At 32.1% G+C, this 63,622-nt stretch overlaps 2 protein-coding genes across 4 annotated transcripts; one reads left to right on the top strand and one right to left on the bottom strand.

Moving 5' to 3' along the window:
• Positions 1–3,995: 3,995 nt before the first annotated feature.
• LOC137919325 (serine/threonine-protein kinase OSR1-like) lies at positions 3,996–25,870 on the bottom strand. Of its 3 annotated transcripts, XR_011106730.1 has the most exons (12): positions 25,782–25,870; positions 25,059–25,183; positions 23,945–24,038; positions 22,249–22,393; positions 19,336–19,501; positions 17,488–17,635; positions 16,313–16,512; positions 15,316–15,501; positions 14,174–14,253; positions 12,189–12,378; positions 9,301–10,022; positions 3,996–4,062 (listed from the first exon to the last, which is right to left on the bottom strand). XR_011106730.1 is itself a non-coding variant. In XM_068762409.1 (11 exons), the coding sequence occupies exons 1-11, from the start codon at positions 25,852–25,854 to the stop codon at positions 9,948–9,950; spliced, it is 1,482 nt and encodes a 493-aa protein (XP_068618510.1). In that variant the 5' UTR covers positions 25,855–25,870; the 3' UTR covers positions 7,401–9,947. The 3 variants fall into 3 exon arrangements, 2 of the variants coding, with proteins under 2 accessions (XP_068618510.1, XP_068618628.1); XM_068762409.1 differs by lacking the exon at positions 3,996–4,062 and having other exon boundaries at positions 7,401–10,022; XM_068762527.1 differs by lacking the exons at positions 3,996–4,062; positions 25,782–25,870 and adding an exon at positions 25,282–25,357 and having other exon boundaries at positions 7,401–10,022.
• An 8,595-nt stretch (positions 25,871–34,465) lies between these two features.
• LOC137925283 (uncharacterized) lies at positions 34,466–58,430 on the top strand. The gene is made up of 6 exons (XM_068768748.1): positions 34,466–34,511; positions 49,175–49,381; positions 54,261–54,329; positions 55,791–55,925; positions 56,099–56,172; positions 58,337–58,430. The coding sequence occupies exons 1-6, from the start codon at positions 34,485–34,487 to the stop codon at positions 58,428–58,430; spliced, it is 606 nt and encodes a 201-aa protein (XP_068624849.1). The 5' UTR covers positions 34,466–34,484.
• The last annotated feature ends 5,192 nt before the right edge of the window (positions 58,431–63,622 follow it).

Raw genomic sequence — 63,622 nt, forward strand, 5'->3', positions numbered from 1 at the left:
CTGGCTAAAAGCGGCATCCTGAGTAAACCGACGACTTTAACTAGGTTACCTTTCAACTGTGTCTGTAGACCGTTCACCAAAGAACCCTAAGGCCATCCTGCAGCTCTCCACGCTAAGTCGCTTGCCGACCCCTATTATTGTTAAATAAAAAAACAGGTACAAATATTTTAGAAGTTTTATTATCACGAGTGATATTTTTAATCGTTTGATATCACTGTACATAGGTCTCTTCTATAGATATCAAAAACGGTCAGAAGCGGTCGGTATTCAGCGACTTGCGACGAATTTATCAAGGTCATCAGTTCACCTTCTGGAACGACCTTCGCTGCTCTTTTCGGTCTGTGGTGACTACTCCAGAAACTCTAAATTTTCTTAAGTTTCGCCATGTACCTATTCCCTTGCGGCTATCTGTTTTTGCGCTATATGGCCCATTCTCACTTACTACCTGCTGGGATATATGAGACAATTTCATTTGTCTACGTATCTTCTCGTTCCTAGGATACAAACAGCATAAATGCACCCGTTACCGCGGTGTACAAAATAGGCAATAGCGGGCAATTTAGATGACAATTTTAATTTGTTGTGCCGGCAGTGATAGAACAGGCGCCATATAAGCAAAAAAATAATAATAGTGATTTTTTTTTAATGTTAGAGCGGTCTTAATAGAGTGCAAAATGCAATCCATTTATATAATAGACGGCACGCACGTGGATTAAGATATAGTATTAAAGTATGAGACGAAGACATTTAATACTATAGAGAGGAACAGTGTGCCTCATTGCTATTTGAATAAAAGATTACATGCACATAAATTGTAAATAACATTATAAATATAATTAGCAAATACGTTTAGATTTAAAAAAATAAAATAGAAAATAGCAAAAATAAACGAAAACAGTAATTGACAAGTAATCTAGGAAAAAATAAAGCACGAATAATTATACAAGCTCCCGTTGGTCGTTCGCAAATACGTGCATGAATTGTAAAATAGAAACTAAATGCATAAATAATATACCTTGTATAAAAGGTCTATACTATTTGGTGGCAGAGGATTTCAGGCGACTTAATAATAAAATTAACACAGAAATAATGCACGTCACTTTATTTTTGTTTTACGTTAGCGAAAGTATCCACTAAAATATTTTAATGAAATTTTATTTAGTTTCATTAAAGTATGATAGGATTGTATTTAAACTCAATCATATAATAGCTTATCAATTTTCTCGAAGGCTTATATAATTAATATGATAATTACTATCACCGATATTACATAAGATTTATCTATATTAATTAATATTATCTTGTAATTAATAATTTAATATCGTAATACAATAATACGAAGTAACATCTTTGGTCATTCTTATGAATGGCAGTATGTTTTTTAAACCGTGGCAAAAGTTATCGTTCCTGGAAGTGTTTTCGCATCCGACACACGGTCGGCCACTGTTTTATTATCCCATTATTTAAACGTACGCGTTAACCATCTACGCATATATCGTTTAAAGAAAATGTTGTGTAATATTTTACATTATTTTTGTGAGTTCCGATATTTGTTTATCTAGTTTTTAAATATAACCAATACTGTACAGAAATTTTATTTCACAGATTTAGTCGTCGCTTTACGTGACGTGCACAAGTTTTAAATGATCCTTTTATGATAAAAATATAAGAGATATCATTTCAACCGTAAGACGTTCACTGCGAATGCGACCAGTTGGAACAGTTATCATCTAGCATCTTCTGATGACTTAGACAAGGTCGTCTGTGCGTCCGGATGTTCTACGCCGTTCCTCCCGGTCGCTTAGAATCTTAACACCTAAGTGGCCTGCCACTCTGCCACTTAAACTCACCGATATGCAGGGCTACATCGGTTAATTTTATTCGTCTACGAACCTCCTCATTCATGATTATATCTCGTAAAGAAATCTCGAGGGTAGTCTTCCAATGCTGGTTGAACTCCTGTGTTTCAGCATCATAAGTATCATTGATAACAAAAATAAACTATAACAATTAAACCTTTAATTATAAATTAAAAAGATTGTTTTAATATGACAAAAGGATAATCATTTATAAATGTTATATGTATCGAAATACATAAGACATAATCATCATATTAACTGATCACCACCCATTGCAAAGCACAGGCCTCCGCCAAATACGATGATAGGTCTTGCGTTTCCCGCATCCGGCGACTTCCCGCTATTTTGACTATTTCTTAGGTCTACAGAGTGAGATCCTGCTCATTTCTGGTCTACCAGCCACAGACGTAAACTTTTTTCGCCGCCTCACATATTAAACTGTACTAAGTATACATACATATCGTATATAGTATACTACACTAAGTCTACAGTCATAAATAGATCATAATCTATATGATATTCGCATATCAGGTTTAGGTTCAAATAGAAAATCGATTTAGCGACAAACGCAGACGACGTTGATGTATACCGAGAAATCGAGACAACACATGGTAAACACATGTAACCGAACCCGCACTGACACACGGTCGCACCTGGAAGTCACTAAACGATGCACGGCCCTCACAGAACGGGCACTCCAGCTACTGAATGATTAATTTACATCACTACAGAGTAACACCTAGATCAGGAGTCCCAGAAACCAGAATACGACTCCCATATAAAATAGGTAAACGCGTCGTCCTAGGCTATTAGCAAACAAGACCGGATCACTGACCCGGAATGGGTCACAACCATTATCTCAACATGGTCTTTCAGCTATATCTCGCTATACATCATCATATGATAACAATCAATCTACTAGTAATTTGTGCAACTTACCCCTGCTAAGGGTAAGTATTAACCAACCGTCATCGTGCAAGAATCTCCACGTGAGGCCTGTGACCGACTTACCAATCGGTCACATGGCTCCACTTTTGCAATTCGCACGCGCGCTCTTTGCGCTAACACGTGCCTCCCTAAACGCATATCGTTTTTCTCCCGAATAATGCTCGATCTTCATCTTTTTTCCAACTTGACTTAATCTGTCATAAAAAATAGCATAGCGACAACACATTGTTAGGGTGACAAAAGAGGTCTAATACATTTAATTGCACTAACCACGCGTCCGAAAAACGTGTATTTCGACACAAGTCGCATTTGTTGTTTTAGCTTATAGACGCCCACTACAATACAAATTATATAAGATTAGATCCCGGGAATCGAACACGTGACCTACGAATGCAAGTCTCAGTCCTCTACCGCAGGGCTACCGCTGCTCACATACGTGACTAGCAATTTTTAAATATTGTCAATGATTAATAAAAAACAGAACATCTTGGAATTTTTTAAAATTAGTAGTTTCAATTCGTTCAGCAATCGATTGAATAAAGTTTAGACGACTTTTAGATAGATTGTGAACGGAGAGTTAAACGCGTATCGTGACAGTAAATAAATCCAGATTTCATCTCCAGTTCCTTGCCACTGGTTGTTTTGTTTCTGCCGACCTAAGCCCTAGTCCAAACTAGGGAAATATTTATCATAACGATTTGGGTTGAGCCTCTGACGAGTCTGAGTTAGCGAAACAAAATTCCAAATAAAAAATGTTGCGAAATTGGATAGGTGATGAAATATCGCAAAATGAGATTAATTAATTTTCTCAGTTTATTGTAGTGTCACCGAATTCGCTTTACCACGTCTTAGAAAAGCGCAGCGTGGTGAGGGCCAAGGAAGAGCATGATCTCGACGACAGGCTGAAGGAATGGAGTACCCATCTCCCTCCTTCATGTCACGCATGCCTCAGACGTGGTACAGCGGTTTGTATTGCTCCATACAAAATTGATACTAAGCGAATTGAAAGTTATTAGGATAAATATAAAATAATTTGATCAAGTAAAGGATTGTGTAAATTAAAAATAATTAACAAACAAATGTAGACATATAAATTTATTAGATAAAATTACATTGCATTTTTAACTAAGTTCCTTAATATCTACTTTCAAAAGCGCGTAGAATGAAGTTAATTAAAATAATTTTAATGCGGTATGACAATAGTTTTGCGATCATTAACTTGATTTACAATTTTACTAAAACTTTCACAATATTCCTGAAAAAAAAATATTTTCGTTATAAATTGACATATTTTTTAAACGAGTTAGTAATTTATCGTGAAATATAACTGATATATACATATTACTTTTAAGACATATGTTTTTAAATAACGATTAATAAATTATCCAGTGTGTTATACAAACAAAGTGCGTAAATTATATGATCATGAATAATATTATTTAAGCATGTAATGAGGTAAGGAGCCATTACGTAGGAACACATTGATCACAAAATGGCCGACGACTAAAATCCAAGTCGCAAAACTTGAGAGCAATGAGAATGATCAAGTAAGCTGGACTAGTTTTACTGTTATGGCGGAACACAATACATAATTACGTAGATATGTTATTATATAATTATGAAAACATCGTTCATATACATTTATAAATATTTCTAATAAATAGGTAAATGCCACTCTATGTTAATTAGCAACTGCTTACGACAGTATTTCTGACAACATTAATGACCCATGAAGTTTCTACTAAAGCTAGTACATTATTAACCTACGTATATAAAAATATATATTATTTAAGTATATAAATGAAGGGAGAGATTAAAGTTTCACTGATCTGGTTAACACGAAAATAAACCCTGATTTTCTATAATTTTACATCAATTAGGCCAGATTTAATGTATGATAATTTTAAACAATTACGTGAAAATGTCAGATGTACATATATACGCCATATAGGTTTAACGCTATGATTGTATATATATATATATATGTTCCTTAAAAGAGACGAAATCATCACGCATAAATCAGTCAAGATAAACTATCTACTTTCGGGAATTCCCAGTGATTCATATCTAACATTAATCGATATACGACTATTTTACGCGTTCAAGTCATACATACACGTTTTGACTTGAAAAACTTCGTGTAGCATTTTTGAAGTAATTTGAAAGGTCCCATTTGTCAAACGATTTGCGGTCGCCACTTAGGAACCTGTCGAATCCAATTGCCTTCGGTTGAATGAGCAATATGGCAAAGTCACTGACAGTTTAGACGAGCAATTCTTCGAGCTCATGATTCGATTTCTCAGAGAAACTCCGAGCTCTCTTCATTACTCTCCAGGTGACCTTGAGGTTTCTTTTGTGAGTCATCGTAAGCGACCATGGCTCGAATATATATAATAAGGTCTATAAATGATACCTTCTAATATTCGCATCATCAATACATTTTAGAAACTGAGATTCTAGTCAAAAATAGTTTGGGAATCCCCCTTTTACACAATATTCATAAGAGACGTTACGAATCAAATATCTAAATGTATTCGTAAAATATTTACGAGATATAATTTTTTAATAATAAGATACAACAAATTGTATCTATTTTTATTTGAATTGTTAAAAAAGTAGGTATAGTTCCAAACTATTATTAGATAACACTGACCAGTATGAATATTTTTCACAAACACAATACTCATCATCCATAATCAATTTCTATAATATCAAATGACACAAATATTAATGGTAATTTACTTTTTAATCTACACAAAAAATAAACTTGCAACACAGATAATATATTGATAGAATTACTAAACTAATATTATATTATTTAAATGTCATCTTATATATTAACAGTTCATCTCATCAGATTTTGCTTGAAATAAATTGTAAATTTTTGTAATTATATATGGGAATAGAATTTTTTAAATTAAAATTAGCCCTTCATTAAAAAACGCTCTTTTACATTTCAAATTCGCTGTCCAATAACCAAAAATTACTTTCGATTCTAAAACAATAATATTAACGTAATACGTTTTTAAGATCATTAAAAAACTGTGCTATGAAATCAAATGACAAACACTTTTTAAGAAGATTATTCGACTTTTTTTATATGGGTTTTTCATAAATATATAAACTTGACACTTAAATACAAATGTCAAATTATCTGTTAAATTTATTAATGACAGTATTAGTGAAAAAATGAAATTCAATTAAAAACCATTTGGTTTAAAATTTTACCAATTAAAAATTAATCTAACGTAAGCGATCTTTGTGTTTATAAAATCAAAAACATATTATTAACCAAGAGCTAATTTAAAGTTAGAAACCTATATGACATACAGTGAAACTTTCAAAGATTTTTCGCATTTTATTTAACGTTTTCTTACCAAATTCATCTAATTTCAATTAATGACTTTTAAAGCAACGAAATATAAAAAAAATTGTGTATAAAGGCAATGCCTTATTAAAGACATTTATTTCCCATTTTATTATTAGTATAAATATATATTTATTCCTATAACACAATATTCTATAATCTAATTAAGTAAATACAAAAATTGTCGTTCAAAATTTATATATATATTCGAGAAGTGATGTATTTAATGAGATATATAATTGAAAAATTCATTTCAATCAATGGGCTTCAGTCAGATGTATTCTAAAATTCAACAATTAATAGATTTAAAAACAAATATTAAAATCATTAATACATTTATTAAATTCTAACCTAACGTCAAGTTACAACTAAAGATCTTTGGCTCTGTGCTTGGAGTTTTTGGCGTAAGCGGAAAACGTATGACACAAATTGACAATACTACACATGTAATATATTTCTAAGCTTCATACAAGATAACAGCACCTATTACCGCGGTGTTAAATATTTTAATTGACATATAAATATCTCTGTTATGTATCGATAGTTAAAATTCGATTTGTATACTCAGTAACAGGTGCTATAGTGCTACCGAAACCGCTGTACCTCTTATTCATTTACAATAAGCGGATTCAGATTTTTAAAAACATTATTAAATTCAAATTAAATAGACAAAAAGGGCATATTATACAATATACGAATGTTTAAATCAGATCTTTGTTTTCATTTAGGCAGAAATGACATAGACATTTCTGACAGAAAGTGTTTATACATAAATTTGTATTGTTAACTTCTTTATTAGATGTTTAGTTGTGAAGTTTCTTTCCGCTTCTCTTCCACAACTATAACAACTTGCGATGTAGAGTCAAAAATAAAATGCACTTTTAAAAGAAAAGATGACAATAGGAAACCCGTTTAATGTTGAATAAATTAATTATATATAATTAAATCGATTTCGGTAGCACATTATCTTACATAAAAGTTTTATTTATAAACAGAACCCATGAGCGTGAGACAGTTATTTTATAAAAGCTAAAAGTTTCTCAACACAGGTGATGGTCAACTATATATGTCAATTTTCTTTGACAAGTTGTTGGATCTGGCTATTGGTTGAAACCTATAATTATCTGTCGATTTATATTATAATACAATTATAAATTACAATTCATTAAGGTCCAGGCTTTCTGTCAGTGTATGACAAGATTTCTGGTATTATTCCGAAGTACATATCAAAAAAATTATGAAAAATAATTTCTCGAAAATAACTTACATTATATTTATTTATTCGTATTATTATTTTAAAACAATCATTTACAGTATCTATTTGTGTCAAAAAATACCATAATTTGCCTAATTTGATTGAAACTTGAATCAAATTGAGCTCCCATGTAATGACATCTTTGAACTTAAATTCAGACAGGTTTTTTTATACTACTACTTCAACAATATCTTTAATACAGTAATCAAAGGAATTCTCAAGCTTTGTTATCGCTTAAAAATCATGTATTTTTTTGTGTGAACCTTTTAAATTGATGACACCTTTGATATTTGTTGCTTCGGAATAGTCACCAAATTAAAATTGTTAATTGAGAAACTTTAAAATTTTATAAAATAGCGATGACTTCAGCCACGGCTGGGTTAGATTATATTTCAGAGATATGTTCAAGTTATACTAAACATTTACACGACAAAAAAAAATTTCTCTATGTAAAATTTTCTAATTCACAAATTCGAAATATAGATTTTGTGTTATTATATTAATCAATTTTGATTAATATAGAACAATAATCTGAACCTGTCTCTATTCAGACCCTGTAATAGAACATCAGCTAAGTTACATCTATATATTCCTACACAAGTATTCGCTACTAGGACATATACTTACTATGCGAACTTTGACATTTACGGGTAATGCAAGAAATTATATTTTAAGGCTTACACATCTTTTTTTGGCTTTTTACTCTCTTTTTTACACTGCTTAACGTGTAACATACAACATATAACTAACATCAATAATCAGATCAAAATTTATCAACACACAGCTGTTTAATAATGCTTTCAACTAAAATAAAATCAGCGAAATCTAATGAAGCTTATTGATTAGCTATTTACAACCAATGAGATTACAATGGCAGAGAAATTAAGCCACGATATACAAAAATTAAATTAAATAATGAAAATTAGAAATAAATAGAGAAGTATAGGCCGTTATATATTAGAGAATAAATAAGTACACTATAGTCAATTCACTTTAAAATAGTGTCATATAGCCACCATTGACCAATTAGAACATAGCAAATTAGATAGTCGAGTTAGTATAGTAATCAGTTAAAATAATCTCCACGGGTTATAAATATAGACGTCGTTACAAAATTCCGCTATTTTATTAAATATTCTTGATTGAACACGGTATGAAAAGAAATAAATTATTTATAATTACATAAACAAGAGAATTTCTTACAGACAACTATAATAAGTAAATAAAAAAACAAATAAAAAAATTAAATATCGTTCTAGAAAGTTTCTCATTTTTTTTTCTTCAATTTGTGTTGTCGTTGTCTTTATTAAATGCATTACTACAGAGATATTATATTATTATTTAATACATTGTAATAATAGTTCAAAGGTTTGGGAGCATGATCTAATTGGTCGTAAAACAAGAACCAACTATAGTGCTTTTTATATCTATAACAGAGTCCCAAACAGCTCGCATTGTAAGTAATTCCGCTCTATTATAAAACCACTTCACCAAAAACCATACCGAACCAGTCCGCCTTCACAATCTTTCTAGCACCATAATTTCAATACCAAGTACAAAGTCATTTAGCCTATGGTCTAGGCTGGACCTGTTTTATCTAGTCTAGACAAACGAGGTTCATTCCGAATTCATTTTCAACCCGTATGGTGTATGAGACAGAAAACCTTCAAAAAAGATTACAATATAAAAAAAATAATTTAAACTATATACTTAATAAATTATAAATTCAGATAAACACTCAAACTTTTACATCTAAATATACATATAGTTAATACATTTGGAGGTAATGATAACATCACTATATCAAGAATGCTAAGTATAATAAAAAGCAATATGGCAATTAAATACACTTATATGTGATGTATACTAACATGTTTACCTAAAGTTGTTATCCGTTCATATTATGGAGAGGGCTTTAGTGAGTTTTTCTATTCAACCGATAGACACCCACTGCAAGACATAGAAAGATCCTCCTTCAAAGATATCCACGATCACAGCCATCTTGATGTATGATCGTCCATCCACTTAGTGATGGGTCTATACACTCCGCGACCACCAACTAAATTCTTTAATCCACCTTGTGATCTTGATTTTTTTTGTAGATCTCATTACAATTCCTTTACTCTCTGGGTGACCTATATGAGACCCATCGTAAGCGACGACGTCTCGGATCCGTATAAAGACGCGGTTTAGGTAAGTCTTCAAATAGTTGTTTCGACAACCTAGTTAGGGTAGGTAACTCGACGAACGCGGGAAGCGCCACGATGACCACGGGGCCTTCTTTACGGGAGGCCTGTCTTTTAAGTGGGCCTGTGGGTGATTAAGAGTCAAGAGACATTTAAATATATGTGATGAAACAGATAAACCTGAACGGAGTAGTCCTGGACGGACAACATATAATGCAAATTCTACATGACTAAGCGCAAATATACATATATATCCATTTTCGAATACTTTTTTAACCTTAGTCAAGGAAATATTTCTTCAATCGGTTTTTTACGCAGTAGTTACAAATCCATTAGTTCATTATAGAGATTTGCGCGAAACCGACAAGTGTTTTGTCATCATACTGCTCGTTCGGTCCGGCTGAGTTCTGTAATAAAAAAATATATTTATGATGATATGACATAAAAAATGTAATAAATAACAAAAAAATTACCAATTATTACTTTTTAGATTTAAACAAACATAAATCTATGTATGCATAGATGCATAAGAGATTTATTTCTCTATTCAGCCTTCATCTTAGTGTCCAATATCTTAATTATTACTGAACTAAATACACTTGTCAATGCCATAAAGGATTAAAATAAAAAAAGGCTAAGAGAAAACCACAGTAATTGATTAGCTTTATAAATTGTTAATATTACGTAATAACGAAAGAAGTTTAGTTTATCAGTGTGCCACAATACCATCTATTTTGTATAAGATGGCGTAAAAGCAGATTATGATATAAATATTTAGTTAATCAAAAATAAGTATAAGAAAAGTAAAATAAATAAAATATGGTAGTAAATAATAAACAGATATGAATACACCTATCCCCCGATTTACACGGTACTCGTTTTACACGTTTTCGCTTTTACACGGTTTTACAAATTTTTGTTTTAATAGCCGATTTTATTACTATCTCTCATAATGTAAATATTTCTGCTTCTAACATCGAATCGGCACAAATAACTTCGAGTGATGAAAGAATCCGAAAAAAAAGAATGAGGGTAATTTCTTTTTTGTTCTTCTGTTTAATGTATTGCAATTAAATAAAAAAAACAGTGTCTCCGTAATATATTTAATATTTTAACTTGTCAATGCATTTTTTTATTTCTGTGTACTGTGTAAAATAATTGAAAAAAGTCACAACTGTTAAATAGCAAAATCATTTATTTTCTGCAAGTTTTTCGATTTGCACGGTTTTGACTTGAAAATTTTTAATTTTCGATTTACACGTTTTTCTCAGGAACGTATCTACCGTGTATATCGGGGGATAGGTGTATTGTGCCACAATGCCATCTATTTGTTTGTAAATAGAAAGTATTTTATACATAGTATTTAATTTAAGACAAACATATAACAGGAAATCAATATTATAAATAAGGCAGCAAGTATATATAATAATAACGGATCAAAATTTAACAGTAAGCAATTTAGGAAAATAAAAAGTTAGTTATAATTAGGTATCGGTTATAAAGACAAAGTAAAGAATATGCATTAAAGAAAAATATAAACATTAGAAATAATAATAAATATTAGACAATAAGATGGCTAAAAAATATAAAAGATGGAATAAATGGCTTTATTTTCAAAAATATATATATATTAAAATTGATTACAGCATTCATAAGAATGCGATAATCAAAATAACTTAAAATTCTAAGTTTAGAGACAAGACGGTGACGGTCACTGCGTATAAACTTCAAATTGCATAGAATTAAGAAAAAATAATTCGCTTGTACAAGCATTTTTTGCTAAAGCAACATGGCTGAGCGTTTTAAGAAAATGTTTCACAAATTATACATTGTATAAATCTATTCATAATTATCTACATACATTGTTAAGTTATGTCTTAACAATCGATTTTAATCAATTCGCCCAATATCGATAATGCTTTATAAAATAAAACTAAATATGTATTTTGGTTCAAAAAAATATAAATCGCATTGCTTTGAAAATAAACCACATCGAAAAAGTCGCAATTAGCGTGTATTCTAACACATTTTTTATAAAGACTGATTTGAAAAGCTTTATAAAGTTAATGCGATAGCTTATTTACTGTCAGTTAATGTATGGTACATCCTGTCCAAAAATCAATGGTTTCAGAAGTATGTAAAGTCAGAATTTTTTTATTTGTTGGACAAGATGACTGACTAGTAAAATTTTTAATTCTTCTTTTCAGCAGATAGAAGCCTACAAGAAGTCATTAACATCCACCAACGACATCTACAATGACCGCTTTTGCGCTGTTCACATCAAGCGACTTCCCGCAACTTTAAACAAGTCGTCGGTCCATCTAGTTGGGGTCCTACCCACGCCGCTTCTACCGGCTCGTATCCACTCAAGTTCTTTACGGCCCCAACTGCCCCGTCCACTGCCACTTTAGACGTGCTATTCTTATACCTACGTAACCTTGGTTCTTATGCATATATCCTCACTCCGAATTACATCTCACAGGAAAACTCCGGGAATTGATAATTAATTATTCACCAGTGTTTGTATGTCAATAGGTTCATTGACCACAATTAACTTCGTGAAATTAACTTACAAGATGGAATGTAATAGCTTTAGGTGGAGTCTGCTGGGCTTCGAGCAGCTTCGCGAGATTCACGGATATGGGCACGGAATCCTGAGGATCCACGAGCCCGGCTCCAACCAGCTCTGAAGCGATTCCTTCAGCGGTGTCCTTCCCCATGATGAATTCAAAACGAATGTCGTTCAATTCGTGGTCAGCATTACTGTAAATAGAATTAAAGACATTGTTAAACATGAATTACATAAATAGGGAATATCTTCTATTGACTATACTATTAATTGTAACATGCAATCCCATAACCTCTCTTTTTTTCATCCCTTCATACCTCCGACTACCTATCGTCAAGTGGCAGTGACTTTTTACATATAAAATATATAGATATATATTTTATATGTAAAAAGTCAGTCCATGAAAGTAAGAAGTAGATACTTCTTACTTTCATAGACTGACTTAAGCATTACTTTATAATTTTATATTATATCATCTGTCGGTGTAATTTTAATTTCTTATTAGTAAGGATTACCTATATTAACCTATGTTATACATAATTTATCTTGTTCTCTTTGCCTGCTTTCCACTCTTTTGTAGAAAGCCCTACAGTTTTTATATCTGCATTACCTTATATACCTAAAATATTAAACCTTATACAAGGTTATAAGATCAAAATTATTTAAAATATTTAAGCAAAAATACAAGATATGTGTAGTGAAGTTAGATACAAAAGCACCCATATATGTCAGCACTCCTAATAATAGAGATGCCGGTGGTTAATTAATTATGATCTGTGTTTTTATTTCAATAACTTTGTGGTGGAATAATAATAATAATTATTCCAACCAGTAATTTGTTTCGATTTTCCAGAAGCTGACATAGGTAACATAAATTTAAATATTAAAATAATTTGACAATCAATCAGAGCCAAAAATAATTGTGGTTTGACTGCTAACTTAAACTATCTTTCTACAGTAGATTTCACTTATTCTATTACTATTTTTATTTCTACCTAGTGTGTGTACCATCTATTCGTAAAATATATGGCATTTGGCACACTATTATATCTATTAGTAGACTGTATCTTCTTTATTCTTATTTTTATCCTATTTAGTTCAACTTATTGAGCCCGGTTGCTGCTGAGTTGGTGTTAACTCTATCTCTGGCACGCTTTTGTGTTTGTGAAAAAATCTTTATTTTAATTTATAATTGCGTAATTAAGGAGGAACAATATTATATAGGAGATTATCATCATTATTTCAGCAGTAAGACATCCAGCTACTGGCCTTTCCCGTAGATTTCATAATTTATATCTTCGGTTGCATCCAGTTCCTATAACAACTTTAAGATCTGTCGTACATTGCTCTTGCCAGTCCTGTCTCAACACTAGATCCTTAAGGCTATATAAAACTAAAATATAATAAAAATAGTTAAAAAGGTTTCTCTTTTCATACTAAAAAAGAGAAAATTAAAACAACTGTCACTGTTAATTTTGACCTTTTTGAAAATTGTCTTAGGTGAGCAGCCTTCAAAATTAGACTTTTGACTGCAGGATGTTCAACAAAGCAGCTTAATTGCACAATGTCACCTATGATATTTTAAATAAATCCTTATTTCAAATAGTCAAGCCGTATTATCCAGTGAATGACTACATTGACTGCATTTATTTGATGTCTCCTATGACATTATAAATTATTAAAAAAATTACAATTATTGATGCGACTGTCACTTGCAATGTACTTAGATATTTACGATTTTACCGTGACATTTTTAGGCCGTCGCTGATTATTTATGGCCAAAAAATCATTGATTTTCGCACCATAATAAAAAAACAAACTCTTTTGAAATATCTCCTTCCATTTTTAACTTTCGAATTGATTATCTATACTTCAGACAGAACTTCTATTCATCTAAATGATGACCAAACGACACTTTAATCTGATTGTCATTGTCTAATATATATGAAATATTATTCACTGAATAATAGCAAGAAATGTTTTCCTAACCGTAGCCTGAGCACCAAATTGATAACGGCTGGTTCTGGTGGGTGAACAGTTGATTCCATCTTTACAGGTGCTGCAGGTGCCTGAAAAATTAAAAAAAAATATTAACCTCGCTATTTAGTGAAAAAGTCATGTATCTACAGGTGTTAGTTTAAAGATGTAAAAGCTTTAAAGAAAACCCCCATAATATTCCTTCATCATTGCTGTATCCTCTGAAACATTCCTACACATCCATAGCCCAGTCAGCGACGACCACTCACATCTCAGGGGATAAAAAAATCTCTCATTTATTTCTCAAGTAAAGATGAGCCAGAACCCAATGCATCTTACTACTTGGACTTTCAACTTAAAGCTGAGAGATGGGAACCTCGTAATATATTTCATAATTAAAATTATCTTAGAAGAGTTTTTATTTTTAACTTAGTTAATATTATGCATTGCATTGTTGCTATTGCTATGGACATTCACCCACATGGTGGACAGATAACCTTGTAAGGTTGTTGCAAGACGTAGGATGTGATCCGATTCCAAGCAAACCATGTTACAACTTTAATATATTTCAGAATTAAAATCATCTTAGAAGAGTTTTAATTTTTAATTCAGTTAACATCATGCATTGCATTGTTCTACAATTGCTTTACGGATGTTCACTCACATGGTGGACAGATAAACTTGTTAGGTTGTTGCAAGACATAGGATGTGATCTGATTTCAAGCAAACCTCGCTTATGTCCAGCACTGGACATATACTATAGATGAAATGAGGATGAGGTTAATTTGTTTATGTCTCTATTCTGTATATATGGAACAAGCCTGTGAGAGGTTATTGATTGCCACTTCAGATGCCAGTCTTAGACCTTATCGGTGACGTTGGTGCGCACCTCCTCGTTTATTACTCATTCTCGCAAAGAAACTCCGAGCATGGCTCTTATCATTGCTCTCTGGGTGACCTTGAGCCTTCTTATAAGACAAATTGTATAATAACATTACCTCAAATTAGGAAGCAACTTATTACTTCTATACATAATGTTTGATTGTCAATCACAGTGTAAATTAGTCTTAATTTTATAAATGTATTGTTCACTCCTACAAAGTTATATACCGGGTTGGTTTTTTAAAGTATAATTTGTTTTCGGTTACACATACATTGGGCTCGTCGTTCTCGCTACCGCTGGAGTCTCTGCGAAGTTCATTCATGGGGCGCTTGTCGTCGGCTTGCTCTTCGTCGGAGCCCCTGCCGTCGGTGCCCTCATCCTCCTCCTCACTCCACTCCCACTCGCCAGTCACGGTGCGGTGCAGGCGGCCTGACGCACCCGGCTGCCTTTTGCTGGCCTATTGTTTACAAACATGTTAGGATACCCCTACAGGACAATCATTATCATCCACTGCAAGGCATAGGCCTCCCCGAAAGGTAACAACTACCAGTCTTGCGCTGTCCGGATTCAGCGGCTTCCCACTTAACTATGCCTTCGGTTTACCTAATGGGGGGCTTACCCACGCAGCGACTACCAATACATGGTCACTCGTCCGATGTGCCCTGTCCACTATAACTTCAAATGAGCAATTCATCGATCTATGCTTTGTAGACATTCCCGCCTAATAGTAAATTCTTAATAGAGTAGCAGTTTTATTACTATGCTGTATTCATTATCATCATTTCAGCCATAGGATATCCACCATTGGACACAGGCCTCCCTCACATATTTCCAGTAACACCAGTTATAATAAAATGAATCATAATTTAAAACATATTTAGTCGTGTGTTTATTTATTTACACGCTCCCTTTAATCGTCAATTATTTTTACATCAATAGTAAGCTACCAAAAGCTGGTCTGTTGAGATGGGTCCGCCAGAACCTCAACAGCTGCTCTTTTAAATGAAATTTCACAATGTTTGATGTACACATAATTCATACAATCTGTTTTATGTACTATATGCTCCACTTTCTGCCATTTCAGACAAGCAATTCATAGACCTACTTTAGTGACTGTTTTTCTGCTAACCTCATGATTCTTGATTCGATCTAATAGAGAAATCCCAAGCATAGCCATGGTTTGTTGAACAATTATGAACTCGCCATGCCGAGGTGGACGCCCTCCCCCCCCCCCCCCACGACTTTCCTGTAGGTATAATGTAGCCTACCTTATGGACTCTGGTTTCCATGCTGGGCCCAATAGCGACTAGAGTTTGGGTGAGGTATTTCCTATCTTTGGCCTTCTTGAAGAATGGATGTTTCAGCAGCTCTGTAGCGGTGGGTCTCTTCGACGGATCCTTTTGCAGGCAATCGAATATAAGCTTACGGAACGTTTTTCCGTATATTTTGTATTGATCTTTTTCGGCACCTGTACATAAACGAAACAATAATAATATAAAAAAAAATTTATCTTAATTTATTTTCTCATGCTATAATTTGAGAACTAATGAACTTTCATGGGTCTTCAAATATTTTGTAGATGGTTCTTATAGCAAAAATAAGATCAGTAGTTAAGTGAAAGATAAGCCTAGAACAATCCATATGATTGGCAGTGAAGAATTTTCCACACAGAAACAGTTTGTGCTGCTATTGATAACTGTCCTCAATGTCTAAATAACTATTTTGCACCTAATGCATATGCCTTCATAGAAGCTTTATATATTGGGGAGACCGGAAAGTAATGTTTCTGTCGACATACTTTACAGAAAAACTGATTGTTTTTTACCATTCCGGCATTGAAATTTGTATAGTAGATGGCAAAAGGTTGTTGATGACGAAGGAGAATATGTTGTTGGTTAGAAATAAAAATATAAAAGTTTGTTAATAAAAGTGTGAATTTAACCTAAGAAAGCGACGTTACTTTCCGGTCCCTCTAATATTTTTAATAATTTTATATTACTTTATTAAACTAATTGTTACAAAATGGTGTCTTTGTAACAATATTTATTGCAGTAATGAGTACATTAACGATAGATTATTTATTATACTGAATAACATGCATTCACTGACTGTTTGTACACCAATTTAAACCAGTAACAGTAAACCTTCTTGTTCTTCGTGTTCTTTTCAGCCACACCCACTGCAAAGGATAGGCCTCCCCCAAAGATCGCCACGATGACTCGTCCTGAGCTACCTGCATCCAGCGATTTTCCGCGATCTCAACTATTTCGTCGGTTCACGTAGGGGGGGGGGGGGGCTTACCCATGCCACGTCTACCGGCTCGTGGTCGCCACTCGACATCCTTGTCTCAACGGCCATCGCTTGCACGAGCAAAACGCCCACTGCCAATTCAGACAAGCTATTCTTCGATTTACGTGCGTAATGATAAACTGGTAACCCTCACCAGTATCCAAATTCGGAGGGTCGTTTTGTAGGGTGAGCATGAGGACCTTCATCGGCGGATATTTGTGGTATGGTGCCGTGCCCGTCGCCATCTCTATAGCTGTTATACCGAACGACCATATATCAGCTTTAAAGTCGTACCCGTGGTCCTAAACAAACATAATTATAGTTATAATAATTTATATGAATTGTTGTTACATTATTATATGTTACATTATTTTTTTTATTGGAATGCTGCACACCAATGACTTCTGACGGTACAAAGTCTCCAAGGACATACATATATTATTTTTAATATGTAGTAATTCAAATTTTTAAAACGCTTTTTCCTGCTATATTATAATTTCTAAAGATGTTTATAGGACGTAATTGAAACAGATGAGACCCCTTTAAAGTTTTTACACTTATAACCAATCAACCTTTATGTAAACAAAAATTTGTTGACAAGTACAATAGCTTTACCAGTTTGGCTAATCTATATATATAAATAAATAAAATTTGGGTGTTTGTTTGTAATATTAAAATAACTGCTTTTGACTGCATGTGAATATATGTACTTTACTATACCAAAGTTATATATTTTTAAATTTTTTGAAGGTGTGTATTTCTTTCAGCTAGTCTTTGAAATTGCTGGACTGATTTTGGCGGGACTAATGGCAGGTAGCTAACGTAATAAGAAGTAACTTAGGCTACTTTTTTTATTTTAGAAAACTCTTTATTTAAAAAAAAATTGTGAACCTGACGAAGTCACGCATTCATGAAGTTCTTGTTTTCGTAAAGACTCAACGTAGTTTCTTATGGAGAAAATAAGACTAAAGAGAATATAGTAGAAACAACACTACCTTTTCAATATAGAGAAAATATTATCAATAATATTTACTAGCATTTAATTCTAACGATTGTAAATAATTTATCCATACAATTAGCAGCATTATTGTCAATGTGTTATAGAAACTCTAGTTCATTCCAAATTTCTCTATTCTTCGCCTTACTTTTCCATTTCATTGTTTCTATTTCATCACTACATAATTTCTTGTTATGAATAAAAATCTTCATCATCATCATATCAGGCTATAGACGCCCACCACAAGGCATGGGCTTCTTCAAAGATCGCCACGATGTCTTGCGCTCCCTAACCACGCCGCGTCTACCGGCTTTTGATCACCATTTCAGAACCTTTTGGCATTTGGTTGCACGAGCGATTTGCCCCGCCCACTGCCATTTCAGACGAGCAATACGAGATCAAACATTTCACGTATATCAAAATAAAAAAATAGGAATATTCGGACGTAAACGTGATAAATGAGTTATTCTAGAAACGTTAATATAAATGTAAAATCACATTGTTAAAGTGTTGCAGTGTATCAAATATTGATCTAATATTTGTAATTGATCTTTGTTATATTAATTCTATAAATAAAGTGATCTTTCTAATTTTTTTTTCATTCCACTGCGACAATCCAATAATTTTTGATATAACAAAATCCGGAAGATATTGGTAAATACTACATCCTTGATTTTCATAATGCTACACATAGCAACATTTACTGACATTACAAGTTCTTTACTTACATCATAGCCTTAAATTTTACGTTAGTATTTTAGCTATAGAACGTTCACTACTAGACATAAGCCTCCACAGATTTAGAACAACACCATTAGAAAGCGTCTTGCATCTAGCCTCTTTCGATGACTTTAACAAAGTAGTCTCTCGATCTTGTTGGAACGTGCAGTTTACGTGGTCTCCACTACAAAACCTTTAGACCAGGAGCCACTTCAACTTGCCAATCCGCTCTGTGTTACTTTCCATTTGTCTATTGACTTTCTATATAAAAATAGGTCTATTTACTTGTTCCATAACTTCGGGTGCCATCCAACAAGGCGTTCCAACGAAGGTGTGCCTGACTTTTTGACGCGAAAGATCTCTCCCGGTCGCAAGCCAAGCGGAGACACCGAAGTCAGCTATCTGCACCGTTCCATCTTCGCCCAGCAATATGTTACCGGCCTTTATATCCCTGTAACAGTAAACATACGGTATATACCCAAAAACTAGTTTTGTTTGTCATATATATCACCGCAGGAAATATATATATGTATATATATACAATCAATAATGATAACAGATTAAAGTCAATACAGTAGCGTAGGTCATATTTAAATATATCTAAAAATTGTCACAGGTACTGATGAGTCCACCACCTGTTGGAACGACGACATAGTCAAGGTCGCGAGAAGTAGATACGAGTGGCGCAAGACCGATCATCGTGGTGATCTTTGGGGGAAGACTTATGCCTTGCATTGAGCATATATAGCATGGCATGATGATGAAGATAAATACAGCTCAGGAATGAATTGTTCTAATTGTGTTTTATTGAACAGGTTGTAACTCGTGATACCACGCATATAATGTTCGTCACGTATTCTTCTGGCCATACGATTTACATATGTGATCCCCGTCAAAGTTAAAAAGTGAACACATGTAAACATAGCCATTAGTATTTTTAAATATTCAACGAGATTAATTTCTTATATATTTTTATTGGTATTTTCGCGGGTGTGATGTATTTCTATGATAATATTGAATTGATATCTGTATGTTTAATTACAGCCAACCATGATTTGTAATATTAACGGGAGTTATAGATAAAGCATTTTTATCGGTAGAGGAAACAGATTGACACTCGTAGAGAATTCATATGTTACGTCAGTACAATATAGATCGAATAAACTAGATACTATTCTATTATAATTAAGATTAATTTATTTATGTTAAGGTCGCAAGAAAGCTACAGGATGCTGTCAAACGAGTTTTATTGGAAATATATCGATGCCTGCAGCTCATTTGATTATTTCTTTTTATAAATAAAAAAAACATATTACACGTTAAAATATACAATACAAAAAAAAATTCGCAATTTTTGTACATTATTAGAATAAAAAAACATTTGCAGCGCAATCGACAATGCAATATAATATTATTGATTCGTAACAATAGAGAAATAAAATCGATTTCTGATTAAAACAATTTTTAATAATTTCTTTCGCATTTAAAAATGAGACGTGAAAATTTTGGACCAACCACATAGCGCGCAGAACAGAAGGCCAGGGCCTTGAGGTTTTAGAGTGGAGACCACGGACTGTCAAGCGTAGCCTGGACGTTCACTCACAAGATAGACAAACGACCTAAGGCAGGACCTGGCTGGATGCAGGCTGCTTTCGACAGGTCCTATTGGAAATCTATGGCATAGGCATAGTCCTAACATTGTCTCCAATGGTGATGAAACATTTTACTCCACCAGCTTTTCGTCAAATCGAAATAAAATTAATGACATTATATTTAACACCAGTTATAAAAACATAAAATCTTAAAGCTATTTTAATTAATCAACAAGTTATAGCATAAATGTAAATGAGCAACAACCCAAACGCGCCTCATGTAATAAACACAGTCGAGTAGTCACTGTACTCATTCGAAAGGGCACATTATACAAACATTTCCACACGTCAATGGCGCCTATTAAAGATTCCGGCGACGTTAAACAGTACTTGAAAAGAAGGCCACGTGACTAATTTGTGACTTTCGTTCACTTATATTGGGTGGAGTATATTTAAAATCGTGTAGCCAACGTCAAACAACGAATAATGCTGTACATTCAAAGTTAGACGTAATTATGCAAACAACACGCAAATCACAGAGTTCGATAAAATGTTTTATGCACACAGTAGATATTCAAAACAGATTTTATAAATCGCAAACGTCACTGTTGTCTTATAGGCATACAGATTACAAGATTTTGAGAAGACAAAGCGCAGCTGCTTAGACTAGACTTACAGGTAGCGAGACTCGAGAAGCGCGACATATTATTATAATTATGGTTTTAGAAAGGCAGCAGAGACCTTAGTTCGCTTGGGTCCACGCTCCAGGATGCTGTCACTTCCAACGTGTTTAGCACCTTGGTCGATTGCTATTGCTTGGCTAAAATAACTATCACTTTGGAAAATGTAATCAAAGGGAAAAGTAGCGGAATTTCCTTTGACCTGGCCCTAAAATTTAGAGCACTGGATACCAAATCATAATAAAGATAAAATAACATGTTTATAGAAAAATTAAATAAAGTACTTTACTCGAATCCAATTATCTGTTTTTTACATCAATCATCATAATTTCAGATTTAGGATTTTCACTGCTGTACATAAGGCCAGTCAGAGGCAGCAGAATATATATATATATATATATATGTGTGTGTGTGTGTGTGTAGACGGATGCAAAACTTTTACTTTTTTGATAATCGTTATGTATAACGATACTATTTGCCTATTTATTTCATGTAAGACAGTTCCCATATCGAACATAACGGCAAGCAAATTGTATGTAACTGACCGAAAACGGCAAATTGATTATTTTACGCGTTAAATCACTTGTTATTTTGCATGTAGTATAAACATTTGCAGCTTGAATAACATCGTGACTTGACAGCAAAACGGAAATTGACATACGAGAATGTCGTTATTGCGTGATCGAAATACTTGTTAATACAAGGTCCTATGTTTCCTTCAATTGCCTCACAATGTTGTGTTTAAGTTTGTTTTCGCAAAGCTTTTATTCCGCATTTACTATATTAATTATTTTTACAAACACTTATGAAAATCAGATATAAGAATCTTCATAATTTTAAGTTAAATAAAAAGGAAAAAAAAAAAAAACAAAAATAACGTAATGCTACGACCTCGATTCAAAATACTAATTTCTTTATTTAATTACCTGTGGATCTGTCCGTTGCTATGAAAGTATTCAAGCCCTTTCAAAACTTCCTTAAGTACCGTTGCAATGGTCGCCTCGTCAAATACACCGTGGTTGCAATTCGTAACTCTCATCTTGTGTTTAATCACATCCAAAAGGCTTCCACCTAAAAAAAACATAAAAATAAATCATTGTAGCTGAGAAAATAGCTAATGCAGACAAATACAACATAAATTAATTATAAACTCAAAGCTAAAAAATGTATGCTTTAATAAACAGAGTTAATTAAAGGCATATTTTTTTTAAGTTCAGAGAGATATTTTAATTAATATATTTAATTAACTGTTAACAACATACAAAATAAATAGTGTACATACTTTTGGGTAGAAATTCATATAATCTTTGTTGTAATTCCTTTATTACTGCGGAGAACTAACTAACTTAACTACAAAGAAGGAAGGAATATTCCTACTTAATTTCAAGTTTTTAAGCTTAATGGTTCCAAAGATATAAAAGGGATAGCACACCACATAAACATTGTATTACCAAAGATATCTATGCCTTCTGTAGAAATCACCATGTTATTATATTTAAAATAATACCAGATACAACATCTATACAAAAACATCTTTAGCAAATACAAGAGAAACGCTTGGAAACATACATAATAATAAACATACATCATATGCTATTCTATAGAGAAATGCATATAACAACAGACAAAACTTGGCTCCGGTCCAACCTTTTTAAAATGTTGCTTACATTTTTATGACGGCTCCAACCTTTACCTACATATTAAATTTAATATACATACTTTTATATTTACATATATTCAAACAGGAATCAAAACAGATGTGAAATAGTTACGAGATTAGTCATATAGAAGCCATATGGTTCGTTCTAAAACTAGAAAGGAAAGACTAAGTTGTTTATTAATATTTTTTAAAATGTATATATAATTTTTAGTACAAAAATATACAAAAATCAAGTATGACTGATAGCTGTGAACTGGAGTATTTATTTTAAGTATACCGTGGAAACTATAACATACTTAAATACTGTATAAATGCCATAAGAAAACTAGCTGTATATTTTAAACTATTCTCAACCTTCATAACTACTATATTTGCCAATATATGGCTATAGGTTAGACTAAGACAGGTAGATATTTTTTTATGACAAATAGAAGTATTTCTTTGAAATGCTTCTATTTAACTTTTTTATTTTATTACTATCACCCCTCGTTTGAATTTGGAACTGTTAACACCCCAATCAAAAGGCCAAGCATCCCCTAGAGATTGATATATCTCCCATCAGGCAGCATTTCTAGTGTTAATTATTAATATATAATGAGAAATGTTAATCCAAAGTACTATTAATGAAGTGTAGTATTATTGTATAGTATAGTAGTAGTAGTTAAACTCAAGAGATATATTACACAGTGTAAGCATAGACTAAATTTCTCCTAATAACAAAATTCATTTAGAATAACCAAGGCAATAGATATCTGTAAAAAAGTTATGCATTATGAATTAATTTCAACTGGATTAGATGACAGATATATTTTTAATATTTGACATCTATTGATGGGGCCTAAGTCAAGTAAGACATTCTATGGCAGAACATGATGATGTATAAGGATCATAAGGATGATTGAGGAGCCAATTAAAATAATTAAAAACTACAGATTAAAAATATATATAATTATAAAAATTACCTTCAAGGAGCTTTAACACAAGCCAAAGTTCATCGTTTACCACAAAACTTGTATAGTAGGTGACAACATTTTCGTGGTTGCAACTTGACATGGCCTGTAACATTTGTTTTTTATTATATTTTATCTCGATAGTCACTCTAAAGTGGCACAGATATTTCTGCATTAATACAGTATAATAAATAGTGTAAAGAACTAAGATTTCTTAGGGAGCCCTCAAAACTAATTATGTAGGTTAAACATTGCCAAGGCAATAACCCTTCAATCCTTGTGAATCTTTTAACATCAAAAATCAAACAATACCATAACAATAATAACAAAAAACGAATATTACTCGAAAATAAACAAAATGATTTAGTATATTTCATTATAAGACAGGGAAAGAATTACAATTGAGTTTATGATTATAGAAATCAACCTGATTGTTAGAAGTATATTAATTAGACATATATAATGTTTACACTATTCATAGAACTTTACATTTTGTCTACTATTGGAAGAACATAAACAAACTATATGTGTCTGATCATATAGCACTATTTACATAAAAAGATATTTACGAATATATGCCATAAATGTGACCCCAACTAATTATTTTGTGAATTTAGATACATTTGCTTATAGCTTTCATATGGTTATATATAAGGGTGATCTTTTATTACTCTAGCATTGAACAGTTATTAGAATTTTAGCATTAATTTTCTTTGTATGTTAATGGTGTCAAAATAAAGCATCTATCCATTTAATAGCTTCTCTACTAGAACAATTTGAAATATGATCATCGGTATCAAATATTTTAGTGTTATATATTTCAAATCAAAACAAATTTTACATGCAATTGGACAAATAATGTTTGTATTAGCATTTTAATAAAGCCATCTCTACATGTTTTTAGTCGCTAATAACTTTAGGCATATATACATCCAATAATTTGTGGTAAATATGCATAAACTACTTCAGATGCTTATAATTGTAAACTACATAAATTATTATACATAGCTACATATTTTAATGTTGTATATTGATTAATACCAGAAAGAATATTACTTTGTTAAATAAATATTTACATATCAGTTTATGGTTTATTAAATTCTTATTTATAGTAAATCAGTCAAACCTGAATCTCCTTCAGCAATTCATCCATGGAAGTATTCCACTTTTCCAAATTGATCCTTTTAATGGCACATTTTTCATTTCTTGGTTTACATAGTGCTCCATAAACAACAGCAGTTGCACCAACACCTAAAAAGTAATTTGTTTTACTTTTGAATTTAAAATAATAGTAAACAATAACTATTTTTATACAATGAAGATTAATAACGAAGATTTATCAGATAAACCTTGATGAATATTTCATGAAGTTGTATTATGACGACATCACATTTAAATATCCATCAATTGTTACTAAAATAATCATTGTCTATTATTTAAAAAATACAGAAATTTTCCTTTACGTCACTGTTCGACTTTGCAAGCTGGTTTTATTAATGCTTAGTAGTTTGATTTATTCTAGCAATGTGCTGTTTATTTTGTTTATTTACTGTCAATAGTAAACAATGTGACGTATAGCTCAATTATTCACTATATAAGTCGAAATAACAAACCACATATGTTAATTAAAATATTAGTTAATGTAGTTTTTGCTGTTCGACGTACATGTTAATATATTGGTTTTGAATTTTTGAATAAATTGTTATTAAACTGACATTTTGCGTTTTGACAGAGTCAAAATATTGATCTAGTGTTCTAACATAATTAGTTGTAAATAATATCTTCAATCACTTTATTTTTTAATTTATCCCGAATTCTAATGTCGGAAAAGGAACAATAAATTACTTACCGATAACGTCACGTAATTCATAATCCTCTTCGCCGTTAGGCCACGGACAGGATGCGGTTGCTGTGACCGCCATTTTGCGATTGAATAAATTCTTTCCTATGGCAGAGACTGAGGATCTTATTGAGCATGCGGCTCTCATGTATGATGAAAACGCCGATAGTTGATATTCGCATGCCCCAAATGATTTCTAAGTATATTAATAAAATATTAATTATCATTCTCTTTATTACAAACAGCGAAAAATTTAGGCAGTTCGTGAAAAAAGATTAAACAATTGTATAATGGCAATAAACTACAAGTATTATGAACTTTTTGTAAAACTGAGGGAACTAATTATATTGTTTAAATTAAGTAAAATTTTATAAGCAATGTTTAAAAGATTATATGGCATAAAATGATGGTATAACTAGTTGTGTTAGCGTAACATGGAAAAACTGGTGTACGTAGTAAGATGTATAGCCAAAACTTGGAATGATCAAATAAAGCACAATAATAAATTAGACCAAAGTAATCCTCGCCGGCGACCGTTGTTTCATATAAAAATATGCTTAAAAAGTATAACGAGTTATATTAGAAAATTATGGAAAGATTTAATAATCTATAGACGAAATATTAGGTTTAAATGAAACGTTTTGCATGTTTCACTTGGTTGTATTATAACGTAACAACAAATAGAGGGAAAAAATTACGTCAACTTTGTTTTAATTCTTTAATATTTTCAATCTTTTAGTCGAAATTAGATATTTTTTTTACAAATTTGTAAACACTGTGGTCATTTACGCTATCTCAAAGATTACTTAATTTTACAAGCTAGTAAAATTCAAGACAAACATCATGTGTCTTTCTGACATTTTATACTACAAGTTACTTTTTAAATATTGATAGTCTTTGGACCGAAATTTGGACTAAATCATTTTAGATTTACATATGTCTTGCGCTCGTATAAGAGTAGGTTTATATTAACGTTCAAACATATATGTTAACAAGCAGTACGGTTTTTCGGCAGTAATAATACAATTAAGGAAGTAATACGATAATAATATTATTATTTATAATTTTCAATCTTAATTAAAGCGCTTAAATTATTTGTTAAATTTTTAAGAAAAAAAAGTTTTTATAAGTAAATATGGTATTTTGGTATCTGTATTAATATTACCGAAACGAAATGAGAAAAATACAATAATAACACAGGCAACAGTTAATGAGTATTTTACTGGTTATTAATTAAAATTATTTGTTTTAGTGTAATATTAAATTATTAATTGAACAATTTGAGATTGACCGTTGAGAAGTATAGTCGTCATTTTGCGAAAGTGATTATAAAAAAAACCCGATTGAGTTCATTGTGGGCTCTTCTCAGACAAGAGTACGTCTGAAATTTTTATAAAGTTGAAAGATACCATTACTAAAGAGATTAATTTTAAGCGTAATTGTACTTGTAATATTAATAAATATAAAAGTTAAGAACCATGTTTGATCTTATTTTGACCACTGATGCCATAATAACAAATTCAAAATTTATGGTTTTCACAACCTCTTTCACCTTTCTAAAGAACGTAAAAATTTGCAGAAGCTTGTTTTACTGCAGTCATAGGCCACATGTAAAGGCAAGGAACCTCCATAGGATACCGAACCTGAGCTCCAGTTTGAACTTTCGTTTATCGATCCGATCTCGTAGGATACTAAATATGCCAAGGGAATAAAATTTGAGGACGTTCCACGCTCTGCAGTTCTTTGTTTGCTAGAGTTCATACCATTTTGTATTTTATTATGGGGCGGTGCAGCGGAGTTTAATTATGTTTATTTTATAAAAAATTGTTGTACAGCCTATTTATAACTTAAAACCCAGAGATTCCCTGAGAGATGTTTATTAAACAAACTGATATTCTGGCGGCTGTTACTGAATAAACATTATTTGTGCGCCATATTTTATATAATTATATGAAAATAATGACAGACACACAATAAATACATGAAATAATAATAAACACTTAACGTCTGAATTACGTCTTAAAAAAAGTTAACAAATCTTTCAGGGGTCTGTGTGTACGCAAATATAATTAATTCTCTTTTTACTAGGTTTAAATTTAAAATTAAAAGTATATTATTAAATAAATCTTATTATAGCATTCGATGCTTTTTGATTGATCATAGTTTGTGGTATCTAGTTTGCTCACTCATTTTCATGGTTCAGATTAATGTATTTATAAAATATTGTTAAATTTGATTTTTTAATAAATAACTGTTTCTGGTCGGCTTTTTTCAACAGATTAACATTTATAGTTGGTGTTAACTTGTAATGTTAAAACAATAGACGGTTTAATAGAAGGCGTCAATGCTTACTTAAATTTAAAAATTGATATTGCTGAAAAGAAAGGTTAGACAATGAAAGGACGGGTAAATGCATTGAGAAGGATATTTGTTCGGTCTTATATAAGACGAACAGACGATACGGTACATTGAATTTTAAGCTGGCGCATTTATTTGTGGAGCATGGATGCTTCGATAAATAACTGTGTCGTACAAGGAGTCGACAATTATGTGACACCAAAGTGACGGCTTCGAGACCACGACGCCACACTTGTTCATGAGTTTGTAATATGATTACATAGCTAGAGAAGTCATGAAACACTTCTCTATTATAGAAGGATGTTGCTAAATAAGTTTGGGTTAGCGAATATCTGAACTTTTCATCTGCAACCAGATATTTGGAATTCGTATTATTTCTGTCTTTATTTTCACCCTACGGACGCCCATTGCAAGGAATAGGCCTTCGCACGACCTTAACTATGTCGTTGGTTCACGTAATCGGGTGCCGGCTAGTGGTCACCACTTTAGAACCTTGTCGTAGTATTATATCCGTAGATTTCTAAACAGACCTGCTTCCAAAAGCAAGCTGCTTTCAAAGGATCTTTTATCTTCCGATGACTTTAAAAAGGTCGTATGTTCACCTTGTAAGTAAACATCCTACGTTGTGTTGTTGTGCCGATTCGTGGCCTCTTATCCAGATGTTTAACGTCATAGCAGTCATGATCTGTCTTGTCAATCTTCTGGGCTATGTCGTTTACAGATATTTACATCTGGGATTACATCTTGTAGAAATATCCCGAGCATAGCTTTCATCATTGCCCATAAAAAATTGTAACCATTGTATACCATAAAAAATATTTTAGACAAAAATCAAGTGTAAATGTAACTGTTGAAATAAAATAAATTTATGTAAGTAATTAATTATTTATAGAAAGTGTATAAGCGTATATAATATAATTTTATTTTAATTACTCTCCTCTTTTTCTTTAGTAAATGCTTACAGATTAAATATGATAAATGCTTTTCAAAAGCTACTTATATTCTAGAACTGCCGGAACCGAGCGTCCCTTTCGCGAAGACGCTTTTTTTTAACCTAGCTTACATTGCTGTCCAAGTTGCATTTGATAACTCCGCGGTTTCAAAAGGACACGATGTAGATGGCGCTAGTCTAAAACCTCTGTTAGGAGAGCAAACATCGTGGGATCTTTGAGGTGCCTGGGCTCGAGTCGCTATTTATTACAGCTTCACGTTATTGGGACGAGGACGTTTGCATCTAAGCACTCCTTTGGGCGTCAGCCTAATCGACCTATAAATTTAGTGGTCTCAAAGAATCATCTAGAGTAAAAGCAAGTGCACGTCATGAAAATAGAATCAGATTCAACTCCCTTACGATGGCATTCTTCAATTTTATACTACGGCAATTTACAAAAAATAAATAAGCAATTACGAAAACGGTAAAACAGTAAAAGATAGAAAGAAAGTAGAATTGGAAACAAGATATTAGAAAAAATAAAATTAAATGTGACACCAACTGTGATAATATCCATAAATTTTATTAGTAAAAATAATTACTCAATACCATATTTGAAAAGTTAGGTGAAGGATGAAAAGGAGGTAACTGAAAATTGATGAGTATAAAGATCATGCGAAGTATGTTAGAAGACCGAATGAATGATCTTAAGAAGACTGAAAGACGATTAAAGAAAGAAAAAGAAGGACATGAAATAATTAACAACAAATTGCAAGTTCCCTGCTCCTGAACGATCTATGAACGAGGTCCATAAAAAAAAACTACAAGGATTCTTAACTTAACCCATATTGCAGATTTTTTTTACAAAGTTTTTGTTTTATGAACTTCTTCTGTTTATTACGTTGTTAGTTAGAGATATTAATTGGTATATTGGTATATCGTAATGTACAAAATTACCCACAATAGAGTTACTAATCTTAAAAAGCCTTGAGAAAGATCATATGCTTATTTTAATTTCTAGTGTTATGTATATCGCTATTCTTATTATTTTTTTATTTTCTTAGGTACCTAGACGCGACTGATATATATAGGGTGACTGGTTATAAATTTGAAAGCTTTAAATGTTTATTATTTAAGTATTTTACATATATTTTAAATCGTTTATCCGTGTGAAACACTTTTTGAATGCGATAGGTCAATAACTTCGTGGAAGTACTAAGTACGCAGGGAAGGTAGTATACAACAATTAATTTTAATATATAGTATTCCGAATTTCGAAAGCGCTTTTTCTTACTATATCATTACATTTTTATAATTTTTAAAACTATTGATTTTATATAGGGTACACTGTACGTTAATTGTCCGCAAATGATCTATACATTAGCCCCAATAAAGCTTTTACTTGAATATATACCGTTATAATATTTTCTTCACTTAACTTTGGTCTATGGAAATGTCTGACTAGTATTATAGATAACAAAATAAAGCTTAGGTCCTAATATACACAGTGTTTCGCCTATTGGTTGAGTCTTGTTACTAAATGATGACCTTATGCGACATACCTCAACTATACTTATTTACTAGTGCTTTGTTCAAACTCTGAGATGTTATAAATGTCATTAGAAATATAGCATTAGATCTCACAAATACAAAATTTAAATTCGTCTTTAGAAAGCACCAAATCTTCTTCTTCTGTTTATCTGCCGTCTTTTTATGACTGAAAGCCGCGTCCTTCTTCATATGCCTTGAAAGAATCGACGACAAACTCTTTCAACACTATCCTATACTTTACTTTTGTAAGGGCGGCAGCCCTGTTGAATGTAGTTATTGATTTTATTTGATCAGACCAACTGATAGCGGACAGGTGAACGCCCACGAGGACATGAAAAATATTGAGGTTAAATAATAAAGTTCTAAAATTTCATATACCATGTCAGTTTAAACATATAATGTTTTATAATGAACATGCAATATTAGTAAATATGTATCGGAGCGGGAAAATGTTATTCGATAGCACAGGTTTTTTTTTCGTAGAGTGACAAACATGATATAGTTAATACAGTCCAGATTTTAATACCCACCATACATACCTGCTTGAAAACACCGCTTACACGTGGTGTTGCAATCTCGTTCTGATCACTGAAAAATAATAAATTTTGTAAATTTTTAAATCAACACAAGAATTTTTTTTGGACGTATGAAAGAAACTTCAAGCCTTATTGACTAGATCACGATTGCTCAACTATGCTCGGAATTTCTTTGCGAGATTCTAAGTAGGAATGAGATCTGTCGACAAACAATAGTTATCGCAATATACCAGCAGATTGGCAGGTAGAAGTGGAAGTAGACAGGACACATGAACTCCGGGTCCTTAAGGTTATGGAGTGGACACTAAGGGCCAGCACGCGTGGCGTTAAACACACCCCCACAAAATGGACAGACGTGCTTGTCACGATCATCAGAAAACGTTGGTTGCAGGCCACTTCTAAGTTCTATAGTCAAAATCTATGGGTGAAAATAGAACGTGAATAAATTATTAAACAAAATTTTGGTCTTTGTGTACTTAAGACAGGATATTTTCCTGTCAAGAAAGGGCTTTAAAAACTGTGGTCATGGAATAATTTAAAAAAATCCATAGGCACGGTGAATACAGAGTAGTGGATGTTCTATGACTGCATCGATGAGTAGTTACACTTGAACACGTGGTTCCACAATAAAAATTATGTACATGATTCTTTAGAAAACGTTATTAGTACGTATTCGTTTTATGGTGTTCGGATCACGGAGGAATAATCGTTAAAAGGGAGAGGGTTGTATTAAGAACATAATCCTCAACGCGTGCCTGGTTCAGTTTGCTAGGTATTAATCGTATCTTTGGTAATGTATGTTGGTTATCCTCAATTGTTTTGTTTAGCCCTTTGTACTCATAATTATCATTACACCATAATATCAGTAGTAATTTTTACAATAAAATCACATACGCCTAAAGTTTGATCTGTAATTTGTTGTCACCAAAACATTAACGCAATACAATTCATTATTACTCAATTCTAATTCGTTTAAAATATAATATAAGATATAGCCGAGGCTTTCCGCGGGAACCCACTAGTTTAGTAAAAAAAAATTATAGGCTAGGCGTCATGAGCGATCTTTCATTTAAAATCTGCGAAATCTGGAATAGGCAATACGACAATCAGTGACATTAAAAACAGTATATGCTTTAGGTAAAAAAGTATGTCGTATAAATTATTTTGTAAGCATAATTATCGTCATTTAAGCTGTAAGTTTGAATATACGGCTTCCCATAATTCAATAGGTCCGGTTCGACACCCTTACAAAGTCGCCTGTCCTCTTTGAATGAACAGTCTATGCTACGCTTGCTGATCAATTATCTACATTTATCAATCTAAAGGCGTCGACGGTCATTAGTTCTGTGCGCTATATGAAGGTGCTAATCTGCTGGAATATGGCCACTACTTCATTGTCAGATCTCCTCATACCCGAACGATTTCGCAGAGATATTCCGAGTATAGTAATGGATATCTATGGTTCATAGAGCGACGGTGATCTTACCAATGAGACCCGTAGTTCCGTTCCGTATATGTTATATAAAGACAAAAAATTGTGTTTAAAAAAATTTATATATTAATTAAAAATTTACTAAACAGAGTTGTGAATTAGAAATTAAAGCAGAGGAAAAGAAACAACCTAGCAACTTATAATATCAATGAATTAATAAAAAAAAAACCTTGAAATATACTAATGAATTACTTTGCGTAGGAGAAGAGGAGTTAACATTGAAATCCCCTCTGACGTCAACAGCACAGACAGTTTTTTTTTTATTTTCATTAAGGTAATCGCGACGTGGATTTGTTTAATTTCGAAAGTTCATCCAGATATTAACCTGGACAATCAGAGGGCATGCCGCTAATATCGTGCGATAATCTGGTTGTTGTTAAAAATATCTGCTAATTTGGACAATTGAGTTTATCATCAAGTTAGCTTAGTGTGGATGTTCCTTCAAATACGTTGTTGTTTTTTTTTCTACAAAACCAACTCTTTTATGATACCCTTTAACATTTAAAATACAGGATGTCCACTGTTTAACATGTATGCCTGCATCCAATGTTTTCCAACGACCTTAACAAAGATTTTTGTTCCTCTTATGGGTGGAACTACGCTACGCTTCCCGTTACAAGGTCTTCGCTACCGAACCTTAGGACCTCGGCGACTATCTATTATGAGTGCTATATAATCTGCCCACTGATACTTCAACTTGCCGAGCCGCTCGGCTATGTCGTTTACTTCAATTCGTCTACGTATCTTAAATTTTCTCTTTCGATCTAGAAAAGAAAACATGAGCATAGTTTTCTCCAAGCCACGTTGAGCATCTTTGAGTTTGCTAATGCAACAGGGAGAAGCATACAATACACATATACTTAATTTACACCGAGTATAGCATTTTTATCTGACTTTCCCATTCGCAGTTACCAAAGTGCATTTCATCATAAGATTATTTGTCTTATACGTCAATATAATAATGTCACAAGAGCCTAATTTGACTTTAGGGGCTCCATGTAATAACATTTCTCAACCTATAGGTAAAAAATTTATATAGTTACGTAAGTTCAAAACGTTCTTTAAGAAGACCCTATACTGAACTCAGCTAGAGTTTTGTTCGTCACCACTTTAATTAATATTTTTTTAAAGTATTGAAGAGAAAAACAAACTATATATATGGAGGTGATAATAAATATTTTCTTATACATGGATAATTAATTTATCAAGTTAATATCTTGGACGTAGATCGAAGATTTGAACGTTTGAAGGCTGTTGGGGCCGAAAGGTTCTCGAGTGAGGTCAATGAGCCGATACATGCGGAGTAGGTAGGCCCACACAGGACATATTAAAGTTCCCGGGAAAATCACCGGATGAGGGTAGCGCAAGACTTGTCATAGTAACGATCTTTGGTTGAGTACTGTGCCTCGCATGGAGCGTCTATCGGCTCAAATTTAAGAAGTTAATTAACTTCTTAAACTTCAAATCGAAGATGTTACGCTTTCTCTTAAGTACAGTGCGTCTGATCATCATGAACAAACAACATGATTCATCTTAAAATTAACAGCAATACTACAAACGACTCTGGTCTTGTAGATGGTATTTAAAAAAAAACTCTTATATTATATTTATGCATGTTAAAATAAGAAAATGTTATTAAAAAATATTTTTAAAAATAAAAAAGTCCATGTCCGCAATATGCCGCTAATTCCTAGATTAACAATCCTTTACACAAATATAACGACAATTGTTACAAGCTGCGATAATTTTGTATATAAAAGCGGGACAGATAAAAAAAACTTTCATTTCACTGTCATTGTCTAGTGCTCTGTGGTTCGGTAAAAATATTTCGAATTGAAACCGAAATGTCTTCGGTAAACATGCTAGTGAAGGTAAATATTTTAAACATATAATACACTACTAAATACTAACTAAATACTACATACTAATAAAAAAATATTACGTATATATATATGTCCCCCGTTCACGTTCGGTAGTTTTCCGGCAACATAGTGTAAGGATCGTGAAATAATGATTAATATACAGTTATATGTTTTTATCGGTAAGACGATAATTATTATATTATTCAATGCAAGGCAATTCATCAATTGTATGATCCGTAAATGTAGACTTAGTTACTTTTAACATATTTATTTGTGTTAAGTTAGTTAAGATAAGGACAACTGAGACGATCCTTCAAGTTATGGAGCATAGACGGACTGGCAAGCGTAGCGTAGGAAGTTCGCACACAGCATGAACAGACAACCTCGTAAAGGTTGAGAAAAACCAAACCGATCCTACTAAAAAAGGGAGGTTTATGTTCAGCAGTGATAACCGATATGCCTTAAAATAATAGTGTGTTATTAGTGATAAGATACGTTACTGAAACGTGGTCTCTTACTCTGGGCATCCTTGACAAGGTCATAGTCGACGAGCTATACAGAGGGCTTTCATATAACTTAGCGGATTAGCAAGTTGAAGGTTCTAGAGTTGAAACTACGGAGCATTAAGAACCTCAAGATTTTCGGGAGACGTTGGATGCAGGACGCTTTTAACCGTTCCAACTTCACAATCCTACGGCTGATATGATGATCATGAAGAAGGATATAAATATTGATTTCTTAAACTCCAGTTAAATATCTATTTTTAACCAGAGTTTTTTTCAATCCATCATTAATATTACTGTTTTCGTACTGTGTACTGTATCTGACAAATAATTTATGAAAACAGTTGAGTTTTTAATATATTTCATAATTATCGATTTTGCGTAAAATAATCATTTTTACTGCAGCATTATAACGAATCTACTTATTTCGGGCTTCAATTAATAATTTTAATTATTTTTGAAAGTTAACGGATTATTTAATTACCTATACAAATTAATGAAATTAGAGTGTCTGTTTTTAAAATTAATTTAACCGCTTTTCACTACACGCGTATATACCAAAATAACATATGTTCTATAGTTTTGATTTATCTTTGAAATGACTGAACCAATTTTGATTGGACTTATACTGGCAGGTAATTAATGTAATAAATAGTAATTTAGGTCACTCTTATTTTAGAAATTGTTATATAATGATATAATGACACCCAAAAAATCAGTGCGTGTTGCGCAATGAAGGGAACAGTTTGGGAATAAAGAAAAAAATAATTCCTTTTTTTCGTTCGAAAACAATAATCATTGATGCTTAGCGAAAAGCTCGATAATATACAATTGACAGCAATCAAATACAAAAGAAAATCGTGTTATAATAAATCAGTAAAATTATTCAGTTTTCTCATGAACAAACTTTCACGTCGGTTTTAATTTCGGTAATAATCACTCTGTAAAGCAACTAAACTCAAAGGCTTTCTTTTGTTTTCCGTTACATTATATATATTGTTATTTGTTTTTTTTTTTTTCCAAAATTTTGTTGCTTTATAAAATGCATGTTGTTTGTACCTATAAGTGAAGCAACACTTACCAATTATTTTTATGTTAGAATAATATTGTATATGTATAGTGATTGCTTTGTTGGTGCAACTAAATAAATAAATAAATACATTATTTGATTGGGAATCTTCGTAAGTCTTTTAGTTTCTTAGTATGGACTGCAACACAATACGTTATGCTCATTTCAAGGATGCTCAAAAGGACCTAATCTTGTATTAATCTGTTGCTTTTTTTGAGCTAACATCACAAATTTTGATATAAAAAATATTTCAGATTTTATTGGCGAACATTTTTCTACCTACAATATAACATTCGCGTCGCGTATAATTCTTCTTGAACATAATACACAGCATTTTAATGAACACCCTGTAGCCTGTTAGACTGTAACTGTAAAATTCGTAATAAATTTCTATTTTATGTGCAGTCAAGGAGTTTGTACTGAAATCATTATGATGATCGGTTGACAATCGAAAGCTCTTCGTTATTTAGATTACATTGTTACATGTACTTTTTTGTAACAAATATGTTTCTTACCTCGTAATAAATTAAGTGTCATTTTCCGTAACTAAAAATTATATTTTATTTTATTTTTGAGTTTTATCGTTTCATTCGAATAATATTTGGAATTGTTTATCAGATAGAGGTTGATTAAGCCTCCATAAATATATAAGAATATGAGTATGCAAACTATACTAGACATAATCTTATAAGAGTTACTGAAATCGATATTAATTCACATAACATTTATGTCTACGTATGTATGTCATCGATACTGCAGCAACCGTAGGATTTGAGGTAATTTAGCAAAAAGTTCTCCTTTAGTAAAGAAAAATTCAATTAAGAACGGATTTTATAAAACTCGACTTGTAAAGTTGAGTGGGCTTACATTAAAAAAATGCATATTATTTAAAATAAAGCATTTATTTAAAGCACATATTATTAAGAATGTATTTTATAAAATTCCACCTCTTAAATTCTGTGCGAGTTACGCGAGGCAGGTGGGGAACATCTAGTAGGAGAATAAAGGAATTTTTGTTGCAAAATTTATACAAGATATATTTACTAATCTTGATATTAAGACAAGCATCTATGTCATCGTGTAAAATATTTGTATTAGTACACCATTCATCTTTAATGGAATCAGGCGTTACCTTGCGGAAGTCCATCCTAAGTAAAAAAAGGACCAATATTTAGCCACTTCCGCACATGCAGTTGTAGTCGTATTTGAGTCTGTGTTTGGCACTAATCGGTGTAACAAAAACTCCTGAAGATGCCCCGTGGTGGGGTGAAACACATGTTGAGTGATTTGACGGTGGCAGTTGTGTAGTTCGCATTGTTTGCCGCATGCGCATTTATCAACGGGCTGGCGGGCGGTGCACTATGTTGCACGACTACCACTGCATGTGCGAAAGTGGCTAATTAAATGTTGGTCCTTTTCTTACACCATTCATCATCATTATAATCATTTCAGCTTTAGTACGTCAAGTGCTGGACATAGGCCTACCTCACTAATATAGGACCAGTAAGGCGCGTTGACCTTAGACCAACAATATCAAAGTAATTTTTTTTAATTGACTATCGCTGCAAGTGCTAATATACTTTCGGGTTCTAGTCGGTATAACGCAGAGGGTGCCTAGCCCAAGGCTTTATTTAACCTAGCGAAGTTCGAGAGCTCTTTAGCAATCTCCACTGACGCCGTTATATACTACCATTTCACCCCATTGGGAGGTCGTTTTGACGGATATTTCAGGCAGTTATTAAACCCTAGGGCCTACGAAGAGACATCGACTTGGGCTGTCACTCTTTGATAATATCCGTTTAGAATTCTAACACAACAACCTAGTCCGGACCTGAACTTCATCATTTGCTATTGCCTGGATAATATTACTGCCACTTCGGAAAGAGTGAGCAAAGAGGGAACTGATGGAAGAAATTTCAGCACACTATTTAGTATGATCGTGAGTTGGCTAGTATAATAACGTAACTATGTTTTAATTTTAAAGACTCTAAGGTGAAAGTTTCAAAGTATGCTCATTAGTGATTATGTTTAAAGTCGGTTCATGTAAACGCGTAATGATGTATATTAAATTAAGATAAAAAATTACGTAAACCGCGATCACGTCCGTGACGTCACTTCTGATGTAAAAAAAAAATAACACACCTGTCGTTCGCTTTCACTTCTTTCGATGCTTCAGCGACTGCAGCGTTCATCTTGATCACTCTACGTTTTTTGTCTTTCCGTTCCATATTTGCAGTGTTTATCCTTTTATGGATGCCAACGCAAAATCACCTGTAAATAATTGTTATATTTAATGAAAAATATTCCCTTCAGTTTTACCTGAAAAATATTTATAAATCAAAAAACTGAACGCTTGTTTCTACAAAATATTATTGTTTTCATATCAATGTTCCACGAATTTCCATCTGGACTCATGCGAAATGGTTTCTTAGCAATACGTATGTTTCGTAGAAGAAATTTTTTAAAACAGAAACTTCTTAAAAGAAACAACGAAGTTATTACACAGTTTGGATTTATTTTAATGGAGCTTATTAAAACTGTCTACAAACTTCTAAGAATTTTATGGCGTAAATACTTTCGAACTTGTATTTCAAAAGTATTAGACTAAAATTAAAAATTTATTGGGAAACATTCTGGGCAGTTTCGTATTTCTTTGAGTTTTGCAATCAATCGTGCACCGATTTAAACAGTAAATGAAAAGCCACATAAACATTTTTAAACTGACCTGTAAGATGATGCATAATAATTTGAAACTGAAATAAGCAGTGTTCCTCAGTGGACCTCCGAAGGGTCGGTAATAATTCTAAACATTTTGTTATTTACCTTACTAAATAATATTAATATAGAACATACTCTTGTCATTGACTTGTAAATCAGTGCTATGTATAAGCTATGTATTGTTTGTGGACTGTATTTAAATAAGGAATAAAGCTTCTTTTCAGTCGTTTCTTCATACCAGAGAGTTGTGTCCGTCTTGAAAGTCGACGGAATCGATGACAAGTTCTTCCATACTTTCCTATCTTTCGCTTTCCTTGAGGCAGTAGTAAGCGTCTAGTCATTGATTTGACTTGATCATCATTTTTCAATGTGATCGTATACCGCCTACTACCTAATGCAAACATCCGAAGATCTTCTACATGTTAACGACCTTTTCCAATCCAAATGATTATTCATTCTTCCTCCAAAGCTAATAGCAGAGATATGAAAAGAATTTAACTAACTTACTGTACCCTTTAATTGCACCCCAAAGCAAGAGAATCCTATGTATTATTTCCACATGGGACAAAAAAGGAATAATCCTCTTGCCTCAATCCTATAAGTTGAAAAGAAGGTTATCAACGTATGGACATGATACGAAAACTCATTAAAATTTAATAAGAAACATTAAATTGTAAATATTGAACCTTAAACTTTACACAAATTTCATACAAAGCTAGTGATTATTAAAATCAAATTGAAGGTTAGTAGATGTATATTCTGAAGTTCCTTTCTCTTCAGCAAGTATAGTAGCCAGTGTAGTCTCTTTCGGCAGTTTATTTAGTTTTAGTTTATTTTATAGCAAACGTAACGTGAATAAAATTATTAAAATAGAGATCTATTACATATTTAATGGTATCAGGCGTTACTTTGCGGAGGTCCATCCTAAGTGAGAAAAGGACCAATATTTAGCCACTTCCGCGTGTAGTAGACTCTGTGTCTGACACTAATCGGTGTAACATAACTCCTGAAGATGCCCCGTGGAGGGGTGAGACACGTGTTGAGTAATTTGGCGGTGGCGGTTGTGTGATTCGCATTGTTTGGCGCATACGCATTTATGAGCGGGCTGGCGGGCGGTGCATTTGTTGCACGACTACCACTGCATGTGCGGAAGTGGCTAAATATTGGTCCTTTTCTTACTTAGAGATCCATTACGTTTGCTTACAATCCAACCGGAACTGCTGTACCTAACGCGCGGTACATCTTTAACAAGATATACAATCGTTACCTTGAATAGCTTGTGTATAATTATATAGTCGGTAAATAAACATAATTAAAACAGTAAAATAATATTTAAGGTGAAGGACTTAATGGATGTCAATAGTTCCTTTAGCTATAATATGAAGTAAATTTGAAATCGAAACTCCAATAATAAAGTTCGACCCTAAAATATTTTAATTAGACGTTACAAGTGATGAGTCGGCAATTTCATATTTACACCCTTATTTCAGATTCTTCAGAACTCTTCAGGTTAATCAAGAGAACCAAGTCAGATCTTAAAATTTTGTGAACATAAGATTTCGAAAGTATAAAATCTTAACAATCTATTCAAAAGAAATCAATGATGCCTAATATAATCATACGTTATTATGTCTACATTATTATAAAACCTTATTTTCTTATGTGTATGAAACACGAAGAAAGTTTTTCCTCGAAATATTGCATAAAAATAATAAATTAAATTTAGTATTGTTTTTCATAAGTTATACGCTTTTTTCCTCCCCGTAAGAATTTTTTTGTACTTTAATGAACATATGCTAAATAAATACATTTAAAAAACTTTTAAAATAAACGGTTTTTTGATACCCCTATTGTGGTGGTTGTGGAAAAATATGTACCTAGTCCGCCATATTGGAACGGCGTCCATCTTGAATTTTAAATTTTTACATAATCATCGTGTTTTACTAGTGTAGTCCTTTCATTTGATACCCATATTGAGGGGGTTAAGGAAAAATATGTAATCCGCCATTTTGTATCGGCGGCCATCTTAGATTTATAATGTTATTGATTTTATTATATTGTATTGTCATCTAAATTAAATGTGTGTGCCAAATTTCAGATCAATCTGACAACGGGAAGGTGCTTAAATTTCAATTTCTAATTTTGACCCAAATAAATAAACAAATGAATTCCGGGTCGAACTAAATAAAACCGTTTAAAAATAGTCAAATTGGTAGAACCGTTGTCGTGTTTTTTGCTTAGCAACACTCCATTATTATTTTTTTTATAAAATAATAAATATGTTAAAAATTTAACCGCATTTTCAAAAAAAGAATCGCAATTTTTAGGAAATTACTTCTTTTAATGAAGTTATTTGTAATAATAATTGCAATGGTAGCCAAGCGGTAGATAACCGAGAGGTGCGGTCGTAGGTTGCGGGTTTGATTCCCGGGATACAATCTTATATGAGTTTTAGTATCACGTATAATATTTTTATCGCCCCCTTTTTGGGGGCCTTCTCGTACTTTCTCTATCATATATGAACTAATATAACAATAATATTTTTCGCATACTATATGTGTGTCTTTGTTTTCCGTCACCATATCTTGCATTTCTTTTCATACTTTTCCTTTCATACATCTGATCACTTCCAATTATTTCTTTGACATTTCTGCTTTTTATTATCACGTACAATATTAGTATCACTAGTCTTGGATACTATATATAAGATACGGCTGTGTGAATTAATAATATTGCTACACATTGGCTGCATGGGCAATAAATAACTATTTTAATAAAATTGCTAAAAAATCTTTTATACTTTATAGATACTCTGTCAAAATCAATCGAAAAGACAAATTTAAAATTAAAAGGATTTAAAACGTACCGTATTAAATTATCATTATTATAAAATATTAAAATTCCTGTTTTTTAATTGTGGTAAAAAATTGTTTTGAAATAATATTAAATATAAAAAATTACTTTAATTGCCTTTTTCAATAAATCAATTCACATATAAAATAGAGTTGACTGGTAGAGAACGCCTAAAGGCATCAGGTCTGCCTTAAAAAATAATAAGGAGGGCATTTAAAATGCTATTTATAAAAAACTAAGTTACGTAGTGGTGAAAACTAGGAGAGGTTTTAGTTACAGATAAAAAAAAAACTATTTGATTTCGAAAATTTGATGTCACAAAATAAATGTTTTCTTGTAGTTGAAATAAAAATTTATAATATTTACAAAGCTTACCCGTGATATGACAGGTAGTTTATATGTATATCTTGTTCTTTTTATAGGGTCATTAGTTACAGATAAAAATTAAGGGGTGAATGTACGGCTCATTTGTTAGCAAGAAGCTTTTAAGCTTTTACATTTCATTCCAATCACATTTATTTATTTATTTTATTTTAATGCGTCAGAATAATTACTTCTGGCTGTACAAAGTCTGCAAGTATAGTATACAGTATTAATTATAATATATAGTAATCCAAATTTTGATTAATTAAGATTTTTCTTAATATATTATCATTACGTTGTTTATTATTTATGAAACTATTGAGCTTTGGATTTGGGCGTATCTTACATTGACAGCAATACATTCACTCCTTCAAAGCACCATTCACCAATCGCCCCGTGTAAAATTAAAAAAAAAATCCATGACGAAATATTAAATTTATTTTTATGTCAAATTTAATTTTAACGGAGAGTGAATTACTTTGTATATAACTTGTCTATGACGTTGCCTGTGGACCTTTTAATTCCACCGACCCTCCGATAGAGCGCGCCTGGGGGTCTGTGAGAGCTGCTTTTTGGGACCACTGATCCATGCATTTAACAGGGAGTGTGTTTAGTAAAGCTCTGATTCCCAATACTACATATAAACGAACATGTATATTTGCCTACATCAAAGCAACCTTTTTATTCCTAGTTTTCATTTGTTGACGTTTACGTGTATGTTAATTTAAATAATTCGTATTATTATCCACTTAGGATAATTTACAGGGGTTAGTTGCGTACGTCATAAACCCCTATTACACTATTGGTATATAAATATCCCAAGCATATATATATATATATATATATATATATATATAGAGAGAGAGAGAGAGAGCTCGGGAAGAAATAGAAATAAAAAAGGCAAATATTTAATTTCACTCCAGCCTCTGAATAATCGTGTAATAGATTAAAAAATAATATTTAAAGTAATATGTTATAAAAAGTAAATGAGAAAAGCTTAAAAAAGTATATATTTAATATTCGCCTTCACCGAGTTAGTAAAATTGTGAAAAGCGTTAAAAACGTTTACTAACTTTCTAACAAGGTCTTCGCCGTGCTATTTTAAATGTAAATTTTTTTTATTATTAAAAAATGTCAACGTATATTGTTGTAGTTACTTTCGTATGTCCTTTTCAAGTCTGCGGCATATATTATCATATGTTATATTTATCTTGAAGTCGACAAGAGATGTAATCGATCCTTTGTTGTATATAGAATTTCGGAAATGAAATAAATGTTATGGAAATAGGTGACCTAAGATGCAATGTCAAATCAATACGTGTAATGACAATATAAGTAACTTACCCGTAAATAATTGTAACGTTTAATACGTATTATAATGTAATCACTTCGCACGATTTACTTCATAAAATATCGTATAAAAACATATTGTATTCTTTAAATGATAGTATGAATAATAAACGACTAGGTATCATAGCTGAAGCAAAATAGAAACTATAATTCAACAGATTGCACGCGCCCAATGTTAGAGCTAAAGTGAGCAGAGTGAGACGATTGCCCTCTGTCATAACGACCGCAGAGGTCCTAAATTTAATTAAATCGGACTATTAGACCCGGTAGTTATTTATACAAATATAATATAATAATTCTCATAAAGAACGTACTGAAATTTGCTCTTTTTACGACAAAATAAACAAAAAATAAAACTTAAGCTATATCAATTATTACATTACCGTAAGGTTTCAAAAGTTTTTGTGTGAATTATTGTGGTTTTTGTTTGAAACCTATAAAATATAAATTTAATTATAATTTTAATATAAAATTCTGTAATTATAGAACCTCTATATGTGACTCTAATGTCAAGTGATAATTACTGGCAATGAAATTTACTGAAATCGTAGCAGATGCTAATAAAATAAAAGAAGTATTATTCTTAATGTCATGTTTTATTTTTAAATAATTTAAAATAAGAATACGCATCTGTTATCCTATATATCGAGTAAAAAATTACTTGTGAAATAGATATATTGTAAATTCACCGTAAAAAAAATGTTGAATAGGGCTGCAGTCCCGCAGGGAACGTGTCGCGATCTCGCCGGACGGATGCCAATCAAAGCGCAGAGCGTTCGCAACTAATCAACGTAACAACGTGAGACGAACGCCTGGATGAATGCGTCATCGTATCTTTCGTCATACAACAACACACTGGCTATATACCTCTGACATATACATATATACATAGGAGATACACTTCATGACACTTCAATGTTCTAATAAATATTAACTATAGTTTAAAAATAAGCATAGTCTTAAATAAACGCCCTTAAACCTTCGTTGGGAAAACGATTTCATAAAATCCTTTCTCAGCTGATCTTTCCATAATAAAGAAATTATGTTTATCAAATTTCAAGTCTCTATGCATTATATCTTCAGACATATGGTGATGAGTCAGTACAAAGGTGGAATATATATAAATAAACAATGCGTTCATTTTTCGTAATTGATTACCGCTGTCAGCTTTTAGGCATTTATAGCTCCACCGGATTTGAGGTAGAAGAACCCTGAAGGCTTTTAACATAAACCCTTTTTATATTGTTACCTTGCTACCGTTAAATCTTGGACATGAGCGCGGTATCAGCCGCTTCATTCTGGTTGTTCACCGTCAAAGCTCACGGCAGAGACGCTCAAGTTTTTTTTCCATGGTTCCCATCTCAAGGGAGAGAAGATCAACAGTTTCGGTAGCACTAAGCTTTATGGCTTCCTCATGTTCCTGGGCTCGGATAAATTGGATGTTTTACCATATTGTGAATCTGTTAAACTAAAGCGTTGTTTAAGCTGACGTTTTGTGAAGTAATGGTACGGAAGGGCTACCAAAAGGGGACCTTCATTTGGGCTGCTATTCGATATGCGTTTAGCACTAAGGTTCTAATATACTCAAGAGCTATAGTCGCACCATGTCGAGTACAATCCGTCAATAACGGTTTATTGCGAAATATATCACATTCTATAAAATCCATTTGATATCCGGTGTATATCCAAAATAGATTCAACATCCGCTCGTGAGATGTTAAACGAAAATTTTCTCCGTTATTGGAAAATATTTTCTACTATATCAAGTTTTTTCTATGAATATATTCGGAAAGGTATAAATTCGTTTCTACGTTTAACCTAGGCTCTAAACCATTGGTTGCAATTATTTATTATGATAAATATTTTAATAAACAAAAATAATTCCTATTTCCCTTAGTAACGAAATAATTTATCGATTTTTTTTTCAACTTCCTTTTTATGAGTTCTTATGAAATACAACGCTTATCGGGAGAACTAATTTTTCGTAAATTCAATTCGACTTAACACGAATAATATGGACTTAATAGTATGCTTCTAAAGCAACAATATATATCTATTTTTAATCAGTAAAAATTAAACGCATGCTCCACAATCATAAAGGGAATATTTTGAAACAAATAAGGTTTTAATTAAATAATTTTTGGAACATTTTTATATATTTTATACTCTATATTTATAGTCTTAAAATTCAGACAGCATCACAGGCAGTGCAAAGTCGTACGTAACCGATCCACCGTCAATTGTGTTATTGGCTTTTTCCGTCGTTATTTTTAGCTTTAGATATGACGGGCTTATTTTGATTTGGCTAAATATAGAACTATGCACACGGGAAAATTTGTGACGAGAATTTGTGCAATTTTTTTTTCAATAGCTGTTTAAATATTTTAAATTTATCAATTGATAATTTACGAAAAAAGTATAAATATGTTTTTAAATAAGAGATTTGTTTCATAGTAATTATATCTAAATGTTATCTGTAATAAATCGTACTTTTGCATTGTGACTAGCTGTTCTCCGCTCTCTTTCCTTGGCCCACTTTCTTCTTACGGATTTAATTTCACAAAATCCTTTTTTGGTAATTTTAAATGTCCTAAAAATTTTTAACCAATGTTTTATAATGGTTATAGTTTGATGATAAACATTTTTATGAACGCCTCTTAATACCTTATATGGGAGGAATTTCGTAAAATTCCCGACTCGGTCAAAGGAATATTTTTTCTAAATTTCAAATCATTGTGCCTTATCTCTCATACACAGGATGATTGTTTATGTATATAAAATGTTTAAAGAGGTCAAAGTATAGCTTATTTGTTTTTCAATTAATTTATGATATTCAGTATCAAACAAGAAAATAATGTATATAAAATATAATATGATACTCAAAAAATATAAAAGTCAATGATTTCAGAAAAAAAATACGCGATTTCTAAATTCGGACAACTACATTATAATATTATTTTTTTAGTGTTTCCACAGACGTTTTACTGCAAAAAATTAAAGATCCCTCGCATTCCAATAAAAAATACATATTTCATACACATATTTGAGAGTAATAAATTCATTTGGGTTCATTGAAAAAGGTGTAAAAGCCGTCAAGCTATTGACTTAAAAATGTGCTATTACATTTACCAACTTAAAGCTTTATCCTGTATATGTTGATCGCAATGCTTTATTAATTAAATGTAAAATCAAGTTAAATAAATTATTATATAAATAATATATCTATATAGTATAACATATGCATCCGTTGGCCGTTGGAGCCGGTAAAAGAAGTGCTGGGTAAGTCCCACTAGATGGATCAAGTACATATTGAATATCGAGGGAGGTCGCTGTCAGCGTAGCGATGTTTCGGGCAGGCCTATGGCTTGCAATGGGCGTCCATCGGCTAAAAAGAAGAACATAGAATATGTCTTTAAGTGGTGGTGCTATCTCTTTTCAATTGCAAATGAAACCTTTTCAAATATTTGAATGTTATGATTAAAACTTGTCGATGAAATCTGACTACATTTAATTATTATATTATATGAGAAGGTCACTAATAGAAGCCTCCTTGTTAACACAATAATTATTCTCATTAATTGCCCCAAATTAATTTGACAAATAAATTCGTAATTGTATATTGTAATGGCTGTTGTACAATATAATATCTTTATTTTATTTGAAGAAAATCGTTACTGACAAATTATTATGATGGAACGAACGAAATCGATAGGATGAGTCAATCCTAAAAATGTAAAATTTCCTTTTAAATACATCTATTTAAAAATACATAAAAAATATGAATAATGAGGCGTAAATTATCTGCTTTAATATGGCACATATACCGCCATGATTTTGAGCTGTAAGACAGTAATGGTTACTAGACATAGCCCCAGAGGTTTCCAATTACACCATATGGATGTAGCCGGCATCCCGCGTCTTCTGTTCACTTTGTGGTTCGTGGTCTATACTGTCGAACATTAAGGACTCTGTCACCATCTGTTCTGCGTACTATGTAGTCTACGATCTGTCAATCTCATTATTGTTGGTTGAGAAATCCCAACATACCATTCTCGATGGCTCTTTGAGGCGCAAGAGGCCTAAAGTGAGAGATTTTTTGAGGTCAACGCCATATGTCATCATTGTTAATTCACATTGGTAGTAGACTTTCGTTTTTAGGCACTAGGGGATATTGGACGAAAAGTGTACATCGAGTTAAATTTATATTATCGTCACTATTTCAGCCGTAAGTTCTTTTTATCCTTTTTGACCACTGTTGGACGTGAACATCCTTCATTGATTTGCCATAGGATTAGTATATACATACAAAATTTATTAAAAATACCCGAATGTGAACGATGTTTGCGAATTTTTAACTTTTCTTAAAGAAACGCATTTTCAAAAAACTTTCGTTGCAAATCAATTTATATGTAACTTTTAACATAGACTTCATAATAATATTTCTAGTATGTTCTTCTGTATTGTGGAAAAACCTCCAAAAACTATACATTTGGCACGCGAGTCATGTTTTGCCAGCAACATACATATGTTATGTGTGCATATGAACAACAAAAATGGGGTCAAGAAATCGAATAATATGTAGACTGTTAAGATAATTATTCATCAAAGATATACGGTCTTTCTATATATTTCCCCGACGAGTAAAATTTAAATTACTAGATGTTATTGACACGAGTAATCATTTGTAAAATCAAATCTACATATTTGCGCATATCAAAACTTTAGGCACTGCGAAAGTGAGTTCTAACTACAATAAAGAATTTAGTAATTTGTTGTTTATGTACGCATTGTTATAGTAAATAATTATTTTTATGGTACTTGTATTATAAGTACTCTATAGTGTAAGTGATCTGTACTTTGTATAAATATACGTTCGCAACACCTTCTGTCGCTTGTTGATCGCCCACGCTATTTTTCCTTATTAATCAATACCATCCCGTCTAGAAAAATTCATTTGTGATAAGATAGTCTGTCACACTTTATTTTTGCTTACTTGATTTTATATCTTTTCATAATTGACGGAAAATTAAAAGTAAATAAATAAATAGATTATATTACTCTACTGCTATTCTACAATGAATATGCTATTCTATAATGATAACATACTATATACTCGTTGTTTGTCTACAATCAGCTTCATCATCGATAGTTCAGCCGTAGGATGTCAATTTCTGGACCTAGAACTCCGTAGGGTAAATTTCATATAGAAATCCTGAGCATATCCTTCTCCATGGCTTGTTGAACGATTCTGAGCTTGTCTATGAGCCTGGAGTGAAAGACCTCGTTTCAATTTCATCACTGATCAATATACATTAGTCGTTGATATTTTTAATTACACAATAACATTATGCACTTTTGCGAAAATATCCGTATCACGTCCATCGGCAATCAGTTCCACGCGGTACAATCGACACTAACTTTAGCGTTAATTATTGCATCATAAATAGAGATGATAATAGTTTGGAATGCATAATATAGACAGGGCTAAAAGATGGATTGAGATTCTATAGGTAGAAGTCAAAAATAATGACCAAAATAGATAAAGAAATAACTGTGAAAGTAAGCTGTAACAGACACATATACCACATAATATATATTCTAAATGCTATAATAATTGTAAAAAATCATTTGTGGAGCATTAGAAGCAACCAAATACAATTGAATTATAGTTTATATATATGAAGAGATGCTCCTAAAGAAAAAAAAAGGCTTTTTTAAAATTTGAGATAGTTTCCATAATTTTAAAAATGCATTAAGACGTTAATATAACATCGAACTTTTTATATTACTTGAATATAATTAATAAATGTTTTCAGGTGCTTATTTTATTTACGTGCGTTGCAACATTGACGGCATCTGAAGAATATGCGTCAGAGTTTGTCGAGCACGTGTTAAGGATTCCCAATTCTGATAAAGTGTTGAATTCGATTTTGGGACACCTTGAAAGGAATAGACAACGCGATCACCAAACAAGGACACGGCAGCTTTATGACGAGGACGAAAAGTGCGAAGAACCTTCTGACGTGAGTAATATGCGTTTTTCTATTAGGAGCATAACTACACTAAATTCTCGCTGTTTTTTAAATGTGATTTAAATATATAGTATTATTATAACATATATAGTATTCAAAATGTTACCCATCGCTATGGACCACTTTTCACATTTGTTTTTGGTAGAGTTCGAATACCGTGACTATAAAAGTGTTCTTTTTTCAAATTAAGCCCCTGTTCGATGTCATGCAAGCATTTTTGAAGTTTGGTACGGATCCTCATTGAGTAACTTCTCGATAATCTACGATTGTTTTAGTCCTTCCTACTTCAATTTACATCGAAATCACATTTCATACTAATAGCGGTTGGATGCAGCCTGCGTCCAGTGTTTCAATCAAGATCCTGCTCTTTATCAGTTCATGGTTTCCACTTTAAGACAATAAGCCTTCTGTTCTGAACGGTATGTGGCCTGCTTACATTCACTACAACTTGCCAGTCCGCTGAGCTTTGTCTCTACGTTCTTGGTTCGATCTCGTAGAGAAATCTATCTCTCACCGGACAATCCCTCTTCATCGTTCGTTGTATGACTGTGAAATTGCAATGAGGCTTGAAGAGAGATGCCAGGAAATTATAAATGTCACTTAGACAACCAGAGAGCTGTCACTAAAATAACATGTTATAAAAAAATAAAGAATCATTAACGACGTGTGATAAGCGGTAATAGTATTCTTTTTACATTGAGCTTATACTGATATTATAAGAAAGTCACTCAACGAAACATAGAGAGGGCTATACTCGAGATATCTCTACGAGATCATATCAGAAATGATGGTATCTGTTGGCGAACGAGAAACCGTCTTACATCAGCGAAGGAGTGGAGCAGGCTTTACACCAGCAGTTGGCAGATGGAGCCTGAAGGTTATGGAGTGTAGGAAACCTCCATCCACGAGGTAGACAGATGACATTGTTAAGATAGTCGGTAAACTTTTCAAACCTGTCTTAATGAAATTCAAAGGGATATGTCCAGCAGACATTCTTCAGTTCAAATCATGCGGATAAAGTAAATCCTCAGTAACATTTATGGCATAGGAATATTAATAGCATTAATTTATAGCTGCCATTTTTCATGCAACAATAAGCGAAGGCTGTAACACTAAATTATTATGATTAGATTAAAACATACATAGGGCAACAAAATTTCATCATAAACTCGTAAATTCCGGATCAGTGCTCCGAACTATACGAAACTATCAAAGTCGAAAAAAAATCCGGACTTTTATTTTGTTCAAAATTAAATTTTTTTTTAAAGAATAGTGTCTGATGATGTAAAATAAAACATAGGAATGAAACGATGAGGGTGATTATGAAATATTTGAATTTAATTATCGAGTATTATCAAGTTTTAGAATATAACCTTTACTATTAAATAATAGAAGTAGATTATAATCTTAGCAGAATTTCATTAAATCCAAACCTCATCGTATCATGCTTACCTCTACAGGATGTTCTTCGTTCGCTGTTCGTTTTTCGACCTCGTCTTGTTTGCCAGCATTTCTAAAATTTTATTTTTCGTGAGATTCATGAAATATTTTTAAATAAACATAGGTGTGCATAATTATTATAAATAGTAAAATATCTATATATCTAAACGTTTCTAAAAGCTTCACCTGCATTAATGATACAAGAGCTATGAACTAAAATGCTATCTTTATCTAAACAAAAACCTAATTGTATTAATTAGCAATAATATATAAATAATAAGCAGGGATGCGAATACTGAAAATTGTTACAAAACATTATACATAAAATACAATAAAATAATCTTTGGTACACTAAATATATGAGATTTTAAATTGTTAATTTTTAATTATTAGGCAAAGATGTATTTATTAAAATTGTCGGAAGACGCTGGGCGTAGGTCGTTTCAAACCGATTTTATTGGATATCTTAGAAGAAGGCTTTTTAAAGCCATAGAAGTCAGAAATAATTATGATTTTTTTTGCTTTATACCAAAAACATATTAAAAATTAACAAGTAGTATATGGTACATGAACATATTAAAAGCTATTTTATGAAAAAATACGTCATCTAGATAGAACTTCAAGACTACGATTCGTATGAACTGTTTACAACAGTTGTAACATATCTCTCTGTGATTACCACCAGTAGAACTAACTGCTTCAAAACGCCAATAACCTATATAATATATCGACGAATAAACAATTCCTCCGTTTTCGTGCTAAAATTAAAAAGAAATGTAAATATTTGTTATATAAGTGTTAGTTTGAAGTAATGTTAAATAATAAAAACATCAATAAAATTAAAATGTAAACATTACGAACCTTTCGCCCAAACTTCGGATTATTTCGTGTGATTTATAATGTTAGAAAATTGTATATAATAGCGATGTGGCTACAAGAAAACGATAACAATGTTTGGCTAATTTTTTTTACTGGCAAATTATAAATAAGTCTGTACATTAATCAATACGGGCGAGATGTGATAGATGCGCTCTCCGGAGTGTTCCCAGGCGCATGTCCCTTTCGCTTGGTCCAAGGCACTTCTATAATATAAATGGAATCGCTTCGACACAGCGCAGGTGAGACTAGCGTGGATCGTTACTTGTGTTATATGAATATTAATAACTGCTTGGAGTTACGCAAATATTGCTCATTGACATAAAACTGTTCTATAGCGTATTGTATGTACTTATTTATTTTTTGTTCATGTTTTCGACGTTTCGAGAACATTGTAGCATATATCGTCGTAGTTTAAACTTTACTATTTTTATGATGTTGGTTCGATCTAAGCAAAATGAAGTCATGGTGTCTTGAGGTATTGTAAGGTTTTCGGATTCCCAAAATGATGATGACGATGAAGAACACCGAGATATCTTCTCTGTTGAAATATAACAAGTAGAACCGAGATGTTTTACGTTCATATGCATTAGTTATTCATAGGTATCTTGAAACACTTTAATTTTTAATTTTTATCACATCTACGTAAAATGAGAATATGGTATCTTGAAGTCTTTTAGGATTATGATTGGTTGTTGATTTAATCACGACATGGATTTCTAAAACAATGTCCAAAAGTCATATTTATTCGGAGAGCTTAAAGATCCTTAATAATTGTTGTTGGTCGGAACTACGCAGAATGAGGTCACGGTATCTTAAAGTGTATTAGTGGTATGTTTAGCTTTAGATTTAATTGATTTGGTATTATTGGTAGAATTGATATTGGTTATGGGTTCCCCATGTCAATATATCATATTAAGGGGACAGGAAAGTAATGTCGTTTCTGTCGACATATTTTTCAGAAAAACCGTTTGATTTTTTCCGTTCCGGCATTGAAATTTGTGCACTAGATGGCAAAAGGTTGATATGTTGGAACGAAGGTAAATATGTTGTATGAAAAATGTAGTCTTGATAATTTAACTAAAGAAAGCGACTCTACTTTCCGGTATACATAATATTTATTCGGAGATCTTCAAGATCTTTAATAATTGTTGTTGGTCGGATCTACGCAGAATTAAGTCATGGTATATCATAAAGTATGGTAGTGGTATGATTGGATTTAGATTTAATTGTATTTATTATGGGTTCCCAAGTCGATGCGAGCTACTTGCCACCTTTTCTATTGAAATATAACGAGTAGGACAGAGACGTTGGATGTTCATATATCATAGCTGTTCAGAGGTACCTTCAAGCTCGTTAAATATTACTGTTTTTTACGATTTACGCTGAAAGAGATCGTGGTATCTTAAAGTCTTATATGTTAGTGCTTGTTTTTATATATAAATATGTATAAATATATTGTTATAAGTATGCATCTTACCTATTGATGTAACAGGTAGGACTGGAAGTTCGACGTGCATATTTCATAATTATTATGAGGTATCATCAAGCTTATTAATGATTTTATGTATTTATTTTCATAACCGTAAGCTCTAACCATCTTGTACAAACACACTCAGTACAAACACACCTTGATGGAGATACCGAAATGATATACATAAGATATACAATAAGGTCTTTTGACCAGACAGGACCCTTCGTTTGCCGACATATTGCCTGGTAGTGCCGGGTTGGCCGCCATGACGTGAGCACGGCGAGGCATAAGGCATGCCCATAGTTATCTATGGCGGTATATGCCATAATCGCCACGCTTAGCAGAAGGGTTGACGATTGCAGTATGGTATTATGGTACGCAAAGGACGGTTCTGCCCATCCTCTGGACACAGCAGTGGCAATCCTATATAATTAATGCACAGTCTGAATTGAACACGCGGCCCAAGACCGCAAGTCTCATTCCAAACCATATAGTTTGATGTTAATTTTATTATTACAATTCAAATGAATGAGAACTGTTTCGTTTTTACATTATGAACCTTTAACTTCTGAACGACAATAGTTACTTATTTAATTTTCATTTTATCTAAATATATATCAAAAAGAGTATATTATTTTTTTGTACCGTGTCATGTTGATTTTGTGAGTAAATATTTTGATTTTTTTGTATTCGATTTGTGATTTATTAGTAACTGTTACATATAAATAACGGTTTAAATGATATGGGATGCTTTTTAATGTGTTTGTTTGTGAGTTTTGCAATAGAACCTTTTTGATGTGGCCTGCATCCACCGTCATCTATCTTGTGGGTGGACCTCCTACGCTGCGCGGGCCTGTTCAAGGTCTAAACTCTAGAAACTTAAGGCTCTAACAGCCATTCGTTTTGTGCACTATTTGGCATTTCTATTGCTACTTCAACTTGCCATTCCGTTGAGTAATAGATAAATTACCAGCATAGCGATGATCGGATGCAGGTTTACCAATTAGGCTGGGAGTTAGATCATTGCTGGCATCGAATGCAGACTTTCATTGTAACACGCTATTATAATTTTCGTTTCAGGTTCTACCCGAGTACACCGAGACCGTACAAGAATCACGAGAACGCGATGTTAGACAACTTGGCACACAGGTATATCCGATATCCAGGTCATGGATTATATGCTAATTTATTTCCTGTTTTTTTACATTAATTCATAATTGCTCAATAAATATAACACGAGACATGTCTTAAAGCGATCATAAAGTAAATAAATATTTAATCTTAAATTATTTTCATTGCTTTCAAAACTGTTAAGAATATTTCATGAGGCAACTTTCATTTCTAAATAATTATTTAATCTGTTGCTGTAAAAAGATTACACAATTTATGCTAAATCGTATTTAAAATACATGTTTACTTTCTATTTGTAAAATTGTTCTATATTCTTATAAATAATATATTTCTGTAATATTATTATCTAATACTCAGCGTTCTTATGACTTGCATCATACATAGATCGATAATCGGTACTGGCTTTTGTTCATAGTTTAGCATAGTATTTCAACAGTGTTTACATAGAACATCATGTATATTGAGCAGTGATAATCTAGCGATAGAGGACTAGGACTTCCGATTGTAGGTCGCGGGTTCTATTTTCTGGATACAATCCTATATAATTCACACTGTCTTTATTAATTATGTAGGATTGTCACTGCACACATACAAGCTTTCAGAGGAAGGTCAGCAACGTCCTCTGTGTATCATAATACCAAACTTCGCTCGCCAACGCGTCCGTCAAGCGAGGCGATTAAAGTATATCCCTCATAGATATTTATGTGGAGACCTATGCCTTGCAGTGGGCGTCTATGTCCTGAAACGACGATTTGTATAGATACTGGCTATCCCCAGTCCTTCTCGCGAACTTAATGGCCTCCCCCCTCAACCTCCCTGGCGGATAGAATTTGAAAAATCCGCTCTTTAGTTACCTCTAATGATTCATAAAAAATATTGCTAAAAAATTATTATGGTTCAAGAAATAACGTAGTAGCACAAGCTATTGCATGGATGGAAATCTCAGATAATTGGTTAGTGTGAGGTGGTAACTTCAAAGGCGTGAATGTAAAGCTTCCTTGTCGGCACAGATTTAAAGCTTTTAGTCCTATTTCCAATTTTCCTGTATAATGTGACAACTATAAAATGTGCTACATTAAATTATATTTTCAATTGAAATGCGAGATAGGTCAATAACTTGAGATAGTACAAGGTGTACAGGAACATATAGTAAACAATAAGTTTTATTATATAGTAATCCGAATTTTGAAAACTATATTCAATATTTATGAAACTATTATTTATTGGATAGGGTGTACTATATGTTAATTATTTTTTATTACCATTTAAATTAATAAAAAAATATTATCTAGTTCTAAATATTACGATTTATATTTTTATGTTTTGTGATGATTAAAAATAGAAAGAAAAACAGGAAATGAGCCTCATTCTTGAAGTTTTTACACGTATAATTAATCGTTCTGTATATAGATAGAAAGAAGAAGATAAAAAGATAACTTACATGATAGTATTCGCAAGTAGCGTTGTTTTTGTTTACAGAAACATTATCCCATCTGCCACTTGGAGAGGAAAATCAGAAGGCTAAACACAATTGAATACGAATATAGACCGGCGTACTATGAGGAGGTTCGATGCACTATGACCTCCGGGGATGAATACAGTGGAACTAACGAAGTAGGTTTACATAATTAATGCTGCTATCAGATGAACAATGATTTTACAATATTTTTTTTTAAATCACGTATCAATTTCAATAATGTAGGTTACTGTTATCAGTAATGCCATCTAGCGGTGATAAACGTGAGCTATCAGTTATTACAACCAATTATTAAAATATATTCTTTCAGATTTGCTCGAGTCTTGGATTCTCCTGTGTGCAATGGAATAAGACAATACATTTAACACGTCGGCGTTATTCCAGGTATATATTTTAATGAGAATATTATTATTCAAATAATTATTAATAAACTACAGTTTTACTATTAAGTCACCCGTAATCAAACTGCTATTAATATTAATATTTATTAAAAATATAATTCAAAACTCGTAATATTTACTTTTAACATAAATTATTATAATTATGTAATATACCAACGTAATAATAACGTACAGATATCAATATGCATTAAATTTAAAATTTATAAATAATACATAATCAATAAAAAAGTAAATACGAATTAATAGATGAAATTAAATTTATATTATTTACATTCATATCTATTTATTTATATGTATGATATAATAAAATAAATAAAAATAAGCTGATTCCTCCTTGATTTCGTCATCTAAAATAAATAAATCATTTATTGCACATAGAATACTTAAGTACAATAACATTCCAATAACAATTCCAGATCTGCTACAAGAAAATTCGTAATCTTATATTTATAACATATAATTGAAAAAAGTGTATTATTCTGTCCAAAAGTACTATACTAATGTGTGGAATTAAATATTGTTGATGCTCAATCAAGAACCTAATTATTGTCAAGGACTCAAAGCTATATTTGTAAAGAGCAACAATTAGGTTACTACCGGAAACTTCTCAGCAGAACTGCCTTCCGAACCGTCAGTACCTTCTTATAATACAGACAATGCTGATATTTTATGTTAATTCAAAAGCTTTTAAGTCTTTTTGAGTAATAAAAATATCTCAGTTTGGAATTTGAATTTAATCTGTAGAACGAATCAAAGACTTAAGCACATTTAAAAATGTTTTATCTATTACAAAAAACATTTTTTTATTTTAAGTAAGATATAGCCAGTCGTATTCTATTATAAATTTATATAATTTTTATATACTTTTAATAATTAATTATTATAACCAAGTAGTTGTTATTTCGTACTTTTAAAAGTTGTTCTGTCGCAGTCCAAAGAAAAAAAATAATATTCATAAATAAATCAATACATAAAGATGCCAGATATATTCTTTCCAAGGAAGCATAAGTTTTATCCATAGCAATGGTTACAGTTTGCTAAGTTGGTCATTAAAGTATATAATACATATTAATTTAATAATCATGATATTACACAATCATTTGATATATCTTAAATTTAACAACGATTATTTAAAAGACAATTAAATTGTACGACTTTATTAATAGTTCTGTGATTATACTTTCATTTTTATGTGTTATTACGTACAACAGGGGGACAACTTGATATTCCCGAGCCACATGCAGCTTTAGAGGATTATTTTTGGCGCTTCTCATTTTCGTATTATAACATTTTAATGAAATATCATCATAGTAGTTTCGAAACATGATTTAAATTCCGAAGTAAAATAAACGTGTTTAATTTTTTTTAATTTTTAATACTTATTTAGTTAATTTTGTAGACGTACGTAATTATATAGACGTATATTTGTACTTTTTCTTTTGTTTTCTGCATAAATTATTTATACATACTTAATTGTGGCTCGCGGAAAATTTAATTTTTTTAACAGGGCTAGGACCATCAAGGACTTTGTCCCCTCCTTTGTTTGATTACATCTTAAAACGACCTTTATGTATTGATTAACGTCTAAAGATTTAGAGTAAAAGGTGTTTTAATTGTGTGGTTTGCAAGGAAAAAGTTAGGTGTTTACTTTATTTGTCTTTCAAATTTCCATTTCATCTCATTCTGTTGATAACTCCGTTTCCTTCCAACTTCTTACATGAATCTCATTAGTTGTTGGCGTTCGAGATCAGAATTAATTGTTCTGTCTGGCGGTAACAACTCATAATAAACAATGCCTTTCTAATCCACCCATGTTCATATTTTATTATGAGTTAACACAATTTTATCACCGTCTGTAAAACCTGACTAATATGAATTTTATTCGCATGTTCTGGTCGTACGTGATTAATGGTTCATTGCCAGTTATCAATCTCATCAAAAACTGTTTGATTTCAAATTTAAAGAAATATATATTCAACCAATAATGTTATTTAAAGTTAACTAATTTATTACTAAGTGTAAGACGTATAATAGACGTATAAACACGGCCCTGTTTACTATTATAAAATAGTTTTTAATAAACTCAACAGAAGTGTTCACTATTATTGTAAAATTTGTAAAAGGAAAAAAAATACATTTTTTTTTAGTGATTGCTGGGAAACAAAGACATTGGTCATACCGGCTGGTTGCGAATGTATGTGGCCAGTTCACCGCCTCGGCGATATCAATCTACACGTCTAAATTTAGCAATGTGCACCGCACCTCACAATCTTTTTAAGAACGCTGCTTTAAAATTTACATTTTTAATTAACGGAACGGTTTCATTATTAATCTGATATAAGTTATTTAATTATTAATACTTGATATACGGAATTTAAAGAAATTAATCGATGTTCGATTTGAGTACATTCGATAATATATGTTATTACTGTAAATATAATATAAAAAAATAAAAAGTTATATTATGTTATCAAAATAATTATTAACAATAACTTATATTAGTTATAAAGCATTTTAAAAAATAATAAAATATTACTTGCAAATCTTGTTTTATTTACTTAATCTTGTTAAATGTTACTTGTTTTTATATATAACAGAAACTTTAAATGTTTTTATATAAAACAGATGTACGCTGGGGTCTTGAGGTTCGGGAATAGAGACCACGTACCTTCATGTAAAAGAAATTGAGAAAATAATTTTATTCAATTTGAGAAAAAAAATAATATCGCCTCAAAGAATATAATACTAACAGAATCTCAGCCTTGTGTAATCTTTATTACTTATAGCTTTAGATAATAATAATACTTAATTTTAGGTGGTAACATTTTTTGAAGAGTATATCATCCAAATCGCTCAAAAAGGAGCTTAGTGTTCTGTGCCATAAGCTGCAATAAACAAGGTGTAATTGAACTGATTTCTCGAACGAATGTCCACACACGGTAGAGACCAGCGTCCTGACATCACACACACATAAGCGTGCGATGGTACAAAATCAAGTACTACACTACGTACAAACCATTACCTATATAGAGGCGGCCGCTCGCCCCCCCCCCCCCCCCCCCTCGCGAACAGCGAGAGCGACCCGAGGTAGAATTTCCTACCTTAAATTGCCTAGTGGTCCTCGCTGCCTTCCAAACTACACGAACTAGAAGGTTTGCTTCCTTCGTGAAATAAGATGGTCTATTTTAAATTTTTAATAGTTGACGTACCTTACGTTCCGTGAACTCTATTCCGATGAAGCTATAAAAGCCCCCAGGGCTAACAGCAATATTTTTATCTGATACAATAGATAGATTTTGACAAATATTTTCTTCATATTCACAAGAGTGGCCCCATAAAGAAACCATTTGAGATAAGTCGGATGATCTAGATGGCCACGGGATATCTTCGGATATCAGTTTAGAAGTAAATTCATAGAATCACGTATGTAATAAATACGATGAACTCGCTGGATCAGCAAAAAAAAATCGATAATCATTCGTCGATAATTCTCGATATTGACATTCGTTTTCAGTTCGATCTTATTCGAAATCTATTGGGGACTTATGTCCAGTAAATATAAAGTAGTAGGTTGTTTTAGCTTTTATAAGATCACAACGCGTTTGAAATTATTGTAGATATATTTTAAGTTGATTGATACAGCTATAGGAGAGCTCTGATTCTAATTCCTATAAAACTGGGCATTTTTGTTATCATGCTATGTTCTTAATAGATCACTATATGTGAGTGATCCTACTACCTACTGTTGTTACAAGTAAGTAGTCCATCAAAATAAGAGGCACAAAATGAGTTTTTGTGTTTGTTTTCGATCGCAGATTATATTAGACCGAAAACAATTAGTAAAACTCATTAACAGATTTCGATGATGCGAGATTGATCTCGTAAAGGGCGAGCGATAATTGGACAATCGATGTCCTCAACCCCTTTCCGCTACAGCGGCTCCGCTAACACCATATCAATTTGACACCGTATTTTACAACGTACTAAATGCTATTTTGAAATATTAAGTTTTCATAAATAACGATCAATACGGACAGACATAGGGAGAGAAGGGTGAAGTTCAACCAGGCTTCACATACCGGCGATTTTAATAAACATATACGTATATAAGATCAGACGAATTTATATCACCCTCGCGTCTATTTACTCTTTCACTCGAGGCACTGCGGATAAAATCCATTAGTTCATTCCGCTTTGCATGTTACCTGCATGTCTATATGCGAAATTGAAATTTGTTTGGGCGTGTCTGGCAGAAAGGAGTTTATAAATAGCGACAAAACGTAATATATCTGTAACATCTCTTGACGTAACTTTCTAATTTCGCTAGCTGTATCAATTAGTTACTTTCACCGAATAAGTGACCGACTTCTCTTGAGAATACGCGTTACGAGTGACTGCTAAAAATGAAACATTGGATAAACGCAAAGAAGAAAATTGAGTTAGATGTCTTTAGTTAGACTATTTTTATCTGTTCAGTTAAGATCACGTAAACTACAGGAAGATTAGATAGGTGTAAAAGCCTAAATGAGATGAATGTCTAGCTCATCCGCTGTCAATTAGTGTATGGTACATCCAAAAAATAAACGGTTTCAGTAGCAATAAATAAGTTAACGATAATATAAATTATCGTTAGTTAAAGCCAAAAGAAAAAAATGTCTTTTTCACAGTGATCACTTCACATATAGTGATCGGAAATAGGTATAAAAGATTTTTTATATAAATATATATTACCTCTCTAACATTTATACACTTATAAATAATCAAATGCTATAAAAGTAAATCGCCCAATATACTGTTAAACCAGATCTCAAAAAAGGTTCTACTAATTCAAATATATTTTTTTATTTACGTTGAGGGGCAAGGTTTATACGCAGAGAATTAATTAGAAAAATTGTGAAGAACACAAATAAAACGAAATTTTTCTTTCCCGAAACAAATCTCAAAATAGATTAAGGTACTTATCCCTAGCTGTCAATTTTTTTTTGTCATTAAAGACAAGTCGGCCAGATTACCTTGTTATCGCTGGAAGACGTCGGATACAAATCTATGCCACCAGTTTTATATTAAATCTATATATAGGGACTATGTTCGGTAGTGCACTTCCTTTAGCTAAAATGATTTTATAAAAAAATGTTTACAGGGTTTTAGATGGGTGTTATAATTTACGGTTTAATAATTCTTCGAGCTACGTCAGCGACCTTGGTGGCCATTCTTCTGCAGATTTCTTCATTTATGATTCGGTTTCGCAGCGAAACTCTGAGCATGGCCCTTTCCAATGCTTCGTGGGTGACCTCGAGCCTTCTTATGAGGCCTATCGTAAGTCATCGCGGGCAACACATCGGTCAAAGATATTCTTCAGGCATTGCGGTATTTTGAACGAGAAAATGACAAACAAAAAACTGTACTATTTCTTTTTTATACGATACGTTACGATACGTTTTATACGATACGAGGGACCATTGGACTGTTATATGATTATTGATACATTCGTCAGGTAGCGATCGAATAATGTTCTCGATTTGAATATAAAATTAACTGAGTTTGCATCATATTAAGGACTAATTACAGTTGCTACAATTTACTACAAAATTAAGCTAATACATTTATTTAAAATAATTTGCACAACCAATTATAATCAAACAAAAAAATCATAAGGTTAAAAATTCACAATATAAATTATTCAGTGAGGAGTTGAGATAATTTAAAGCATTGCATTATATTACGAAGAGAATTTCACATGGTATAATTTAATTCGAAACGAAATGATGTTTCGCCTGCAAACAACAGACATCAGGCGGAAATTGGCACCGCGATCGTATCCTCCCATATGTACAGAAACACCACCGCATCTGTCTGGAACAATTCACCGTTGTGTAATTAATCCTTGCAACCTGTAGATGTTAATTTGATTTGTGTACAAGTTACGTACATTTATTTCGTAATTACAAAAGTATTAGACCAGTCACTTTTCTTTTAAAAATAATTATGAAATATGTTTCAAAGTGATCACGTTATTTATTAATTTAATCATCGTTAGGATCATTCTTTTAGCTATAGGACCTTCACTGGACAAAGGTATCTTAAATAGATTTCCTATAAGATCAATTTGAAGCAGCCCGGATCTAGCGTCTTACGACAATCTAAGAAAGGATCGTCTGTTCTTGTGTGTGGATCTACACTGCGCTGGTCGTTCTTCAGAACATAAAAACAACAGAGGCCGGCAGTTTTACTAGCACAATTCACTTCCAACTCGACTTACCAATCCGCTGTATTTTTTCGGTTAATTTCGTTTATCTATGTATCGATGTAATATCTCAATGAAAACCGGTAAAAAAATAAGTTTGATTTCTAGTACACTGATAGAAACGCATGTATTGTTTCTGAAGATGTTAATGCTAAGCCCTAAGGCTTTTACAGCTTCATCTGTACTAAGTTCACGGTGCGGAAGGGTCCGTGAACTAGATGATATAAACGTAATAATGTTAAAATTGTATTAGTTTTGGGGTTCAAGAATTTCGATGTTAGTCAGTCTGGCCAATCTGGTCTAATTTGTTTACTTTCTATACTCTTTGAGTATGCATAATGTACTCTAAGTGTTTACTAGGCAGTCATCATTCTGAATAAGCTTACGTAACCTTACATACATTTCATATCTTCGATGACTAAACAATAAGAGAATTTAGAATAAGAGACTAATTTAATTATATTTGTACCCATAAATATTTATTCTGCACTGTGGTAAAAGAGATGTGTGGTTTTTGTTATTTTCTTTCTTAGCAATATTTATTCTCTGCATTAAAAATCTTCACGGCCGTTCTGGAGTTCTAGAAATATCAAAGAGATTGGCGATACTTTTTTATTTATATGTAAAGTTTTTATTCAATAAATGAATAAGAATAATGTAATACATTTTAAGCTATCGATGTTAAATAAAACAAGTCCAATTACATCACTTCCGAGAAATGAGACATAAATATCCATATGTATAAGACAATGTGTGAGAATAAGCACAGACTAGAACAGAAAATGCTCCAGTTTTCATATTAGGGGAGTTACCTTACTTTGGATTTACCAATTATACCTATAAATATTAACCCTTTTCTTGATAATGTATGTGTAGAGATACATCAGAATTAAAAAAAAAATAGTAGCATCAATTTTGAACGCAAAGTAATCATTTGTATGTGAATGTTTAGGTAATTTCTTAATTTTCGAACGCTTGTTCAGTTTTTTCTGTTGGTATCCTTGGGTCTTAAAAGTCAAGTGGTATGAATATTAATGTAATATTGAAAAAAAAATCTAGATCATAAAATTCTTAAAACTGAAATTACTTAGTGTGAAATATAGTAATTGGTAATATAGTTAAGAAAAATGTGTGAATTATTTATAAGACTGTAAGCCCGGGAATCGAACCCGCGATCTACTATCGCTGA

This window comes from Battus philenor, unplaced genomic scaffold (assembly GCF_028537555.1).
Source record: "Battus philenor isolate CCGP_79_NKW_IND1 unplaced genomic scaffold, ilBatPhil1.0.hap1 SCAF_1, whole genome shotgun sequence".
Classification (NCBI taxonomy): Eukaryota; Metazoa; Arthropoda; class Insecta; order Lepidoptera; family Papilionidae; genus Battus; species Battus philenor.

Bases quoted from the DNA above. Each gene is read 5' to 3' on its own strand.
- LOC137925283 (XM_068768748.1), top strand. From the start codon at position 34,485: ATGTCTTCGGTAAACATGCTAGTGAAG. The intron at 54,330-55,790 runs GTATATCCGATA...TTTTGTTTACAG, and splicing joins TTAGACAACTTGGCACACAG to AAACATTATCCCATCTGCCA. The intron at 56,173-58,336 runs GTATATATTTTA...ATTTTTTTTTAG, and splicing joins ACACGTCGGCGTTATTCCAG to TGATTGCTGGGAAACAAAGA.
- LOC137919325 (XM_068762409.1), bottom strand. From the start codon at position 25,854: ATGGCGGTCACAGCAACCGCATCCTGTCCGTGGCCTAACGGCGAAGAG. The intron at 24,039-25,058 runs GTTTGACTGATT...CAAATGTTACAG, and splicing joins AATTGCTGAAGGAGATTCAG to GCCATGTCAAGTTGCAACCA. The intron at 22,394-23,944 runs GTAATTTTTATA...TGTTTTTTTTAG, and splicing joins TGTGTTAAAGCTCCTTGAAG to GTGGAAGCCTTTTGGATGTG.